Source organism: Scyliorhinus canicula, chromosome 24 (genome assembly GCF_902713615.1).
Source record: "Scyliorhinus canicula chromosome 24, sScyCan1.1, whole genome shotgun sequence".
Taxonomy (NCBI): Eukaryota; Metazoa; Chordata; class Chondrichthyes; order Carcharhiniformes; family Scyliorhinidae; genus Scyliorhinus; species Scyliorhinus canicula.
This window is the reverse complement of record NC_052169.1, coordinates 7996770-8063336: the sequence shown is the minus strand read 5'-3', so window position 1 is coordinate 8063336 and position 66567 is coordinate 7996770. Positions and strand designations below refer to the sequence as shown.

Here is a 66567-nt window from a genome sequence, read left to right as displayed (position 1 = left end):
GATCCAGCGGTGTTCGGAGAATCCCGCTGCAGATGTCTCGCTGCTGTTATGGGCCAGTGTTTAGAGAACCCCAAAGTGTATCATGGAGTTCACCTGACCCAAAACTTTTAATAGATTGTGGTATGGGGAGCACACGGCTCACTCTACAGGTCTACAGCAGAAATGGAAAAGTATTTTTTAAAGCAAAACAATGTTTATTCTATGAACTCAAGTTAACCTTTTTAAAACAAACAGTGAATATCTCAGCAACCATTAATTCAAATACAACCCCCAAAGAATACAACGCTAAGTAATCATTTAAGCTTTCCTTTTTAGCATCCATAAGACTTAAAACAAAAACCCTTAAACAGAAGCACATCAGGTTAAAGTCACTACTGAGAGCAGTTATTAGTTTTAAATCACCAAAGGATCGATTTATAGCTTTTAGATTGCAGAGAGAGAGACTAATACCCCTCCTGGCTGTGACTGCAGCTATCCAGCTCTGAAAACGAAACTAAAACACACCCTGCAGCAAATAGCCTGAAACGAAAGTAAAAAGTTGAGACAGCCCAGCTCCACCAACACTCTGACATCACTGATAAACACCCATTTCTTGTAGGTACATTTCTTAAATACCCATTTCTGAAAGGTACTCTCACATGACACTGCGAGGGAATTCGTTGAAACAATCTCACTCAACCATTTTCCCCAATGTCATCGAAACTCTGCGCCATGTGACCGTGATCGCCCTTTTACTTGCTTAGCACACTGAATAGATCTTGATATTTAATACTAATATCAGTGAAAATCAGTCTTCGATTGTTGGGCCAGTTTTAATGTGTGCAATTTTTTTTAAACAATGGAATGTTAAATGATATAAGATCGTTGAACTGTTTATTGCTATTATGCTATTTTTTTCCATCCTTGAACAGCATAAAGAACAGGCTAATGCTGAAGTTAGATTATTGGAGTTTACATTGTTGTTGCTTAGTCTTGATGAGGGGAGTGAGGTATTGAGGTGGATAGTGGTGAGTGAAAGGTGTTGTGAAAGGTGGTACCGTGATTTTATGAGAGTAATGTGAATTTGGGAGAAGAGACTTGGGCTTTGAGGCTGGAAGCGGTGAAGTTGTGAGCAGCCAATGCGAGGCCCAACAACCTTGTCAAAAACTCTGGGTAAATCACTGACCAGTTTCTGTGACCATGTAGCACGGGTAGCATGGGTAGCACGGTAGCATTGTGGATAGCACAATCGCTTCACAGCTCCAGGGTCCCAGGTTCGATTCCGGCTTGGGTCACTGTCTGTGCGGAGTCTGAACATCCTCCCCGTGTGTGCGTGGGTTTCCTCCGGGTGCTCCGGTTACCTCCCACAGTCCAAAGATGTGCAGGTCAGGTGGATTGGCCATGATAAATTGCCCTTAGTGTCCAAAATTGCCCTTAGTGTTGGGTGGGGTTACTGGGTTATGGGGATAGGGTGGGGTTACTGGGTTATGGGGATAGCGTGGGGTTACTGGGCTATGGGGATAGGGTGGAGTTGTTGACCTTGGGTAGGGTGCTCTTTCCAAGAGCCGGTGCAGACTCAATGGGCTGAATGGCCTCCTTCTGCACTGTAAATTCTATGATGTCCTTTGAGCTAAAGCCATTGGTTAAGGGAAGCCAGTGTGCATCAGGTTATTCATGAAGGCCCCCACCTTCTCAACCTTGCCCCTCGCCTGAGGTGTGGTGACCCTCGGGTTAAACCACCGCCACTCGGCTCTCCCACCCCCTCAAAGGGGAAAGCAGCCTATGGTCATCTGGGACTGAGGCGACTTTATCTCTCGGCGTCAGTTCCAAGCCTAGACCAATGGGGAGGGCTGGCAGAAGGAAGGACCATATCTAAACAAGATGGATGCCAGTGTGCACCCTTCAAGGGACAGGTAGGGACCCCACAAAACTTGTGAGGAGCGGGCCTGGATAGCTGGAGCAGGGTAATCAACCAGCGCGATGGTGATCACAAGTGAAACGGGAAAAGCTGAAAGTCGACCTTGGAGTAAGACCCTTGAATTCACTTCTTCTGCCGCCTCGCCCCACGGGCAGGGGAGGTATTGCCTGGGGGGAGGGGGTCAACCGTTCCCGAGGAGGAAGAGAAAGGGGGCCCTCCACATCCACAACAGCAACATAGAAACTTGCTCCCCTCCCCCATGCCACGGCCATTTCCCTTTTTCAGTGTGCATCCTCCTTTAACTTTAGCACAGTGGACTAAACAGCTGGCTTGTAATGCAGAACAAGGCAGCAGCGCAGGTTCAATTCCCGTACTGGTCTCCCCAAACAGGTGCCGGAATGTGGCGACTAGGGGCTTTTCACAGTAACTTCATTGAAGCCTACTCGTGACAATAAGCGATTATTATTATTATTATTAGTAAAGGAATGGGTCCCGTGTCCAGTACACTCCTCTCTCCAAATATACATGCGGCCGATGAATAAAGGGGGCAATGCTGGGCCCATGCTTGAGTCATGACAATGAGATACCTTTAGGATTAAGTTAACGGTGGTAATGCAGTGACCAGCCCCTCCAATACACATCTTGCCCCCTCCTGTGCACCCTGCCCTCCTGTGTGCCCGTTTCAACAACCAAATTTTCCTCTTTAAAAAAAGCATTTGCCACACCGGGAGAGATATACGTGCCATTTTTGATCGCGCCAGTGGCACAATCATGGTGAAGCTTGCCGAACGTGATGTACGATAGCGCTGCGGGGGAATTTTTTGAAATGAACTCGTTCCCTCATTTTATCCCATTGTCACCGAGCCTCGACCCGCTGTGACCGTGATGGCCCCCCTTTCACTTGTCAATAGCACTCAATGGACGCTGATATTTAAGAATCGTGTCAATGAAAATCTGGCGTGGATGGTCGGGAGATTCTGTTGTGTGTAACTGTGCACCTTTCAACAAATGAAATGTAAATGAAAGAAAATAATTAATCTGTTTATTGCTATTATGTAATTATTCTCCCCCCCCCCCCATCACCCCCCCCCCCCCCCCCCCCCCCCCCCCCCCCACCCACCCATTCCCCCACCCTTGAATGGTGTAAAAATTAGGCTAAAAGCTGAAGTTAGATTATTGGAATTTACACTGCTGTTGCTCAGAGATTATAGTCCAGAAATCACTCTGTTGAATCCTTAACACACAAAGATTTTTTTTGTGTGTTTGACATTTCCATGGGAGCTTTAAACAATTCAACGTCAAATGGCTCATGCGCGTTAAGGAAATGCGCAACACATGTCGTCAAGCATTTAGTTTGATAACATATAGTTAGAACCTTAGTTAGGAGTATAGTGTTCAATTCTGGTCACCACACTACCAGAAGGATGTGGAGGCTTTAGAGAGGGTGCAGAAGAGATTCACCAGGATGCTGCCTGGTATGGAGGGCATTAGCTATGAGAGGTTGAATAAACTCGGTTTGTTCTCACTGGAACGAAGGGGGTTGAGGGGCGACCTGATAGAGGTCTACAAAATTATGAGGGGCATAGACAGAGTGGAGAGTCAGAGACTTTTTCCCCAGGGTAGAGGGGTCAATTACTAGGGGGCATAGGTTTAAGGTGCGAGGGGCAAGGTTTAGAGGAGATGTACGAGGTAAGTTTTTTACACAGAGGGTAGTGGGTGCCTGGAACTCGCTGCCGGAGGAGGTGGTGGAAGCTAGGACGATAGTGACGTTTAAGGGACATCTTTACAAATACATGATTAGCATGGGAATAGAGGGATACGGACCCCAGAAGTGCAGATGATTTTAGTTTAGACGGGCAGCATGGTCGGCACAGGCTTGGAGGGCCGAAGGGCCTGTTCCTGTGCTGTACTTTTCTTTGTTCTTTGTTCATTTGTTAAGTAATATTGCTTTTTAGATTGCCTACAGGATTACTTGGCTCTGCATATGAACATACATCCAGTCTAGGAGCAGGGGTCGGCCATTCGGCCCCAATCGCCTATCATGTTTGATCCTTTTGAGGAAGAGGGGTCCAACGGCACACGTTCCCCCAGGGATATAAAATTCTCCTTTGGCTGTTCAGCCTCCAAATGCTCGTGTTGCAGCTTACCTCCACAGACTGAAGTTCAGTTGCGCCATATATTTAATGCATTTGTCAGTGCGGTTTAATTTTTTTTTTAAATGCTTCATATTCATCCCAGGTTCAGTATCACTTCCCACTGCCCCCACAGCTAGATATCCAGACATAGAAACATTGAACAGGCGCCGGAATGTGGCGACTAGGGGCTTTTCACAGTAACTTCATTTGAAGCCTACTTGTGACAATAAGCGATTTTCATTCATTCGTTCAGGAGGAGGCCATTCGGCCCTTCGAGCCTGCTCCGCCATTCATTCTGATCATCCAACTCAATAATCTGTTCCCGATTTCCACCCCAATATCCTTTGATCCCTTTAGCCCCAAGAGCTACATCTAACTACTTCTTGAAAACATACACGGCGGGATTCCCCGTTCCCGAGACTAAGTGTTGACGCCGGGGCAGGATTCGTGGACTCCTACGACTGGCGCCGCACCTGGACCGATTCAGCGACCGTTGGGGGGGGGGGGTTGGCACCGGAGAAATGTGGAACACGGTCGATTCCAATGGAAAACGGTGTCGTATTCGCTGGGGTCGGGATTGACACTTGAGAGGCTCACAAGCTGCAGCCGCACTTAGCACTCCACTGCCCACACACACACACACACACATCCTAGCCACCAAGATGGCACTGGTTGCACTGGAGCACACCCATTCTAATGATAGGTCAGCTGGGGCCAGAGGGCACCTGGGGTTTGGCCTGGAGGGAACACCCACACAACCCGTGGTCCTAAGTTCACAGTGGGCATTTAGCGGTGTGCGCAGCTGCATGGCTGCCTTGCCGGCTGCGGCAATGGTGCTCCGTACCCGTCCACCCCGACCCCACCTCCTGGTCACCACCCGCTACTCCCCTCTGGCCCTGGCAGAAGCCCCCCCCAGCCAGCGGCACAACTGTCAGCAAACTCCGGCAATGTTTTATCATGGCGAATCAACCTAACCTGCATATCGTTGGACTATGGGGGGAAACCGGAGCACCCGGAGGAAATCCACGCAGACATAGGGAGAAGGTGCAAACTCCACACATATAGTCATCCGAGGTCAGAATTGAACCCTGGTTCCTGGCACTGTGAGGCAGCAGTGCCAACCACTATGCCACCATGCCGCCCTAGCTAATCCTTGACACCACCTCGTATGCACTCCATGTATTGTTACTAATTTTATTTTCCCAATCTCTGTGCAGATTAAAGTTACCCATAATTACAGAGAGTTTGTGGTCAAGATAAAACTCCCACTCATGTTTTTTGACCCTTGATGTTTCTCTACTCTAACCATACAGATTCCTTACACCACCATTGCATTAATTTCCTCTTTAACCAGCAATTCCACTCCACTGCCTTTTCCTTTTTGCCTGTCCTTCCTACATACTGAATCCCAATTGCTGAACTGTCTAACCCCATTGAGCAAAGGAACTCTTTTGTTACTGGGTTCCTTAATAATTTATCAGTAATAATCGCCTGGCTTTAATTTCCACCACAATATTTCGTAACAATTATGGATAACTAAATATTTACAGTAGCGGAAATTCAGGGTTTAATCATTTCGTGAAGTAATTTCTTGGGTGTGATGTTTGGTTTCACACAGCTGTTACTTTTTTCATATGTCGAACTAACCTTTGATTAACATTTAATCGCAGTAATTGGTACATAGCATAGATTCAGGTTAGAACAAGCTGTGACCTAGGTTTTAATGGGCAGTTAGAAGTCTTACAACACCAGGTTAAAGTCCTACAGGTTTGTTTGGAATCACTAGCTTTCGGAGCACAGCTCCTTCCTCAGGTGAGTGAAGCATCAATGACCTGAGGAAGGAGCAGTGCTCCGAAAGCTCGGGATTCCAAACAAACCTGTTGGACTTTAACCTGGTGTTGTAAGACTTCTTACTGTGCCCACCCCAGTCCAACGCCGGCATCTCCACATCATAGGTTTTGGTGGACACTCCTCTGTGAATGAACCAGGTTCAAATAGGACTGGTTTAGAAACATCACGGCTTGGTCTAGTTCACCTAACAGCACGTCTTTCGGGACTTGTGGGAGGAAACCGGAGCACCCGGAGGAAACCCACGCAGACACGGGGAGAATGTGCAGACTCCGCACAGACAGTGACCCAAGCCGGGAATAGAACCTGGGTCTCAATGGTGGTAAAGCACTAGAGTGTGGATGAAGGTAAAGCAGTGGATGTAGTGTACATAGATTTTAGTAAGGCATTTGATAAGGTTCCCCATGGTAGGCTTATGCAAAAAGTAAGGAGGCATGGGATAGTGGGAAATTTGGCCAGTTGGATAACAAACTGGCTAACCGATAGAAGTCAGAGGGTGGTGGTGGATGGCAAATATTCAGCCTGGAGCCCAGTTACCAGTGGCGTACCGCAGGGATCAGTTCTGGGTCCTCTGCTGTTTGTGAGTTTCGTTAATGACTTGGATGAGGGAGTTGAAGGGTGGGTCAGTAAATTTGCAGATGATACGAAAATTGGTGGAGTTGTGGACAGTGAGGAGGGCTGTTGTCGTCTGTAAAGAGACATAGATAGGATGCAGAGCTGGGCTGAGAAGTGGCAGATGGAGTTTAACCCTGAAAAGTGTGAGGTTGTGCATTTTGGAAGGACAAATATGAATGCGGAATACAGGGTTAACAGTAGGGTTCTTGGCAATGTGGAGGAGCAGAGAGATCTTAGGGTCTATGTTCATAGATCTTTGAAAGTTGCCACTCAAGTGGATAGAGCTGTGAAGAATGCCTATGGTGTGTTAGCGTTCATTAGCAGAAGGAATGAATTTAAGAGCTGTGAGGTGATGATGCAGCTGTACAAAACCTTGGTAAGGCCACATTTCGAGTACTGTGTGCAGTTCTGGTCGTGTCATTTTAGGAAGGATGTGGAAGCTTTGAAAAAGGTGCAAAGGAGATTTACCAGGATGTTGCCTGGAATGGAGAGTAGGTCTGATGAGGAAAGGTTGAGGGTGCTAGGCCTTTTCTCATTAGAACAGAGAAGGATGAGGGGCTGACTTGATAGAGGTTTATAAGATGATCTGGGGAATAGATAGACGGTCAGAGACTTTTTCCCCGGGTGGAACAAACCATTACAAGGGAACATAAATTTAAGGTGAATGGTGGAAGATATAGGGGGGATGTCAGAGGTAGGTTCTTTACCCAGAGAGTAGAGGGGGCATGGAATGCACTGCCTGTGGAAGTAGTTGAGTCGGAAACATTAGGGACCTTCAAGCGGCTATTGAATAGGTACATGGATTAAGGTAGAATGATGAGGTGTAGATTAATTTGTTCTTAATCTAGGGCAAAAGTTCGGCACAACACTGTGGGCCGAAGGGCCTGTTCTGTGCTGTATTTTTCTATGTTCTATGACAGACCCGGGGTGCTGTAAACATGCACGTCTGTTCTATTTAACGGCGCTTGGCCAACTTGTCGGGCAAGTACAATTCACAATGGCTTCAGCATTGTCTCTGAGGATTGCCAAGGCTCAGTGAAGCCAAGGAGAAAAGCCCAACTTTACATTTGGCGATTTAAATGGGTTCCAGTCTGAGATGAAAAACAAAACAGCTTTAATCAAAGAAACTCTTTTTAATAACGATAAACTTCCATCATCAACCAGGAAAGCCACTTTCAATTGTCAACGGGTTGCTCCAGTCTTTGAGGCTGCTCTTGGGGAGTAAGGCTCACATAGTGAGAAGCTTCTCAAGGAGTCTCTCGCTCAGTCACATTTTAGCATCACTTTAATTCCCAGTCTTTTCCTGGTGGTTTCAAATGCCTCGACTGCCTGGTCCAGTGGGAAGCGATGCGTGATCAGTGGTTTCACATCCACCTTCTTCGAAGCCAACATTGCAATTGCCATGGGATACCTGGTTTGGAGCATGCAGAGGGAGCACAAGAATTAGAAACAAGGGGTTGGTCGTTCGGCCCTCCATTCCTGTCTGCCCCCCCCCCCCCCCCCCCCCCCACCCCATAATCCTTGGCTCCCTTGTTGATCAAAACTCTTCCCAACTCAGCCTTGAATATGTTCAATGACACAACCTCCACTCCTCTCTGGTTCATACAGTCATAAGATATGGGAGCAGAATTAGGCCTTTCGGCCTGTTGAGCCTGCTCTGCCGTTCAATCATGGCTGATATATTCCTCGTCTGCTCCCTACAATGTTGCAGACCAAGAGCTGGATTGCAAAATCAGCCAGAGCATCTCCTCCCTAGAACAGATGACCCAGCATCGGGAGTCGGCAACTTAGCCTCCCGAGCCCGGCCCCCCGGTGAGAGAATCCCGCCCTTTAACTTGTAAGCTGTGTCCCCTAGTCTTAGATTTTCCCATGCGGGAAACAAAGCATCTACCCTGTCAAGCCCCCTCAGAATTATTACAGTCCCAGCCCAGGCCCCAACAATGGCTAGGATGCCAGACAGTAATCCCAATATTTTATTTTAATTTTGTAAGACTGTGAGGGAAGGATGTGTTGAAGGTGGGTGGATGGGGTGCCAATCAAGCAGGGCTGCTCCTTAAATTTTGTTGAAGCTACACCTATCCAATCAGGTGGAGAATATTCCACCATGACTTGCGAATTGGAGGTCATGGAAGTGGATAGGTTTGGGGAGTCACGGAATTCCAGCCTCTGGCCTGCTCTTGTAGCCACATTATTTATATGGTCGGTCAGTCCAGTAGATGCCAGAGTTGTTGCTGTACTGATACAGTTTGGCTGAGTCAGCAGCTAGTTCTGGGGTACAATTTAGAACAGTACAGCACAGAACAGGCCCTTCGGCCCTCGATGTTGTGCCGAGCAATGATCACCCTACTCAAACTCACATATCCACCCTATACCCGCAACCCAACAACTTCTTTAGTACTGTTACCGTAATTTGTCAGGATTGATAGTCTTTGCAGTATCCAGTGCCTTCAGCTATTTTTTGATATTACGTGAAACAAATTGGCTGAAGGGTGGCAGTTGTGACAATGACAACCTGAGGAGGACACAGAGATGGGGGTGGCACGGTGGCACAATGCTTAGCACTGCTGCCTCAAAGCGCCAGGGACCCGGGTTCGATTCCGACTGTGTGGAGTCTGCACGTTCTCCCCGTGTCTGCGTGGGTTTCCTCCGGGTGCTCCGGTTTCCTCCCACAGTCCAAAGATGTGCAGGTTAGGTGGATTGGCCGTGCTAAATTGCCCCTTCGGGTGGGGTTGCAGGAATAGGATGGGGGTTTGGGCTGAGGTAGTGTGGTCATTCAAAGGGTTGGTGCAGACTCTATGGGCCGAATGGCCTCCTTCTGCACTGTAGGGATTCTATCATATCCACTCGGCTTTCCTGTTGCAAATGCTCCAACCTTGTCTTCTGCACTGATGCACTGGGTTCCCCCATCATTAAGGATGGGAATGTTTGTGGAAGTTCCTTCTCTAGTTTGTTGTTCAACTGTCCACCACCATTCATGGCTGGATATGGTAGGGCTGCAGACCTTAGATCTAATCCATTGGTTGCGGGGTCACTGAGCTTTTTCTATGGCATGTTGCATTCGCTGTTTGGCATGCAAGTGTGTTGTAGCTTCATTAGGTGAAGTATGCCTGATGCTGCTTCTGGCATTGCTTCCTGCACGCTTTATTGAACCAGGATTGTTTTCTCGGGTTTGATGAAAATGGTAGAGTGGGGGCACCATTACAGACTGTGGTTGAGTACCTTTCTGCTGGCACAGATGGCCCCCAGCGCCTCAAGGATGCCCAGTTTTGAGTTGCTGGATCTTTTCAAAATTGATCCAATTTAGCACAATCGCAGAGCCACACAGCACAATGAAGCGTATCCTCAATATGAAGGTGCACCTTTGCCTGCATACGGACTGTGCAGTGGTCATTCCTACCAATACTGACATGGGCAGATGGACCAACAGCAGGTAGATTGGTGAGCATCAGGTCTAGTAGGTTTTTCCCTCTTGTTGGTTCCCTTACCACCTGCCACAGAGCCAGTCTAGCTCAACCAGTCGGCGTGCTACCAAATTACTATTGGTGACGGACATTTGAACTCACAAAGAGAACAATCCTTGCCCTGGCCACCTTCAGTGCTTCCTAAAGTGGTTTTCAACATGGAGGAGTACTGATTCATTAGCAGAGGGGTGGGGGGGGGGGGGGGGGGGGGGGGGGGGGGGGGGGGGGGGGGAGGGGAGAGTGGGCGCAGTCGGCGGTAATCAGCAGTTGGTTTCTTTTCCACAAGATGCCGTGGGAATTCATGGGGTCTTGAGTTGATCCTGAGAGCTCCCAGGGCAACTCTCTCCCGATTGTATACCACTGTGCTGCCATCTCTGGTAGACCTGTACTGTCGGTGGGGGGGAGGGGGACAGAACTACCCCAGGAATGGTGATCGTGGTGTCAAGGACATAGTCCATAAGGTATCATTTTGTGTGTATGACTACATCAGGTTGCTGCTTGACCAGTCTGTGGGACAGCTCTCCCAATGTTGGCAGTAGCCTTCAGACGTTAGTAAAGAGGTCTTTGCAGAGGTCAACAGGGCTGAATTTGCTGTTGTCGTTTCCGGTACCTGGGGTCAAAGCCAGATGATCCATCAGGCTTCATTCCTTTGTTTTAAGACTTTGTAGACGTTTGATACAATTGAGTGAGTTGCCAGACCATTTCAGAGAGGCTACGATTCAACCACAATGCTGTGGATCTGGAGTCACTTGCAGACCAGACCAGTGAAGGGTGTCAGATTTCCTTCCCTGAAGGGCTTTAGTGAACCAGGTGGGGGCTTTACGACTATTACCAAGATGAGCATTTTAATTCCAGATTTGTGAACGGAATTTAAATTCCACCGTGGTGGCATTAGCCTCTGGATTACTAGTCCAATAACATTAGCACGAGACACCGTCCGCCGATTACTATCTGAAGATCTGAGTGAGCCTACCATGGTAGGCCAGGGGCATTCTATGGCAATGGGATTTGCACTATTCCAGGAACAGACTGTAGAGAAACGGCTGGCAATCCTGCCGCGTGGCCAGCTGAAGCTATTGGGTGGCAGTGTAAGATGTGCTGCAGACTGGCACTTGCCTGTGTTTACACGATGCTGGACACAGGCCAGGTTTTTCCTTCTCTCAGGTTGAAAAGCCCTCTGGTCAGCACAAAAAGGCCAATGCATCATGTGGGCCGTGATACCTTGACTACGCCTCCTGTGTGAAGCACTGGGCCATGACATTAATAACAAGATATCCGACCTTGAATTCCTCACGTAACTTGTCCATTGGTGATGGTGATTGGGGGGGGGGGGGGGGGGGGGGGGGAAAGAAGGGGTGAGACAAACAGACACGGAAACAGTCCAGCAATAATAACTTATTGTCACAATGTGCAAAGCCCCCAGTCACCACATCCCGCCGCCTGTTCAGGGAGGCCGGTACGGGAACTAAACCCGCGCTGCTGACTGTGTTCTGCATTACAAGCCAGCGATTCAGCCCACTGTGCTAAACCAGCCCCTGGGTACCAGGAATGTCCTTCAGCATTGCTTCGGTTTTGTTCTTTCCGAACTACTGAACAGGTCAAAGGTTGACGAGCGATATTTGCAAAGAAAGCGTTCCTTTTTTTAGTACGAAACTTTCTTGAAGCACTTGGCGCACTTTTCAATGTCCTATTCATGTTGCTGACCTTGACAAAACCGCACAGTGCGATGTCATCAAGTTTAATTACTTTGATTCAATACTTTAACTGTTATCTGATTTAGAGAATTGTAATCAAAGTCACGCTATCTAAGTATATTAAGTGTTCATGTCCAACACATGAAACAAGTCATCTGCATCAAATCAACTATATACTCTATCCCCACATAGAACATAGAACATAGAACAGTACAGCACAGAACAGGCCCTTCGGCCCTCGATGTTGTGCCGAGCAATGATCACCCTACTTAAACCCACGTAACCGGTATACCCGTAACCCAACAATCCCCCCAATTAACCTTACACTACTGGCAAGTTAGCATGGCCAATCCACCTAACCCGCACATCTTTGGACTGTGGGAGGAAACCGGAGCACCCGGAGGAAACCGACGCACACACGGGGAGGACGTGCAGACTCCACACAGACAGTGACCCAGCCGGGAATCGAACCTGGGACCCTGGAGCTGTGAAGCATTGATGCTAACCACCATGCTACCGTGAGTTTTAATGACTGAGCAAATTAACCATGGGAAGGAAAATATTTAAAGAAAGTAATGTTGAACAGTAGACTGGGTGAGTTGCATCATCCCCACTAATGGCTATTTACAAGTATTGCCCAACACAGACTAGTGCAAAAACATGTTTCATATTCCCTGGAACACAACACTTTTTCTCCACATTCCATGTGCTGGTTTCTGAGTTGTTTTCTCAAATTCTAATGGTTTGACTTGAAAAATCCTGTGGGGGATGAGATCCAGCGCAGGCCCAAGTTGAAAATAGCGTTCCCGGATAATGGGCGGGATTCTCCGTCCGGCCGCACCCGTTTTCCGTTGCAGCACCCCCCCCGCCGGCAGTGTGATCCTCCGTCCCGGCAGAGTGGACGCCGGGGTTTCCCATTGTGGGCCCACCCCCACGCCGTCGGGAAATCCGCGGGGGTGAGTGGGCTGCCGGTGAAGAGGAGGGGGACAAGGTGTGGCCGGGCCAGGTGAGGCTGGCGGACGTGCCTGGGGAGGACCTGCGAGAGCAGCTCGTGGATGGAGGGCATGCGGTGGCAGCCAGGATCCGGCATGCCTGGAGGGCCAGAGAGGCCGTCTACCATGCCCACCTCTTTATAGGACGAGCCTTCGTCCGTCATCTCACCCCCTCTCCACTTACACCCATTTCCCCTCCTCATCCTCCCTCCCACTCCTCCATCCCCCCCCTCCCGCTCCTCCATCCCCCCTCCTGCTCCTCCCTCCCCCTCCCGCTCCTCCCTCTCCCTCCCGCTCCTCCATCCCCCCTCCCGCTCCTCCCTCCCCCCTCCGCTCCTCCGTCCCCTTCCCACTCCTCCGTCCCCCCTCCCACTCCTCCATCCCCCCTCCCGCTCCTCCCTCCCCCCCTCCCGCTCCTCCATCCCCCCTCCCGCTCCTCCCTCCCCCCCTCCCGCTCCTCCCTCCCCGCTCACGACCTGCCTCCGCCCCCCCCCCAACCATTCCCCCCCCCCACCCCCACCCCCCCCACCCCCCCCCCCCCCCACCAACCACCCTGTTCCAGTCTCCCAAGGTCTGTGTAACATCACTCCAGGGTGATGGGCCTGCGTCCACAATGCCTCTAGGTCACTATCCAAGGAAGAAGGCTGATGATAACTCGTTTTGAGGAAAGCTCTGCTGCTCCTCAATCTATGCCACAGTCTGACAGCGCGTCCTCACCCATCACCTGCACGTGGTATGCAGAGGGCCCCCCCCCCCCCCCCCCCCCAGATCTAGGACCACTGTGACCGGGGGCCCGGGGAGAGCATAGGGCACCATGGGGTGGGGATTGCACCCTCGTTCCTTGCCTCAAGCCATGAGCAAGTAAGAAGAAAAGATTTGTACTTGACCGGGTCTTATTGCTAAGGCTAGAATAGTCTGCAAGACTATACATTAATGTATTTTTCATGCAATTAGCTGTCAGGGACTGCTATACTCATTCTCTCATTTTTCAAGCGTGCAATCCATTTAATTGAAATGTGTACGGTCATATAATAAGGGTCACTTTTCTTCGTATTGCTTCACTAATCAGTTCAGTGATCCTTGACAGGGTTTGACCATTTCAGTCAGCATTTGCCTTCCTGCCCTGCCTGCTGACTGTATGAACCAGTCTGCCTTTTGGTGGAGTTTTCTTGGAATGATATATCAAGGTTCTTACAGCACCACTCTCAAAGGTGAAGTAACGCCCGAAGTATGTATCAGCTCAATAACAAAATGATGCTACCTGTACAGACTATTTCCAAAGTGTGTAACTGAACAGCCTTGGGTCTGTTTGAAGTTTGAATGATATCACTGAAAGGTGATCCCATGGGAGATCATTAGTATTGCATCAGAGGCCTCTTTAATTTGTTCATGTGCATCGGGATTCAGATGAATGCTGTGCTCAGAACGGAAATTGTTGCTGGTTGCTCCTCACAGCAGTCTTTTGTAACCATTAGTTTAGCTGGCACACAGCATTTCCTCATAATAAACTCTGCAAGTGTTTCTTCATATTTAATCTCCTCAATCTAATGTAATATAAGTGATGTAAAATAAAACAGTGCAATTAGACATAGAATTTACAGTGCCGAAGGAGGCCATTCGGCCCATTGAGTCTGCACCGGCTCCTGGAAAGAGCACCCCACCCAAGGTCCACACCTCCACCCTATCCCCATAACCCAGTAACCCCACCCAACACTAAGGGCAATTTTGGACACTAAGGGCAATTTATCATGGCCAACCCACCTGACCTGCACATCTTTGGACTGTGGGAGTAAACCGGAGCACCCGGAGGAAACCCACGCACACACGGGGAGGATGTGCAGACTCCGCACAGACAGTGACCCAAGCCGGGAATCGAACCTGGGACCCTGGAGCTGTGAAGCGATTGTGCTCTCCACAATGCTACCGTGCTGCCCAAATTGTATGAATTGTTTAGGAAAGTCTAAGAACCCTTGGTATTTTCAACATCATAGAGCTGTTCCATCAACTAAGTAACCACATTCAAAGGAATCCTAATCTTGCTTGACATTCACACTTGGGCTTTCCCTCGGGGGGGGGGGGGGGGGGGGGGGGGGCAGGTTTGTCATTTTTGATCAGATTATCTAGGTGGAGGGAGGGACTGGGGAAAGTGGCTCAGGAAGGGAGTCATCCAGCATTGCTTTGTGCTTCCTGCATCAGCCAGGAAACTTGCTGTGCCTTCCTGTGTACAACTAAGATTAAATCCAACCATAACAAATCTGTTATATAGTATTCATATTTAAGAAATTGTGATTTATCTTGGCGTGCTTTTCCCTTTTAGATCCTCGCACCAACCACCATGCCTTTCAAAATATTTTACAGGAATGTTCTATAACTTAATTCCCCTGCCTGTCACGGGATTTGTGTGGGCGCATGGGACTCCGAGGGTGAGAAGAGTGTTCCTGGAACGAGGCAGGGCTAGGGGGGGGGGGGGGCTGGCATTGCCCAACCTCTGTGGGTACTATTGGGCTGCCAACGCAGCAATGGTGCGTAAGTGGGTAATGGACGAGGAAGGGGCAGCATGGAAGAGGATGGAGGCGGCGTCATGTGTGGGCACGAGCCTGGAGGCGCTGGTAACGGCGCCGTTGCTGCTCCCTCCAACGAGGTATACCACGAGCCCGGTGGTGGCGGCTACCCTCAAAATTTGGGGGCAATGGAGACGGCATGGGGAGAAGTGGGGGGGGGGGGTCGATGGAAGCCCCGATACGGGGGAACCATCAGTTTGTCCCAGGGAGCATTGATGGCGGATTCCTGGGCTGGCACAGGGCAGGGGTTAGGAGGTTGAGGAACCTGTTTGTGGAAGGGAGGTTCGCGAACTTGGGGGAGTTAGAGGGGAAGTTTGGGCTCCCCCCGGGGAACATGTTTAGGTACTTGCAGGTGAGGGCGTTTGCCAGGCAGCAGGTGGAGGGGTTCCCCTGGCTGCCCCCACGAGGGGTGCGGGATCGGTTGCTCTCGGGGGTGTGGGTTGGAGGAGGGAGGATTTCGGACATATACCGGGTGATGCAGGAAGTAGACGAGGCCTCGGTGGAGGAACTGAAGGGTAAATGTGAAGAGGAGCCGGGTGAGGAGAGGACGTGAGCGGATGCCCTGGAGAGAGTGAATTCCTCCTCTTCCTGTGTGAGGCTTAGCCTCATACAGTTCAAGGTGCTGCATAGGGCCCACATGACTGGGACGAGGATGAGTAGGTTTTTCGGGGGCGAGGACAGGTGTGCTAGGTGCTCGGGGAGCCCAGCGAACCACGCCCATATGTTTTGGGCATGCCCAGCGCTGGGGGAGTTTTGGAAGGGGGTAGCAAGGACGGTGTCGAGGGTGGTGGGATCCAGGGTCAAGCCAGGCTGGGGACTCGCAATTTTTGGGTTGCAGTGGAGCCGGGAGTGCAGGAGGCGAAAGAGGCCGTTGTTCTGGCCTTTGCGTCCCTAGTAGCCCGGCGGAGGATTCTTCTTCAGTGGAAGGATGCGAGGCCCCCAAGCGTGGAGGCCTGGGTCAATGATATGGGGGGGGTTCATTAAATTGGAGAAGGTGAAATTTACCCTGAGGGGATCAGTACAAGGGTTCTTTAGGGGGTGGCAGCCTTTTCTGGACTTCCTGGCGGAACGGTAGGGAAATAGGCCGACAGCAGCAGCAACTCGGGGGGGGGGGGGGGGGGGTTGGATCGGGGGGGGGGAGAACTGTGTACATGGGTTTGTGGGATGTGGCGGGTGTTATCTCTTTCCCTTTTGATGTTGGGTGTTCTTTTGTTTTTTTCTTTTGTTTGTAGTTGCTTTTAAAGTTGGGTGGGAATTGTTCTTGGGGTGTTACCGCGGTTGTTTTGTTAATAGAGTTGAGTTGTTTATATTTTGTAAAAATTTCAATAAAAAATTTTTTTTTTTAAAAACTTAATTCCCTTGCCTGTCTAGTGCATTTCTCTGCCTGCCTGCCCAGCACAAGTGCAACAAAGCCTATAAGCAGTATCTGCTGCTTATCTTCCTGTATTCAGAATGGTCGCTGAACTTGGAAGTGCACCCTGCAAGAAAGGGGAGAGTGGAAGAAAGATGTGAAGGGTATGTGGTGGTATGATTAACATAGCTGCCTGCCATTGGTGCAGAACACCGGCTTACCATTGGCCCTGGTCGATCATGTGCCTCTCGACCGATTGGTTGAGACCAGTCATGTGACGGCTCCCCGATTGGTCGAGAGGCTGAGTTAACCCCGCCTCCAGGGCGGGGTATAAATACCCAGAACGCCCGGCGGTCGTCCATTTACTGTAGTCAACCGCAGGGCTAACATCTAGCCTTACTTTCGTACAGCAACTCGTCTCGCGTTCAATTGATGGTATATCAGGGTACAATGAAAGAGAGAGAAGAAAAAGGAAGGAATGCTTAATGCATGGAGAGTATATCAGATATGCCTGACATACATCAGAGGTATTAAGACTGCTGATGACTCCAATACAGAGCATGGCAATTGGTTGAAATTTAACATTCAGTGCAAAGCAACAAACTGAAAATAAAATTAAAAAAACATTTATTCCACCAAATGCCCTGTTGCAAATAACTGGGCAAATCGCATTCTTGATTCTCTGTTCCGGAGTCTAATAATAATAATCGCTTATTGTCACGAGTAGGCTTCAATGAAGTTACTGTGAAAAGCCCCTAGTCGCCACATTCCGGCGCCTGGTTCGGGGAGGCCGGTACGAGAATTGAACCCGCGCTGCTGGCCTTGTTCTGCATTACAAGCCAGCTGTTTAGCCCACTGTGCTAAACCAGCCCCTAGGTGCTCCCGCTAGTGGATTCCGCTAGCGCTAGGAGTAGTGCCCAGGTGCTAATTTATGCATGGTGGAGAGCTCGCCAGATTCTATCAGAATTCTGGTATCGGGCCATCATTTTGGGCGGGCGGCCTGATTATTATTATTATTGTAAGGTTGCGTGCCGACTATATACGTGGAGATTGACCCCTGAGGGTGGGTTCCTGGTGTCCTGCAGAGTTGCAATTGGCAACTCCATTGGATGTTGCAACACCCACCCTGAGACCACATTGGCTAAGGGCAAGAGAACTTTCTGGAGAGGCACAAAGAGGGGTATAAAGATCGACCACCCAGAACCCTCCCTCCCGAAGACTCGGTGCAGAGGTAACAGAGAAGATGTGACGACAGACCAGAGGACGGGAGGAAGCAGTGTGCGAGACCCACCTTCGCGGACGTAAACCCTGAGACAACAGAGACTCAGAGAATTGCGGGGGGTCGGAGAATTCTGCCCCATATTTTTATTCGGTGCACTTACAATGGTTTTGTCTTCCATTCAAATGATTAGAATAATTTAAAAAAAGACCAAAAATAGTTTTGAAAATAAATTTGTGAAAATCAGTGGTCCAAATTTAATTATCCATTTGAATATGTTTTGCATCTTTTTGTGCAGAATGGCAGCGGCACCTTTAAGTACAGTGATTGTGTATATCAGAGAACTATTTGATAGCTCTATGCATGTTTCTTTAAATTGTGCTCTCCTTGGTTTGCATAAATTATTGTCTAGATGAAATCTACTTTTCGAAAATTCTGGACAATGCTTTTTTTAGCCAGCTCTGCAGTGCAATATTACTTTTTATATTGTAAAAAAGTTTGGTAATGCTGTAAAAAGTTTAATTCAAAACAGTATCCAAAAGGAATTACAGTAGTCACACATTTTCTAAATTAATATTTCAGATCAAATTCAAGTATTTTGGTTATAAATACGACAGTAACGTTTGAGGGGTATCTTGACAAATACATGAATAGGATGGGACTAAAGGGATACGGACCACGGAAGTGCAGAAGGTTTGAGTTTAGTCGGGCAGCGTGGTCGGCACAGGCTTGGAGGGCCGAAGGGCCTGTTCCTGTGCTGTACTTTTCTTTGTTCTTTTGTTCTTTGAGGTGTGGGCTTAGGTAGGGTGCTCTTTCCAAGGGCCGGTGCAGACTCGATGGGCCGAACGGCCTCCTACTTGTGACACTAATAAAGATTATTATTATTATTGGGGCAGCTGAGTGGTTATCAATGGAGATACAACACCCTTATTGGTACTAACTGGACCTGTAATTGCCATTCAATTTGTGCTCACCTCTGTGGGTATGTGTGGGATAATAGTGCAACGTTGCAATATCATCTCAGCGCCCGATTAAACATGTTCACATATTCTCCCATTGGAGGTCAATGGGAATAAAGGCCAGAACTACCCTAACGCTCCCTCTGCAGCTTTAGAACCATCCGTAAAATTTACATCCACCTGGTAGGGCAAATAAAAGTCTCAGTTTAATACTGTTACAGGTTTAAATGAAAGACAGTGGGTGGGATTCTACGTTGCCTGACGGCAAAATCGTAATCAGCGATCGGGCGGAGAATCCATTCTGATGCCGGAATCGGGGCCGGTGCCTGTTTGATGCCAGTTTGCGAGCCTCCGCCCCCTCCAAACCGGCTTCATCGTGACGGGCGCCGCACGCAATCGCGATGCCACCGGCCCCTCGCCGGCCGGCCCACTCGCGATGCTCCGCCCCCGATGGGCCGAGTTTCCGATGGCGCGGGACACGTGTGCTCACACAAATTGTGAACCTGGTGTGGCGGCTGCAAACTGCGTCGAGCACCGCCCTACTCGGCCGGGATCCGTGCCACTGGCCGTGGTGGTGGTGGTGGGGGGGGGGGGAGGGATGCTGCGAGGGCTGGCGGGATGGGTGGGGGGGGTGGCCGGGGTAGACCGTGGGGTTGCGGATGGTGGATTGGGTTGTACGCCGTGACCGCTGCAGGTCGTCAGCCGTGCGCATGCGCTGCCCGGGACCCGGCCATTCTCCGCCCGTTTCCGGCATGGGAGGCGGGGGTTTTGGTCAGCCCCTCACCGGTACCGGAATTGGTAAGGGGTTCACCTTGAATATTATCACGTAAACCTCCGGCAGATTCTCCGTTCGAACAGGCACTTAGCCACAGAAACGAAGAATCCAGCCCAGCGCCTCCGACCGAGCAGCACTCCCTCGGCACTGCACTGAAATATCCGCCTAGATTTCGGACTCAAGGCCCTATAGTGGAACCTGAAGCCGCAACCTCCAGGCTGAGATTGGATTGGATTGGATTGGAGGTAAGGGTGGCACCTCCACAGCCAACACCCGACTAGAAATCCTGACTAGAACAACTAGAAGCAAGAAACGCTACCAGACGATACTGAGCACAGGCAAAAGAAGCTTCCACACAAAGGAGTGGCACAACTATTCAAGGGAAACCTTCTAGAATATTCCATCCTCCACACACGCTCATACTCATGCACAGTGCGTTAAATATTTGGGATTTTCTGCAGTCTGATTTCTCACAGTGTCTCAATGCATTTGACTTGCATGGAGCTTAAACAGGAAGGACAGGAACAGCGAATAGGAAGGTGGCCAAAACCTGGGCTCCAAATACCAAATTACTCAACAATAATGTTTCAAGAAATTTCCCCATGCAGTCAGCTCTTTACAAACAGATGGAACTTTCCCAAGAAAGCTCTTGGCTGACTGTAATGAAATAATGGATAGAGAAACATGTCAGAGATTTATTGATAAAATAGCAACAGCATTACTCATGGAAATAATTTCAAGATATAAATGAATTGTGTGAGGCACATAGTGTCCTTTCCATTAAAACATTAACTCGTGTGCATTTTATTATTGTCACATGTCTGGGTGTCATAATGCATGATGTAAGTAGGTGGGTTGCGCATCTTTTAGGAATCTGCTTCTCATTATTTTAGGAATCTGCTTCCAATGCAGAGACAAGGGCCAATAAATCCCATCTTATCCCAACAACGTCCACTGCTCTTACCCAAGTAAGAGGTTTCCTGTCAGAGATCATGTACATATCCCTTGGGGCCTCGGTAGGTGAGCACTCCCCCTCGAAGGACACATGAATTGGGCCTGCGACTATAAGGCTACAGAGACCATACGACATAGGAGCAGAAATAGGCCATTCGGCCCATCGAGTCTGCTCTGCTATTCAATCATGGCTGATATTTTTCTCGGCCCCATTCTCCTGCCTTCTCCCCCATAACCCAACTTCAAGATAAAGATAGGTAGTTTTTTTTGAAGAATAAAGGAATAATGGGTTATGGTGTTTGGGCAGGAAAATGGAGCTGAGTCCACCAAACTTCAACCATGATCTCATTGAATGGTGGAGCAGGCTCGAAGGGCCAGATGGCCTACTCCTGCTCCTAGTTCTCATCTTCTTATGTAACCCCTGACCCCCTTATTGATCAAGAACCTATCTATCTCTGTCTTACAGACACTCAGTGATTTGGCCTCCACAGCCTTGTGCGGCAAAGAGTTCCACAGATTCACCACCCTCTGGCTGAAGAAATTCCTCCTCATCTCTGTTTTAAACGATTGTCTCTTTAGTCTGAGATTGCGTCCTCTGCTTCTAGTTTTTCCTACAATTGTAAACATCTTCTCCATGTCCACTCTATCCAGGCCTCGCAGTATCCTGTAAGTTTCAATAAGATTCCCCCTTCATCCTTCTAAACTCCAACAAGTACAGACCCAGAATCCTCAACCGTTCCTCATACGACAAGTTCTTCATTCCAGAGATCATTCTTGTGAACCTCCTCTGGACCCTTTCCAAGGCCAGCACATCTTTCCTTAGATACGGGGCCCAAAACTGCTCACAATACTCCAAATGGAGCCTTCCAAAGCCTTATACAGCCTCAGAAGTACTTCCCTGCTCTTGTATTCTAGCCCTCTTGACATGAATGGTAACATTGCATTTGCATTCCTAACTGCCGACTGAACCTGCACGGCAACCTTAAGAGAATCGTGAACAAGGACTCCCAAGTCCCTTTGTGCTTCTGATTTTGTCAGCATCTCCCCTGCGCTCAAGCCCAGCTCCGCACTCCCTTCACTCAGGTAATCTTAGGGGAATGAAAAAGGGGTTGTGTCCGGTCATTTGTCCGATTTTCCGAAACTTTACATCAGCTAAAATGGCCACTTACAGTGTCAACTATTGCTCTGTGGGCAGCTGTCTCTCCCCAACCTCACCCCCTTCCCACCCTCCTTCCCTCCAGTACTATTTTCAAAAGAGTAGAGGAGTTAACCACAGCGCTTTGATCACTATTTCCATTTCAATAACCGTCATTTAAAAAAAAGGACAGATTATCTGAATAACATCACAGTGCAGCTTGTAAGACCTTCTAGGCACAATTGGGTTGCTGAGTTTGTCATGTGAGAGTACGTTTAAGAAATGGGTGTTTAAGGAATGTACCTTTAAGAAATGGGTGTTTATCAGTGATGTCAGAGTGTGGGTGGAGCTAGGCCGTCTGTCAGCTTTTTACTTTCGTTTTAGGCTGTTTGCTGCGGGGTGTGTTTTAGTTTAGTTTTCAGTGTTGGAGCTGAAGCCAGACAGAGCAGGTGTACTGTTGATCTCTCTGCCATGAAAAGACTATCTCTTGATCATTTGGTGAATTCAGAATTATAAATGTTCGCAGTAGTGAATGTAAACCTGATGTGCTTCTGTTAAAAGGTGTTTCTTCTGTCTTCTGGATGTTGTTTGGGACATTATTAAGGATTACTTAGTGTTGTATTCTTTGGGGGTTGTATTTGAATTGATGGTTGCTAAGATGTTCACTGCATGTTTTAAAAAGGTTAACTTGAGTTCATAGAATAAACATTGTTTTGCTTTAAAAAATACTTTTCCATTTCTGCTGTCCCACACCTGTAGAGTGGGCCATGTGCTCCCCATACCACAATCTAGTAAAACTTGTGGGTCAGGTGAAATCCATGATACACTTTGGGGTTCTCTAAACCCTGACCCATAAGAGGTTGCATACATAGATACATAGAATTACATAGAATTTACAGTGCAGAAGGAGGCCATTCGGCCCATCGAGTCTGCACCGGCTCTTGGAAAGAGCATCCTACCCAAGGTCAACACCTCCACCCTATCCCCATAACCCAGTAACCCCACCCAACACTAAGGGTAATTTTGGACACTAAGGGCAATTTAGCATGGCCAATCCACCTAACCTGCACATCTTTGGACTGTGGGAGGAAACCGGAGTACCTGGAGGAAACCCACGCACACACGGGGAGGATGATACATAGAAGCTAGGATCAGAAGGAGGCCTTTTGGCCCTTCGAGTCTGCTCCGCCATTTATCACGATCATCCAACTCATGCCACCTGAGGCCATGGGGTCGGAACCCGGGATTCGTCTGGGTGCCTGGTTCCCGACCCCACTTTGAAAATCAGTCCCCTTTTGATTGTTTAAAGGGCAATCCATTCCTTGACGAAGGTGATCCTCTCTCTGTGTTTACATGATCAAACAGAGGGCTGTGAAGTCTAATCCTGCTTTCTCCCCACAGCCTTTGATCCCGTTCTCTCCCAGTGTTATATCTAGTTCTCGGGATTACAACAGTGACTATGCTTCTCAAGCATCACATCACATGGGGCTGGTTTAGCTCACTGGGCTAAATCACTGGCTTTTAAAGCAGACCAAGCAGGCCTGCAGCGTGGTTCGTATTCCCGTACCGGCCTCCCCGGACAGGCGCCGGAATGTGGCGACTAGGGGCTTTTCACAGTAACTTCATTTGAAGCCTACTCGTGACAATAAGCGATTTTCATTTCATCATTGGCTGTAAAGCGTTTTGTGAAGTCCTGAGGCTGTGATAGGCTCTTATCTTACCAAAAGGAGGCACAAGAGCTTCTGTGTAACTCAACTAGTAATATCCACTTTCCGCAAAATTTACAGTAATGACTGCAGTGGGGCAAATGAGCACAACGAGGAAAAAGTTGGTTGCAACTTTCTCTACAGGCTACTGGCAGACCTAAATTCCTATCGAAGAGGCCATTTATTCTGAAGAACTTCAAGACAATAAAGTTTGCGCAGAATTTACAACACGGGAGTAGGCTGTTTACCTTCCTCGGGTCCCCACCCTAGTCTCATTGTCCCTTTTGATCCCTTCTCAGGCAACCACCTATTCAGAAATGACCACATACTTTTAATCGCTAACTTCCTTCAGGACATTCCACAACCTCACGTGCCACTGCTGATCACGTAAACCCGGAGAGAGGATTACCTATGTCAAGGAATGGATTGAAGGGGCTGGTTTAGCTCACTGGGCTAAATCGCTGGCTTTGAAAGCAGACCAAGCAGGCCAGCAGCACGGTTCGATTCCCGTACCAGCCGCGCCAGAATGTGGCGACTAGGGGCTTTTCACAGTAACTTCATTGAAGCCTACTCCTGACAATAAGCGATTTTCATTTTCATTTCATGAGAAGGTCCAGCGCTCACCCCAGCACAAAGAGGCTCCGGGGGGAGCAGGTTGAAAGCAGAGCCGGATCATCTTTAACAGGCCTCATGATGTGCACTAACTAGCTTACCCCAGACGGGTTCGCCAAAATAAAGCTTTAAAATTTAATTTTGAACCGGACAGACCCCTTAACAAATTGCTTCAGGAGCTTAATGGGCTGTTAATGGGCAGTGAGCGGACTCTGCATTCTCTCACCCCACCCCCACTTCGAAAATCGCTAAATGTCGGGTGTCCCAGATGACCTCTAGTTCCGTGATTTTCAAGCGTGCAACACCTTTGAAAATTCCACCCACGTATCTAAAAAAAAGCTGAGGGAGTGGGAGAGGATGGTGGGCATTCAAGAAAACAAAGAGAGAGATGGGAAATCTGGGCCTCGAGTAGAATTTGTAGACATTGCTTTGGAAAAGAAACCTAAAGACTGCGGCACTCAGAGATTTCCTGTTGCCTTGCAGTTTGTACTTTAGAATCACATGCAAGCACAATGGGAGAGACAGGTCAGAGTGTAAATGGGTAGGAGAGTTAATATGCTGAGACAAAGGTAGCTCTTGCAGAAAAGGTGGAACTCAGCAAAGTGTTGAATGAAGAGCAAAATCTGCATTTGCTCTTCCCGATGCAGAAAAGACTGGATTTTGAACAGTTTACCCAATCGAGGAAATATCTGAAAGCCGCTTATCTCACGCTGAAAAAGTGGGTGTTGGAGGCCCAGTATAAATCTACGGGAGTAAGTAAAGGGCAGGTATCTCATATCCTACGTTTGTACGTGAAGGTGTCAGAAGAAGGCCAATTGGATGTAGGAGGTGGGGGAGGAGATGAAGCAGAGAGGGAACAATGCCTTTGGAATGTACAGACAGAAAGAGAGAGAAGACGGTGCACTTGGTGATAGGATCATGTTCATTTTGGGGTCAATTCTGTGCACAGTTCTTGGAGTGCGTTGCTTGAAATGCACCATATATCTGACAGCAGAAGCACTAGCATAGCTGAGTTCTGCTGACCCCAAGGCCATTAGAGCAACAGAGGCTGAGGCGAAACTGGATGTTCGCTGATATAGATAAAAGTGCCCTTCATAGAATCCACGGGATGGAATCCCTACCTGGCAGGAAGCCATTCGGCCCATTGAGTCTGCACCGGCCCTCCGGAAGAGCACTCTATCTGGGCCCACTCCCCCGCCTCATCCCCGTAACTCTGCGCATCGATCATGGCCAGTCCACCGAACTGCCACATCTTTGGACTGTGGGAGGAAACCGGAGCACCCAGGGGAAACCCACGCAGACACGGGGAGAGCGTGCAAACACCACACAGACAGGAATCGAACCCCGGACCCCGGCGCTGTGAGGCAGCAGATCTAACCACTGTGCCACCGCGCCGGTCCCAATTTGAGGAGCAAAAGAAGACAATCTTTGCAGCCAGCTATTTTCCAAGTTTGTTTTCCACAAATCATCGTGTCTTGTGGAGCATGGCACAGAGATGTGCCAAGATGCCGTACTAAATATCTTGAAAATATTTATTCTAATATCGAGCCAACAGGATTTAAGAGCTCGACAGATGATGAATGTCTACCTGTTATAAACCTTCATATTAACTCCGATTTCTCTGATTGCGGAGTGTTGCCAATCCTCTAGGGTTGCCCTGGAACATCCAGGAATTAAAGATTCATTGTCAGGACAACGCTGAGAGTAAGCTGGGAGAAGAATCATAGGGGCCTTAAAAGATTGCACGTTTAAAAAAAACTATTTAAACAGTTTTCTTTGCCAGTTCTAAAAGTTTCTGAGGACGAGTCGTACGGATTTGCGGGTTTCTCTCTTCGCAGATGCTGACAAAGCACAAAGATCAAAGAAAAGTACAGCACTGGAACAGGCCCTTCGGCCCTCCAAGCCCGCGCCGACGATGCTGCCCGCCTGAACTAAAATCTTCTACTCTTCCTGGGTCCGTATCCCTCTCTTCCCATCCTATTCATGTATTTGTCAAGATGCCCCTTAAATGTCACTAACGTCCCTGCTTCCACCACCTCCTCCGGCAGCGAGTTGACGGACCTGCTGAGCCTATTCAGCGTTTTCTGCTCAAGTTTCAGATCTTCAGCATGCGTAGTATTTTGCTTTCGTTAAAGATCAGGGGCGCGATTCTCCGCCCCCCACGCCGGGTGGGAGAATAGCGGGAGGACCTCCCGACATTTTTCATGCCCTCCCGCTATTCTGTCCCCCCCCCCCACGCCCGACCCACGGAAACGGCGAGCGGCGATTCTCCGAGGCCGATGGGCCGAGCGGCCGGGCCTTCACGCCCGTTTCAACACGGCAGCAAACACACCTGCTCGCTGCCATCGTGAAACGGGCGCCAAATGCCCATTTGGGGCATCTGGGGGCCCGATTGGCACGGCAGTACCACGGCCGTGCCAAGGGGGGCATAGGCCCGCAATCGGTGCCCACCGATCGCGGGCCGTTCGTCCGTAACAGACGCACTCTTTTCCCTCCGCCGCCCCGCAAGATCAAGCCGCCATGTCTTGCGGGGCAGCTGAGGGAAAAGACGGCAACTGCGGTGTCCAATCTGCGCATGCGCGGCCGACGTCATCGGCCGCGTCAGCCGGCGTGACGCTTGACGTGCGGCCTTGACGACCGTCGTCAAGGCCGCACCGCCGTGACGCACGGGGCCGCGCTCCTAGCCCCGCCCGGGGGGGAGAATCGGCCCCGGAGGTGGGCGTGAAGGCTGCCGTGGGTCACGGCCTGTCCCACGGCAGCCTTTACAATGCGGAGAATCTCGCCCTGTGAATTTGGGGAAATGAAAGACTTTGACCAACAGCCGATAACAATCCAATCGGGCAATGAAGAGAGTCTCTGCGAGGGCAACTCTCCTCGTCCCACACCCCCTCTCTTTTTCCCCATACCTCTGCATTTTAAAAAAATCTCCAGCTGATTGTCCAATCCCCTCTTTGAAAATCGCACTTGAATCTACCTCCGACACACTCTCAGGCAGCGATTCCAGATGCTAACCACTCGCTGCAAAGTGTTTTTTCCTCATGCTGCCATTGCTTCATTTGCCGATCACCTCTCGCTCTCTATCCTTCTGCCGTGAAACCATAAGACCATAAGATACAGGAGCAGAATTAGGCCACTCGGCCCATCAAGTCTGCTCCGCCATTTCATCATGGCTGATATGTTTCTTCTCCCCATTCTCCTGCCTTCTCCCCATAACCCCTGACCCCCTTATTAATCAAGAACCTATCTAAATCTGTCAGAAATACACTCAGTGATTTGGCCTCCACAGTCTTCTGCGGCAAAGAGTTCCATAGATTCACCACCCTCTGGCTGAAGAAATTCCACCTCATCTCCATTTTAAAGGGTCTTCCCTTCAGTCTGAGATGGTGTCCTCTGGTTCTAATTTCTCCTCCGAGTGGAAACATCCTCTCCATGTCCACTCTATCCAGGCCTCTCAGTATTCTGTAAGTTTCAATAAGATCCCCCTTCATCCTTCTAAACTCCAGTGAATACTGACCCAGAGTCCTCAACTGCTCTTCATACGACAAGCTCTTCATTCCAGGGATAATTCTTGTGAACCTCCTCTGGATCCATTCCAAGGCCAGCACATCCCTCCTGAGATGCGTGACCCCAAACTGCTCACAATACTCCAAACAGGGTCTGAACAGAGCCTTATACAGCCTCAGAAGTACACCCCTGCTCTTGTATTCTAGCCCTCTCGACATGAATGCTGACATTGCATTTTCCTTCCTAACTGCCGACTGAACCTGCACGTTAAGAGAATCTTGAACTAGGACTCCTGAGTCAATGGGAACAGCTTCTCCCTGTCTCCTCTGTCCAACCCAGTCATGATTTGATGGTGTTTTATGGAGGGCAGTTAACAGGCAACCATATTGTTATGGATTTGTAGGTCAGACCAGTTAAGGACGGCAGATTTCCTATAGAACATTAGCGAACCAGGTGCGCTTTTACAACAACTCATGACAGTTTCAACGGTTCTATTGCACAGACTAGCTTTATATTCCACATTTATTTATTAATTCAATTGAAATTCCACCAGTGCCGTGGTGGCATTTGAACCCATGTGCCCAGTGCAATAGCCTGGTGCTCTGGATGGTTAGCCCAGTGACACTACCCGCTATGTCATCACATTCCCATAAATTAGCATTAAAGGCTAGGATTGGAGAAATCAATCTGTTGCTGGAATGAGGAATGTGTCAGTACTTACGTGTTACAATATCTGAACATTCCCCGGATATCAACCTCTCGGATCGCTGCGTTTAGCAGGGGCACGCTGACCAAAGCTGGGCCGTGACCAACCAGCAGTACAGTCCCTCCTGAGAGAGTAGACTAAGAGAAATAGCACATGCATCAGCTAAGATGGAGGGAAAAGCAATTCTGAACAATAAAGGCACAGAACTACTGATCGATAAAGCACCTCGAAAGTGACATGTCTTATCTGTACCCAATTTAGTCCCTTGTGAATTTTCACGCCAGTTAAATTTACCCCATTTCATGTATATTTATTATATATTATGGCAGCACGGTAGCACAGTGGTTAGCACTGCCACTTCACAGCGCCAGGGACCCGGCGTGTGTGGTGGTATGATTTGCATAGCTGTCTGCCATTGGTGCAGAACACCGGCTTACCATTGGCCCTGGTCGGTCATGTGCCTCTCGACCGATTGGTTGAGACCAGTCATGTGACAGCTCTCCAATTGGTCGAGAGGCTGAGTTAACCACGCCTCCAGATCGAGGTATAAATAGCCAGAACGCCCAGCGGTCGTCCATTTACTGTAGTCGACCGCAGGGCTAACTTCTAGCTTATTAAAGCCTAACGTTTGTACAGCAACTCGTCTCGCGTTCGATTGATGGTTCATCACCGTGTCTGCGTGGGTTTCCTCTGGGTGCTCCGGTTTCCTCCCACAAGTCCCGAAAGACGCGCTTGTCAGGTGAATTGGACATTCTGAATTCTCCCTCGGTGTACCCGAACAGGCGCCGGAGTGTGGCGACTGGGGAATTTTCACAGTAACTTCGTTGCAGTGCTAATGTAAGCCTAGTTTACTCTGAGCTTAGCTTCTGACACAAAGATTGCTGACTTTCAGTTTGTGCAACATCACTGAACCAGGGACCAGAAATACAAGGTCGTCCTTACTAGGTCCAACAGGGGAATAAGTGGGGGGGGGGGGGGGGGATTCTTTACTCAAGTGAGTAGTTAGAATGTGAAACTCGCCATCACAGGGAGCGGGTGTTGCTTCCAAAAGGAAACTAGACGGGTACATGAGAGAAAAGGGGAACAGAAAGATGGGCTGACAGGCTGAGATAGATGAGGGTAAATGGAATGGAAAGATGCCTGTGAATATAAAAATCAGCACAGACTAGTTGGGCTGGATGGCCTGTTTCTGGGCTGTACTGCATATTCAGTGCCAAAACTGATTTATTTTTTAAAAAATCTGCTTTGGCCCACTTGTTTGTCACAGGATTGACCTGGCCCAGAGGAAACTTACTTCTTATGCTGCACAGCTGGGCTACGGCCTTGGCTATATCAAAAGGATAGTAATTCCATCTAATTCAGTACTTACATAGATACCAGCGTGGACACAGAACTCTGCACCAGTGCATTCGATGGTGGAGTCTGGCATGCAGCCAAGAGCCTCCTCCACTTTCTGGGCAAGTTCCTGCGGTGTCTCCTTCGTCACCAATATTGTAAAATCAGCCCCCACCTCCTTTGCCTTCTCCAGTCGGGTGCTTGATAAATCTAGGAAAACAAACCCATCTCCAATTCACCGGAAAATCCCAAAGTTTCCTCCAGGTGTTGCTCAGAGCGTCGAGGGGTTGGAGTGGGATGGGGTTGAACACGGGGTCTCGTTGTATGCGGGCAATCTTCTGTCATACATTTCGGACCCGGTCGGCAGTTTTGATAGGATGGTGGAGATCCTGGGGGAATTTGGCTGTTTTTCAGGGTATAAATTGAACATGGGGAGAGGTGAGGTGTCCCCGATTAATGCTGGAGGGCAGGAGTGGAGGCTTGGGCAGCTGTCGTTCTGGGTGGTGGACTCTCGGGGTACAGGTGACGCGGAGCTGCTTAAATTGAATTTGGTGCGATTGGTGGAGGGAATGAAGGAGGACTGTAAGCGGTGGGATGTGTTGCCACTGTGTGGTGAATGTAATATATATATATATATATATGATAATTCACACTGTCTTTGTAAGCGCAGTAGCGCTATCCTACCACTAGGGGGAGTAGCTCTGGGAGTACTCAGGAACTTGTACTGGGCTCCACCTTTGGCTCCGCCCACGATGCCTCCCCCTAGTGCAGCTGTATAAATACCCTTGTCCAGAGTCAGCCTGAGTTCACTAAGAGTTCATCAACGGGTAACAGGCTGGCTCTGAAGTAAGTCGATTAAAGCCTAGATTCATATCAGAAACACGTGTCTGGTGAATTGATGGTTCCATCACACTGTTACTGGCTGGGTATGTGCAGACGGTTATATTGGCGGTGCTGCCCAGGCTATTGTTCGTGTCCAAAAACCTCCCCATCTTTGTTCCCAAGTCTTTATGTAGGAAGATAAATGGGATAATTTTGGGTTCATGTGGGTGGGAAAGACCCCGCAAGGTGAGGAGATGCGATCTCAAAGGAAACGTAACTGACTGAACTGAAAATTATTCAATTAACACGAGGAAGGCCGATTTCAGGAAGCTCAGATACGAAGCTCTCTGTAACTTCAAGACAGGGTGTGGAGGTATGACTAGGGAGATTACAGTACCCTAGAACGAAGCTGCCATTGGTGCAGAAGACTCGCTGCCCATTGGCCCAGGCAAGTCATGTGACTCTCTGCCAATTGGCTGAGGCTAGACATGTGCCTCCCCGCCGATTGGCTGAGAGGTAGGTAGCTCCGCCTACGAGGCGGGGTATAAGAACCCGTACCGGCTGGCAGTCGGCCTTTCTCTGTATGTCTACTGCCGGGCACATATCTAGTGTATTAAAGCCTGTCGTTTGGAACTACCTCTCGCCTCGTGTCCGATTGATGGTGCATCACAGGGCGACGATTTTGAGTGGAGATATTTTCAGACGGAGCACTCAATAACACTTGTAAAAGACAAAGGGGACATTGGAGCATTGTAATTGCATACGTGGCTCACTCACACTTCCTGGCTCAGTATTTACTGGCCCATGTGTTCGATTTGTATCTCGGTTACATGCATCGCTGAGCAATGCAGGAAGTTCAAAATCACAATATTAAAGAGAAGTTGGCAATTGTTGCAATGAAGAGCTATTTTTGTGCCATGCTATCATATCTTGATTAGTAATTTTGTGTCTTAATCTGGAAAGGACTACGGGTTGAATTATGGACTGACTCATAAGGCATTTTTCTTTATATAACGGAGGTGCTTGTTTGGCATAAAGCAAACCCCCTTCAGTTCTCTGCCCCAAGACAGGTCGGATCCACAGCGCCATGACATCTACCCCTGGGGGGGCAAGGAGGGAGGTGTAGAAACCAGCCCAGCCGGAAAGGGGATCAAACCCTGTGCTGTTACCACCAACCTGATCCACACTTGCTCCAACACATGGCTGACCAGGAACCTCTCCAGTTCTTACTGCCTGCCATCGGCACGTGCGGAAGGATTTACAAATCGAAAATCAACCAGTTTGGCCACCTTCCTCGGCCGTCAGGTCCTGGGCGGGACTTGAACCTGGAGCCTTTAAAGCAGAGGTAGGTGATGTGTTGGGCGCTCTGGATCCGTGGAACACAAACAGGCCACCAACACTTAAAATAGTACAACACTATTTTATTAAACTACAAACTGTTGAACATACTCTTACTGTGGGTTAACACGATGTTAGATTAAACTAAAGACCTGTGCCTATCCTAACCAGTCTATTCACTCAGCACATGGTGAGGATCTGTGCTGTAAGCTGTAAGCTCTGTACTTCTGAAAGGCTGCATCCCGAATGAGCGTGAAAACTGATGCCCTCTGTCTTTATAGTGAGTGTGCTCTAACTGGTGATTGGCTGCGGTGTTATGCATGTTGATTGGTCCTACTGTATGTCCATCAGTGTGTGTGTCTGCACCTTGATATACTGGTGTGTATTATGACAGTAGGTACACTACCCATTACATCAGCAGACCTCCTTTATAAAGGGCTCATCACACTCCTTAAGATGCTAGAAGAAGGAAAATCATTAAAACATTTTCAACATGGTGAAAACTAAATCTTCCACAACCAGCATGATACAATGAGTACTGGTTCAATGGGGTACAGTGGTGGCCAGTTTAGCTCAGTTGTCTGGACCGTTGGATTGTGATACAGAGCAAGGCCAGCAGCACAAGTTTAATTCCCGTACTGGCTGAGGCTAATCATGAGGCCCTGCCCTCTCAAACTTGCCCCTTGCCTGAGGTGTGGTGATCCTCAGGTTAAATCACCACCAGTCAGCTCCCCCCCCCCTCCAAGGGGAAAGCAGCCTATGATCATCTGGGACTGTGGTGAGTTTACTAACTTTACTTTTACGATGAGTAGAAATCAGGTTCAGGTAAAGATCTGAAAAGTCAACAGGTGAATGGAGTTGGGTATTTGACTCCCAACTCCCTATATTTGTCAATAAGTGAACTTTTTCTTCTAAACTAGGACCTCCTCGCCATTTTCATCCAGGGGAGGAGGTCAATGCCCAGCTCGGGGGCAGTGAGGCTGCTTTACTGGGGTCTGAACAAAAAGAAGACACACAGGAATCTTCCACTCAAAGAGAATCGAGCAAGACCAAAAAAAACCCCCAACTTACCACAGATCACAACTTGAGCCGCCCCCATTGCCTTGGCAACCAGCAGATTCAGAAGTCCAATGGGCCCTGAAGAATTAAATAAGGATGGAAGGTGACTTTGTTTTTGTGCTGGCTGTGAGTAACTTAAATAGATATGGTGCACAGAATATGTTATCGTCAAACCTATTCGATGGCTGATGACATCTGGAATAAGTAACCCAGATGCTTACCTGCTCCACAGATCAAGATTTTGCTGCCCAGTTTCACACGTCCTCTACGACACGCATGAATGGCAACTGAAAGAGGTTCAATAAAAGCACCTTCTTCAGAGCTCACACACTCAGGCAGCCTGAAAGAAAGGAACAACTTTGGTCACATGCATCAGTAAACAAATGTTAGTATCATCCCCTCGACTTAGCGCTTGCAATTACCATGAGCCGAGGCTCTTATTGAGCCAGTTTCCCGGGCCGCAATGTCATAGTCACGGGGTAAGTGTGCGATCGGGAGAAATGTCTTCACTCAGAGGATTGTATCTCTTTGAAATTCCTTACCCTGGAGAGCTAGTCTTTCGGTATACTGAAGACTTTTGAGCCTTCAGGTAATCAAGGAAGTTAAGGATAAGGATAGGGGGGGGTGGAGTGGAGTTCAGGTGACGATCAGCCGTGATCTGACTGAATCCTGGAGCAGGTTTGAAAGGCCAGGGTCCCAGGTTCGATTCCTGGCTTGGGTCACTGTCTGTGCGTAGTCTCTACGTTCTCCCCGTGCCTGCGTGGGTTTCCTCCGGGTGCTCCGGTTTCCTCCCACAAGTCCCGAAAGACGTGCTGTTAGGTGAATTGGACATTCTGAATTCTCGCTCTGTACCCGAACAGATACTGGAATGTGGTAACTGGGGGCTTTTCACAGTAACTTCATTCCAGTGTGATACTAGTATAACGGTGACGTTACTGGACTTGTAATCCAGTGGCCCAGATTAATGCTCTGGATCCATAAACCTGAGTCCCACTACAGCAGCAGGGGGCAAAATTAAATTCAATTATTTACTAAATCAGGAATAAAACGCTAGCCTCATTAATAATGATCCTGAAAGTACCAGATTGTCATTAAAAAACATCTGGTTTAACAAATGTCCTTCAGGGGCACAAAGCTGACCGACATTTAACTCCAACCTCACAGCAATGTGGTTGATTCTTAATTGCCCTCTGCAAGCCATTCATTTGTATGAAACAGAAGGGAAAAAAGCATTGTGTATCTGCACTGCATTGTCTGCAGCTGTTCACCACCTTCCCATGGATAAGTGGATTGCCAAGAATGAGTAAAAACCATCAAAGTTGATTACAGAAGGGCTATTTAGAGCATATTAAAGCAGCAACTATTTTGGCAAGTTTAGTCAGTCCTTAGTCTGTGCTCACCTGTTATGTTTCGTTGAGGTGGTGTAATGCATTGCTGGAGTTAAAGGATTGAAGCACAGACCTTGCTGGAGTTGAAGGATTGAAGCAGGGACGGCACGGTGGCACAGTGGTTAGCACTGCTGCCCCACAGCACCGGGGACCTGGGTTCAATTCCGGCCTCAGGTGACCGTGTGGAGTTTCCATTTTCTCCCCGTGTCTGCGTGGGTTTCCTCCGGGTGCTCTGGTTTCCTCCCGCACTTCAAAGATGGTCGGGTTAGGTGGGTTGGCCGTTCTAAATTGCCCCTTAGCGTCCAAAGGTTAGGTGGGGTTATGGGGATAGGGCGGGGGATGGTTCTCATTACAGTGCTGTTTCGGAGGGTTGGCACAGACTCAATGGGCCAAATGGCCTACTTCTGCATTGTAGAGATTCTATGATCATGCTAATAATTTAAGTATAGGCAATACAGCGAGTTCCACATTCACTGACTTGTGACTGGGACAGCTTGTAATACAGGAAGATGCTCTGGGTGGGAGAATGGAGGTTACCATATAGCAGAATCTTTGGCATACCAATAGATACAGTCTGAACTCAATGAGCATCTGGGATGGAGCAACCACAGCCGGTAATCCCCGGCCGTTGCGATCCACCTTTCCCGTCGGCAGCGCACCTCCGTCCGCGAGTTTCCCGGCGATGTGGGCGGGCTTCAATGAGAAATCCCGTTGACAAGCGGCGAAATTAGAGAATCCCGCCACCAGCGAATAGCACAAAGCCGTGAAACATGCGGCTGGGGGACTGGGGAATCCCACCCTTCTTCTCAAAGGATGATGAACACTGCAGTTGGAGCACTGCTGACCCAAACAACACAACTGTAATTCCACGGAATATACCGGGCGCAATTCTCCCAACGGGAGTGCCGACGCCGGAGTGAAAACCGGAGTGTTTCACTCCGGCGTCGGAGGCCGCTCCTCGCCCCCTATTCTCCCACCCCCAAGGGGGCGAGGAGCGGCACCGCGTCAATTTCGCGCGCCGGGCCTTGACGCCGCGTCAAAACGGCACCGCATAAATGATGCGGCCGGCGGCGCTTAAATGACGTCACCCGCGCATGCGCGGTTACCGTCCTCCCCGCGGGCGCCCCACAAAACATGGAGGAGTACTGATTCATTAGGGTAGGGCAGGGTGGTCAAATTCTGCTCCTATGTCTCACAGGCCTATTGTCTTAGTTCCACAAGCCTGGATTGCAAGGTTTACAGGAATGAAACTATTTTGTTGGTGCAATAAGAAAATAACGGGGAGCTTCTCAAAGTTGTTGTGTTCCTGATGCCTAAGGGAGAAGCTTGGCGACCAGATTCTTTGGCCTTAATGCTCCTTTTCTCAAAATGCTTTCAGGTAGGCACACTTATTTACAAGAGTTGGGACCCTCTCAACAACAGACATGTTTAAGTTGTGAATCTTGAGCACAACGTACTCAGACCACAATGGAAGCGGTGGAAACAATGGTGAAGGGCAATGCCCAACTGAAGGTTGGCGTGTTAAAATGCCCCGTCACACACGGAGACGTTTTCAAGTCTGAGGTGGACCAGGGGCATTAGAGTGCAGTAGGAGTTAGTTGCCCCACTATTGGTGAACTGAAGCGAGGTTTGTCTGAGCCTCTCGAGAGGAGAACTTGCCTACGGTGGTCAGGTATCATCGAAACAGGTGACTCACAAACTCACTTGAAACAGTAGTTGGCATTGTGGGCATAGTACCGGCACAGGTGCCCATCATACGGTGGGGTAGCACAGCAGAACATTCTTGGAGACAGGTTGTAACGTCCTGATTTACAGAAGTCATCATTTTGTAGAGGGTAGGCAGGTTCAATGGCAACCCTGTCACCTGCAAGAAAGGAGATATTTAGCACAGGGGCTGTTTAGCACAACGCTAAATTGCTGGCTTTGAAAGCAGACCAAGCAGGCCAGCAGCATGGTTCGATTCCCGTAACAGCCTCCCCGAATAGGCGCCGGAATGTGGCGACTAGGGGCTTTTCACAGTAACTTCATTTGAAGCCTACTCGTGACAATAAGCGATTTTCATTTTCATTTTTTCAGATAGTTGACAGTTCTTGAACGGGTAAGATAAGGTACGGTAAAGGTGCCACAGTACCAGGTGACCCTAGGCTGCTTTTCCCTTTGAGGGGGGTAGAGCTGACCGGTGGTGATTTAACCTGAGGATCACCACATAGATTATCATAGAATCATAGAATTTACAGTGCAGAAGGAGGCCATTCGGCCCATCGAGTCTGCGCCGGGTCCTGGAAAGAGCACCCTACCCAAGGTCAACACCTCCACCCTATCCCCATAACCCAGTAACCCCACCCAACACTAAGGGCAATTTTTGACACTAAGAGCAATTTATCATGGCCAATCCACCCAACCTGCACATCTTTGGACTGTGGGAGGAAACCGGAGCACCCGGAGGAAACCCACGCACACACGGGGAGGATGTGCAGACTCCACACAGACAGTGACCCAAGCCGGAATCGAACCTGGGACCCTGGAGCTGTGAAGCAATTGTGCTAACCACAATGCTACCGTGCTGCCCTAAATCTCAGGCGAGGGACAAGATTGAGAAGACCAGGGTCTGCGTGAATAACCTCAGCCAGTTCGGGAATTGAACCCGCGCACTGCATCATGAACCAGCCTAGCCAAGTGAGCTAAACCATCCCCGGTTCATTAATAAAGGCATTGTTGTGAGGATAAACAGTGGGAGGGAAGTGGGTGGGGGGAGGGGGGTGGGGGGGGGGGGGGGGGGGGGGCGGCGCGTGGAGGGTATCCCTTGAAATTCATACCTAAAACAAATCTGTCCATCTTTTTCTTGAAAGCTCCAATACTGTCACCCAGATTCCACAGTAGAATTCCAGGTTTCCACCACCCTCTGTGTGGAAAAAGTGCTTCTTGAATTCACTCCTTAATGAACATTGCAATTAGGAGCAGGATTAAGCCATTCAGCCCCTCGAACCCGCTCTGCCATGGCTGATCCCATCATGCCCCAACTCCACTTTCCTTCTCGTTCTCCATAACCCTTCAACCCATTACTAATTAAAAATCTGTCCAGCTCCTTACATTTACTCGATGTCCATTGCATTCTGGGATAGCCAATTGCACAGATTGATGACCCTTTGACAGAAGTAATTTCTCCTCATCCCTGTTTTAAATCTGCCAACCTTAATCCTAAAACTACGACTTCTCATTCTACATGGTGGGGTGGCACGTTGGCACAGTGGTTAGCACTGCTGCTTCAAATTGCCAGGGACCTGGGTTCAATTCTGACTTGTGCGGAGTTTGCACATTCTCCCCCTGACTGCATGGGTTTACTCCAGGTGCTCCATTTCCCCCCCACAGTCCAAAAGATGTGCAGGTTATAGGTAGGGTTATGGGGATAGGGCGGGGGAGTGGGCCTGAGTCGGGTGCTCTTTCAGAGGGTCAGTGGAGCCTTGATGGGCCAAATGACCTCCTTCCGCACTGCAAGGATTCTATGATTGCCCCACAAGAAGAAGCAGCTGCTCTACATCTGCTTTGTCAATACCTTTTTATCATCGTATGTCCCTCAATTAGATCCCCTCTCATTCTTCTAAACTCGAGACAGTATCGTCCTAAACTGCTCAGTCTCTCTTCACACGACAAAACCCTCATCTCTGGAATCAATCTAGTGAACCTCCTCTGAACTGCCTCCAATGCAACTACATCCCTCCTCAAATAAGGGGACCAAAACTATACACAGTACTCCAGGTGCAGCATCGCCAATGCCTTGTAGAGTTCCTCCAACACTTCCTACTTTTATACTCTATTCCTTTCGCTATAAAGGCCAAAATTACATTTGCCTTCTTCATTACCTGCTGTAGCTGCTTGCTAGTTTTCTGCAATTCATGCACAAGGGCACCCAGATCCCTCTGTACCAAAGCACTCTGAGGTCTCTCCCCATTTAGATAATAAGTTGCCTTTTCATTTTTCCGACCAAAATGGATAACCTCACACTTATGAACGCTGAACGGCATCTGCCAATTTTGGCCCGCTCACCTAACCTATATTAATTTGTATATCTCCTAGGACTGAACCCAATGGGACCCCACTACTTACATCTTGCCAACAAGAAAAAGACCCATTTACCTGACCCTCTGCTTTCTGTCAGCTAGCCAGTCTTCTATCCAAGATAAGGAATTACCCGTAATCCTATGTGATTTTACCTTGTGTATTAATCTTTTGTGTGTCACCTGATCAAATGCCTTCTGAAAGTCCAGATATACTACATCTACAGGATCCCCATTATCTACTTGGCTTGTTACATCTTCGAAAAACTCTGGCAAATTAACCAAACACGATTTACCCTTCATGAAGCCATGCTGACTCTGATGGATTGCGTTGTGACTTTCTAAACGTCCTGCTATTACTTCCTCAATAATGGATTCTAACAATTTCCCAAAGACAGATGTTATACTTACTTATCTATCGTTTTCTATTTTCTGTCTCCTTCCCTTTTTGAATAAGCATTAGGATTGAATTAGCATTTTTCTAATCCACTGGAACCTTTCATGCATCGAGGGAATTTTGGAATATTATAACCAATGGATCCACTATCTTCACTGCCACTTCCTTCAAGACCCTAGAATGTAGGCCATCAGGCCTTGGGGACGTATATGCCTTCAATCCCGATTATTTGTTTTGTACTTTTTCCCAATAAATGATGATTGTTCTATGTTCCTCCCTTTCTATTACCTCCATGTTACCTGTTACTATTGGGGTGGTACTAGCGTTGTGAAAACCCAGAAAAAATACTGATTTAATGTCTGCTATTTCTGTTCTCCCCATGATTAACTCCCTGGTCCCATCCTTCAATGGACCAACATTGACTTTAGCTACTCTCTTCCCTTTTATATACTTACACAAAATTTTGATATCCTTTTCCATATTTTGCGCTAGCTTTCTTTCATAATTTACTTTTGCTCTTTTTGTTACTTTTTTAATAACCCTTTGTTGATTTTTAAAGGTTTTCTGATCTTCCAGCCTGCCACTGTCCTTTACAATATGGGTATGCCTTAGTTTCTGTCTTTATGTTATCTTTAGCTTCTTTGATTAGCTGTGGATGATTTCCCCTTCTTGCCATCTTTCTTCCCCTCCCCTCTGTAATATATTTTAGTTGGGAGAGATTGAATATCTACTTCAACAACTGCCACTGCTCATCGACTGTCTGGCTTTTTAGTCTTCCTGCCCAGTCCATCAGGGCCAAATCTGTCATCGTGTCTATGTAATTAGAACATAGAACATAGAACATAGAACAGTACAGCACAGAACAGGCCCTTCAGCCCTCGATGTTGTGCCGAGCAATGATCACCCTACTCAAACCCACGTATCCACCCTATACCCGTAACCCAACAACCCCCCCAACCTTACTTTTTTAGGACACTACGGGCAATTTAGCATGGCCAATCCACCTAACCCGCACATCTTTGGACTGTGGGAGGAAACCGGAGCACCCGGGGGAAACCCACGCACACACGGGGAGGACGTGCAGACTCCGCACAGACAGTGACCCAGCCGGGAACCGAACCTGGGACCCTGGAGCTGTGAAGCATTTATGCTAACCACCATGCTACCGTGCTGCCTCCAAATTACCTTTGTTGAACTCCAGAACGCCGGTGTGGGACTCATTTCTTGCCCTCAAACTGAATTTGTAATTCTATCATGCGATGATCACTCTTCCTGGAGGATCCTTAATTAATTCCTCCACATTGCACAAAACCAAATCCAGAATAGCCTGCCCCCTGGTTAGTTCCACAACATACTACTCCGAGAAACAATCTCTAATACATTCAATGAACTCCCCCTCAAGGCTATCCTTGCTAATTTGATTAATCCAGTCTATATGCATATTAAAAGCACCCATGCTTATTGCTGTACCTTTCTTCCAAGCCTCCAATATTTCCTGGTTTATACTGTGCCCCACTGCGGAACTACAGTTTGAGGACCTATAGATTGCTCCCACGAGGGACTTCTTTCCTTTGCTATTCCTTGATTCTAACCAGGCTGATCCATGTCTTGATCTTCAATGCCTGTATCATTTCTCAATACAGCACTGATACTTTCCCTTACCAGGAAAGCTACACCATCCCCTTTCCTTTCTGTTTATCCTTCCGAAATACTGGATATTCAACTCCCAGACCCGGTCTCCTTGTAACCATGTGTCAGTAATCACCAGCAAATCATAGCCCATTGTCTCTATTTGTGCTATTCACTCATCAGGGGCTGGTTTAGCACACTGGGCTAAATCGCTGGCTTTTAAAGCAGACCAAGCAGGCCAGCAGCACGGTTCAATTCCCATACCAGCCTCCCCAAACAGGTGCCAGAATGTGGCGACTAGGGGCTTTTCACAGTAACTTCATTGAAGTCTACTCATGACAATACGCAATTTTCACTTTCATTAATTTTGATCTGAATGCTTGGTCCTTAATCTTATTGACCCTGTGCCAATTAGCCCGTGGATCAGGTAGCAATCCGAAAATTATTACCTTTTTGGGTCTGCCTTTTAATTTAGCCCCTAGCTGCTCAAATTCCCTCAGCAGAACCTCTATCCTTGCTCGACCTTTGTCTTTAGTACCTATGTGGATCATGGCAACTTAAAAGGCATTTGCTCTCATTTTATGACTGTGTCATCTGTTTCGGGATTCCCGCAATTAAAGGAATTAGCTTTGCTGCATTAAGTTTAACAAAAATTCCAGTAACGTGGGTGACCTTCATTCATTACCCTCACCACCCCACATCCCCATACGTATTGGGAAAATTATAAGTTTGGATAAGGGCCGTGGCCATTTCTACCCGAAACAAAACTTGGCACTTTTCTCCAAGTTATAGATCCACCGACCTGCTTTGAGATGTTGCACGCCTGCTCCCACTTTAAACACAGTCCCTGAGCCTTCGTGTCCCAGCACCATTGGCTTTTTCATGAGGAAGTCGCCTAATTTTCCGTGTTGCCAGTAATGGACGTCTGAGCCGCAGATCCCAACAGCATTCATCTGCAGAAGCACCTCTGCAAGCACAACAGGGAAGAAAAAATTAGGCACGAGCAAATTTGATCTTTGGAAAGAACACTGAATGTGTCCAGGAATATTAGCTTCCTCCAGTGTTTGATTTATTTGGTACTCCTGCCATCACAGATTACTTTGATCGGAAAACCTCTGGAACACAACAAGAATAGTAACGAATAAAGCTATTGAGCCGAACAAGCCTCTTAGTTCTGGTGACTTTCCAACTTGTAGCATAATGGCCCAGTGGTTAGCACTGCTGCCTTACAACGCCAGAGACCCTGGTTCAATTCCAACCTTGGGTCACTGTCTGTGCGGAGTCTGTGTGGGTTTCCTCCGGGTGCCCCGGTTTCCTCCCACTGTCCAACGATGCGCAGGTTAGGCGGATTGGCCATGATCAATTGCCCCTTACTGTTTACATGGGGCTGCAGGGGTGTGGCGGGGGAGTGGGCCTAGGTTGAATGCTCTTTCAGAGGGTCAGTGGACAGTCGATGGGCCGAATAACCTTCTCATGCACTGTAGGGATTCTATAATATCCATTTAGATTACCCATTACAATGATTTTCCAAAGGGTGTTTATTCCAACGTTAAACATTTGGATATACACAGTGCCTTTAATATAGCAAAACATAGGGGGGTGAATCTGTAGAACCCTTTGCCGCAGAAGGTTGTTGAGTCCTAGTCATTGAGTGCCTTTAAGACAGAGATAGAAAGGTTCTTGATTAATAAGGGGATCAGGGGTTTGTGGAGAAGGCAGGAGAACGGGGATGAGAACCATATCCACCATGATTGCATCATGGAGCAGACTCGATGGCCAAATGGCCTAATTCTATTTCTATGTCTTACGTCTTATGGACAGTTAGAATGTCATGTGTGTTCTACCGAAGTTATGTGCGCCAAGTAACTGGGATTAAATGAAGATTAAAGGATTGGATAAAAGGAAATTAATTAGGATTCAGCTGCATTGTGGGCGTTTGAGACGCAGATTAACCTAGTAACAGGGTGAACAGATATTTACCTCAGTGAAGTGGAGAACAATAGGGCATAGAGTATCTGGAGCTAAAGATAAAGAGGGCGGGAGTTCAAAGAGAGAAATAAGAAGGGCTGTCGGACTTACATGCAAAGAGAGGGATCCCAAAGTCAAGTTGTTCAGATAAGATGACATCAAATGGAAAAGCTGTATATCAGTGGCAGTTAGTCCTGAAGTGGAGGAAAAGAGCTGACTGGAGACTAAGATCACATCCACGCTCGGCTGGAAGCTGAGCTCTCCCACAACAAGCTGCAGTCTGAAGACTGCTGATTTGAACCCGAGGTGGGCTACTCTAAATCAGAAGGAAGTGTCACAAAAGAAAGATACAGGTTGTGTACAAGAATTATTGTTGGATTTGGCACACAGTGTTGAAATCTATGGGCTGTTGTTTTGGGGAAGGTATATTCTAGAAGTTTAGGAAAGGAGATAGATTTGGAAAAGGGTTAATTTAATGATACTCTGTGTGTGAGCCATTATTGTAGTTAAGCACAATTTTTGTTCTATACTGTTGCTTTTCCCATTGTGTGGTTTAGAACAGGCATTGTCAAAGTCAGGGGCACGACCCGAGGGCGGGTCGTGGGTGGGTGTCGGGAGGGTCGCGGAGCCGTCCGTCGTGGCGCTCCCAATCGCGCAAATCCGCGCGCAACTGCCGCAGCCGACGGCTTTTAATAACGGCGGCTGCAAGCGGCCTTCAAAATGGCCAGGAACAGATTTTTAAAATTTGCCCACGCTGCGCATGCGTGCCCAATCATCGGCATGCACACGCAAAACTATGTGCATGTGCACCGATCATCGGGCCCGAGTGCGGCCGCATTTTTTGTACATGGTCGCAGCCTTTTTTTTTCCAAGTTTCGTGGGCCAAACGGACCAAAGGGGCAAAAGGACCATTGGGGCCAAAGGGACCCAAAACCATTTCCTCCATTTTTGTTAGCAACAAACAAGTTAAGAGAAAATGGTGGGTCGCGCAGGATAGCCGCGTGGGCCGCAAAGGTTGCTCGGCGTGGGCCGCAAAGGTCGGCCGGCATGGGTCGCGAAGGTCGGCCGTCGTGGGCCGCGAAGGTCAGCCGCGTGGGCCGCAAAGTTCGGCCGTCGTGGGCCGCGAAGGTTGCTCGGCGTGGGTCGCAAATGTCAGCCGACGTGGGTCGCAAAGGTTGGCCAGCATGCGTCGCGAAGGTCGGCCGGCATGTGCCCCGAAGGTAGGCTAGCGTGGGTCGCACAGGTCGGCCGTCGTGGGCCGTGAAGGTCGGCCAGGTTGGGTCCCACACGTTGGTCGGTTGGTAAAAATGGGTCCCCGGAAATGAAGTTTGTAAAATACTGGTTTACAGTTTAATAAACTTTTTTTATTTGAATGATCACAAGACTGAAAATTCCCTCACTTGTTTTCATCTCTTTCCTCACATTATACCAAATCGCAAAATAAACAGCTAAGAAGCGGCGTTCCAAGTTTCTCTTCCGGGATTTGGGATACCCCCGCATTTAACATCAGCGGGATTGTTAACATGAGTTGCTTTGATCATTCAACAATTTGCAAGAATGCTGGATTAAACAAGGAAGGAGTCACTACCTATCTGTACTTATTAAAGTTTCCACTTCTGAGAGTTTCCAGGAAAATTGCAGTACAATTCTCAAAGTCTCTGACCCTAGCTTCAGGAAATATTACCCAATTCGGAGTTACAATAACAGGACTGTTTCAACACTGCATTCCATTCTTGTCACAGAATTTACAGTGCAGAAGGAGGCCATTCGGCCCATCGAGTCTGCACCGGCTCTTGGAAAGATCACCCTACCCAAGGTCAACACCTCCACCCTGTCCCCATAACCCAGTAACCCCACCCAACAGTAAGGGCAATTTTGGATACTAAGGGCAATTTAGCGGTGCCAATCCACCTAACCTGCACATCTTTGGACTGTGGGAGGAAACCGGAGTACCCGGAGGAAACCCACGCACACACGGGGAGGATGTGCAGACTCCACACAGACAGTGACTCAATTCGGAATCGAACCTGGGACCCTGGAGCTGTGAAGCAATTGTGCTAACCACAATGCTACCGTGCTGCCCATTCTTCCAAGTATTAGCAAAGAAAATGACCAACTTTACTATGTATCATCCGTTTCCATTCTTAACACTCCAGAACCACAACCCTATCTTACATTTAAATGTGAAGAGTTTTGTAAGAATTATAAATTATTAATTATTAATTATAATTAATTATAATTATAACTCGAGGGTCGTTAGCCAAAGGGTTTCAGGAAATTGGCCAAAGGAATACAGGTGAGAGGAGGGCCCAGGTTTCCGACCTCAGATTGAGTTTTCCAAGTCGGGAGATTGCCTGCCTTGGTAATCCAATCTTTAAAAACATTCACCCTCAACTGAGATTTTCAGTCGGGGTGGGAGGGGCGAAGGCTGAAACATGAGTTGGGATGGGTGACCAGACAATGAATCTGCCGGCTGAAGTGTTGGCTAGTGTAGATTTGAGAGACGAACAGACACTTCCAACACTGAAGAACGTTCAACTCAATTTTATTAACAACTTCTAACTAACTAACACACGATGACTAACATAGAATTTAATGTTTAAAGGGCAGCACGGTAGCATGGTGGTGAGCATAAATGCTTCACAGCTCCAGGGTCCCAGGATCGATTCCCGGCTGGGTCACTGTCTGTGCGGAGTCTGCATGTCCTCCCCGTGTGTGCGTGGGTTTCCTCCGGGTGCTCCGGTTTCCTCCCACAGTCCAAAGATGTGCGGGTTAGGTGGATTGGCTATGCTAAATTGCCCTTAGTGTCCTAAAGAATAAGGTTAATGGGGGAGGGGGGGTTGTTGGGTTTCTGGTATAGGGTGGATACGTTGACTTGAGTAGGGTGATCATTGCTCGGCACAACATCGAGGGCCCAAGGGCCTGTACTGTTCTATAGAACATAGAACATAGAACAGTACAGCACAGAACAGGCCCTTCGGCCCTCGATGTTGTGCCGAGCAATGCTCACCCCACTTAACCCACGTAACCCGTATACCTGTAACCCAACAATCCCCCCATTAACCTTACACTACGGGCAATTTAGCATGGCCAATCCACCTAACCCGCACATCTTTGGACTGTGGGAGGAAACCGGAGCACCCGGAGGAAACCCACGCACACACGGGGAGGACGTGCTGACTCCGCACAGACAGTGACCCAGCCGGGAATCGAACCTGGGACCCTGGAGCTGTGAAGCATTGATGCTAACCACCATGCTACCGTGAGGCCCCTATGTTCCATGACTGTGGGTCTAAATGATGCTAACTTAAACTAGAGACCTAAGCCTTGTCCAAACCAGTTGATTCTCTCAGCACGTGGTGTGAGTCTGTGCTGGGCTGGATGAGTTCTTGTTACACTCAGAGGCAGCACCCAGAATGAGCGGGAACTGTGGTGCCCTCTGCCTTTATAGTGTGTGTATTCTAACTGGTGATTGGCTGCGGTGTTTGTACATGTTGATTGGTCCCTGTCTGTGTCCATCAGTGTGTGTCTGCACCATGATATACTGGTGTATATTATGACACCGGCTGCCATCTGCAGAAGGCCTGCTTCTTTGCCCCTTCTTCTCTCAATGTCTACATTATTTATTTACATAAAGTTTAACGGAGTTGTACCTGTAACATAGAATTTAATGTTTAAAGTGACAGAACCCTGGGTGGAAAAGACTAAAAACACTCACCATTTTGACCTGGTTCCGGGATTGGGCGTTTTTCCTAAGAGCAGACGAGAAATGCACTTGAGAACGGTACAATCCTTCATCACTGCAACTGAATCCACAATGTAAAAATTCTTAAGATCCCCCCAAAGACCGAAGTATAAGCAGGTTTAGCAAACACACAGGATTCTTGTATTAAGCTAAAACGTTGGCTCACACCTTCATTGAAAGTAACTATCTTAGGAAGCATCTGGAAAAGCATGGATGAGAGTTTCAATTGAATTAAGTGACGAATGTTTAAAACAGGCAGGTCTTTCAAGTCATAACCAAGTGAAATTTTAGCATACAGCTAAAAGCAAATGTTTCACACCTTCATTGAAACTAACTCTCTTAGCAAACAGCTGGAAAGGAAATGAATGTTCAGTTGAATTTGGTGTCAATTCTAAGTGTGAAATTCTACTAGTACCAAGTAAATTAAAAGAAAGTTGGAGACAACCTGTCTACGAGAAACATAATTTAAAGTCAAAATCAAAGGCAAAGTTATGAGCTGGGGACAATTGGAAAATTAAACGATTGAAATGACAGAAATTAAAAGTAACACCTATTGAAACCAAAGAATTCTTTGAACATCACAAAGGACAATTTAATCAGATCTGAGAGGCGAGGCCATGCCCAAAATGAATACTTGGTTGTATTAGAATGTTTTAGATCAAAGATACTTTTTACAATCAATGTGAAATAAGCTCATTTACAATAAAGTCGTTAAAGCTTAATAACTGTTCGAAAGAGAATATAAACCCGAAGAAAGGGGACAGCCAGGAGAGCCAGCTCTCACAGCTCGGTGCATGGGAAGGACAGGACACAGCAACCGAGTTCACCAGCGAAAACACCTAAAGAAGACCAGATTTTAAAAAGAAGATTGATTGTCAAGTTGGGCCTGAAGGTCCCTTCAACCAACCAGCAGGATCCAGAAGCAAGATCCTTTTACCTTTCTGTAAAGAAAGTGATTTTAGTTTTTAAAAGAAAAAATATAATAATAAAATAACTTAATTTAACCTGAAAAAGTGGTTATTCCTAAAGTCTACTTTACTTACAATGCAGGACCCAGGACATCAATGCTACTAAGTGGTAAGTAGATAAAATCTTCGGTGAAGATATGGGTTATACCGGGGGATAACTTGAAAATATAGTTTGACCTGAATAGCACCCACCGAAGCCTGCATCGGAGTCGGGGAGTGAGAATCCCTGTTCACCATTTAGAATGTCGGCCCTTTTTGGTATAGGGGGAATTCTAAGAATAGCGGTGAGTTTTCAAAATCAGGTATTTGCACACTAATGTATATTGTTACTGTTTACAATGCCATAAATACCTCAATAAAATAGTCTGTAAAAAAAATAATCCGTAAGATCCTGTGGTGCCTGCTTCCACCAACGGGGGGGGAGGCAACATCACGTGATCTGGCCATTATCACATTGTCATCTTTTCGACATTACCACTCTAACGACGCTTGTTGGCCGTGAAACCCTTTGCGACATTCTGAGACTGTAATTGATGTGGGTCTTGCTGGCTGCCCTGTAATGAAAGAAAACCTGGAAATGCCACGAGCAGAGTTGGAAACTTGGAGAGGCAGTCAAAAGCCCATTGAACTTCGGCAGGAATTTCAGCCTGAACCAGCCAGTCTGGAAAATCCCTGCCTACCTCCCAAAATGGCATGGACTTTTCAATATTAGCTACTGGCTCTCTGGCCTTCAGCCTCCAAAAGCATCGGCTTTCCATCAAACAACGCTTTGATTTTTAAATTCTCAGCCTTGCTTTCAGACCGCTCCATAGATCCACTCCTTCCCTATCTCTCTAATCATTACCATATCTTGTCTCTAGTGATCTACCCCCCCAGGGAACTGTCTTAATATATCCCATTCACTGGGATCCTCCAAACATCACAGGCTGGTTCAGCATCTGGCATGCAATGGTATGATGCACTGATCATCAAAAGCCAATACGCACTGGTAAACAGGATGAGATTCCTTGGGAGGGATTCTCCAATAATGGGGCTATGTCCCCACTAACCCTAACCCTAATTCCTGAAGAAAGACCAGAGTGATTCTCCTACACGTGGCCCTGCACTTCCGGTCAGGGATCCGTGCACGCGCACGGCGGCGTCCTGCGTCATCCGCCCCATGCGAGTTGGCGGACCCACACCGCGGACCGGCACCAAAAAGATAGCCCCCCGAGATCGCACGTGCCCGCGGATCGGTGGCCCCTAATCAATAGCCTGGCCGCCTATGAGGCCCCCCCCCGGTGAAGGATCCGCCCGCCCCCCACCAGGGTGGCCATGGTCTGAGTCTGCAGCCGCCACGCCGAGTTCCCGACGGATGGGACTTTGAGAGAACCACGCCGTCGGGAACTCGGCCGGCTGCACTCGGTGAATCGCGGGTGGGCCTCTGTCAATGGCCCCCTACCCACGCCGCGCAGACTGCGCGCACGGGATTGGCGGCTATTCTCCGTGGGAGCGACATCGCGCCGGATTTCGGCGTCAACGCCCATTCTCCGCCCCCGCACCGATCACGATTTCAATGCGGAAGCTGGGAGAATCCCGCCCATTGTATCAAAGGCGCAGCAATGTGGATTTGCTGCGGGTGACAGTCAGAGTAATCAATGGGCAGCTGGAACTTGCTGTGCAAGTGTGGCAAGTGGCGTGGAATATTGTGGCACAGATTCAGTGGGCAAATGGCTACAGGGTGGTCTATCCCCAGATCTCTGCCAATTCCTGTGAGCAAGAGACTTGGAACTACATGTGAGTGGCTGACAGTGACTCAACCTCCCACTAGTCCCCCTGATTAGGTGGGGTGTTTGAGACGGGAATCAGCCAATCGCTGTAACTTCAGTTGAAATTCCCAAAAAAGTGCCAATCACCATTAATGAAAATCACTTATTGTCACAAGTAGGCTTCAATTAAGTTACTGTCAACCTCCTCCGCCAACCTTCTGAGATCTCTGCACTCCTCCAATCTTGGACAATTCCACACCCCCATTTTAATTGCTTCAACACTGATGATCCTGTCTTCAGCCGCCTCGGTCCTAAGACTCTGGAATTTTCTCCTGGAACCTCTCCACCTTTACGACCCCAACTCAAAACCATGACCTTAGTCAGCTGCCTATTTCTTTTCTGTACTCTTTCATGGAATATGGGAGTCAATGGCAAAGCCAGCATCTGTTGCTCATCCCCGTTTCAGGGGGCAATTAAGAGTCGGACACATTGCTGTGGGTCTGGAGTCACATGTAGGCCAGACCGGGTAAGGACGGCAGATTTCCTTCCCTAATGATAATCTTTATTATTGCGACAAGTAGGCTTACATTAACACCGCAATAAGTTACTGTGAAAAGCCCCTAGTTGCCACACTCTGGCGCCTGTTCGGGTACACAGAGGGAGAATTCAGAATGTCCGATTCACCTAATAAGTACGTCTTTCGGGACTTGTGGGAGGAAACCCACGCAGACACGAGGAGAATGTGCAGACTCCGCACAGACAGTGACCCAAGCTGGGAATCGAACCTGGGACCCTGGAGCTGTGAAGCAACAGTGCTAACCACTGTGTTACCGTGCTGCCCAGGAACATAGGTGAACCAGGTGGGTTTTTACAACAGTTGATGCTCATTTCACGGTCACAATTACTGAAACCAACTTTATATTCCAGATTTATTTTAATCTTTTTTCAATTTTCTCCCAATTAAGGGGAAATTTAGCATGGCTAATCCACATACCCTGCACGTCTGTGAACTTGAGGGGGTGAGACCCACACAGACACGGGGAGAATGTGCAAACTCCACACGGAGAGTGACCGGGGCCCAGGATCGAACCCGGGTCCTTGGCGCCATGAGGCAGCAGCGCTAACCAATGGTCCACTGTGCTGCCCTATATTCCAGATTTACTAATTGAGTTTAAACTCCACCAGCTGATGTGGTCACTCAGTGACAAATCTTGTTTGACAACCTTTCTGCACAGGACCTTGGAGTTGCTTTACTACGTTAAAGACACTAAATAAACGCACAGGTAATGTCTTCCACAAAGTTATGGCAGGAAATTGGGGACCCACTGCAGGAATTCTGGCCAGATAGCAAATGCCATGAGGGTAAACTTTTGAACTGGCCGTCATTCAATGTCATAGCTGTTGAAAATACGACCTTTCTGAAACTCCACTTTGCAACGTAACTTTACTTCAACTCTTAACAATACACAGCTGAAACAACCCGTCCTTTACCGGGTAACATGGGGGGGGATTCTCCCACCTCCCCGCCGGGTCGGAGGATCGCCGGGGGCCGGAGTGAATCCCGCTCCCCGCCGTCTCCCGAAGTCTCCGTCCGGTAAAACGTCGGCGAGGCGTCAATCGTGCCGCCCGCCTCGGAGAATGGTGGGGGCCGACGCGATGCTATGGACGGGGGGGGGGGGGGGCGCGGGGAGGGGGGGGACAGTGCGAGCGCCGGGGAGGGGGGGAGGATGGGAGGCCATCCACCTGGCCAGGTGCCATCATCCTCCCACAGTCGCGCCCATGCAGCCCATGGCACGTGGCTGCCCCGGGGGGGGGGGGGGGGGGTGGGCAATGATGACATGTTGTCGTTCCCCCCCCCCCCCCCGCAGGCCGTCATGTTATCTGATCAGCCAGTGATGTTGGCCACCGTGGCGGCAGCCGCTATTCTACATGTTGCCGCTGGAGGAGGAGGGGGGGGCGTGGCAGAGAGGCGGCGCAGGCAGCCGCAGAGGGGCAGGTGGTAGGCGCCCAGGCAGGAGGGCCACCCGCCCAACAGGACGAGGAGGAGGAGGAGGAGGGGGAGCACGAAGAGGAGGAGGAGCACGAGGAGAGGGTGGAGGACGCTGTGGCGCCACGGCGACGGAGACGCCCGAGGAGGCCCCGTGTGTACCGGCCCCGTTCTTCGTACCAGGACTTCACAGACCGGGAATGCAGGAGGAGACTCGGGATGAGCCGGGAAAGCGTGGCTCACATCTGCCACCTGCTGGCACACCTGGTACTGCGTGGCACTGGGGAAGGACACCCTCTCCCCATGTCCGTCAAGGTTACGGTGTCCCTGAACCTTTATGCCACGGGGTCATTCCAGGCACCGAGTGGGGACCTGTCCAGCACCTCGCAGACATCGGAGCACCGGTACATCCGGGCAGTGACAGGCGCCCTTTATACCACTACATCCGGTTCCCTGTGGACCTGGCGAGCCAGGATAGCCCGGGCCGTGGGCTTCTCTGCCGTGGCCAGGTTTCCCATGGTCCAGGGTGCGATCGATGGGATGCACGTCGCCGTGCGGCCACCTGCAGACAATAGGGCCGTCTTCACCAATAGGAGGGGACCTATTCCATGAACATCCAGGTGGTCTGCGACCACCGCATGATTATCCTGCACATCTGCGCCCAGTACCCGGGAAGTGTTCATGACTCATACGTGTTGTCGCAGTCTTACATCCCCGGCATGTTCGAGGGACGCTCCCCCCCGGCTGAGGGGCTGGTTGCTGGGCGACAGGGGTTACCCGTTGTGGTTGTGGTTGATGACGCCTATACGGGGGCCACAGAGTGACGTGGAGAACAGCTACAATGATGCCCTTGCAGCGACAGGGGGTGTGATTGGCGTGCTCAAAATGCGTTTCAGGTGCCTGGACCTCTCTGGGGGGGGGGGCCTCCAGTACCCGCCAGATAGGGTCGGCCACATCATTGTGGTCTGCTATGTCCAGCAGAGGGGCGATGTGCTGCAGGCAGAGGAGGGGGGAGTGGAGGAGCAGGAGGAAGAGACGCAGTCCTCTGCAGATGAGGGGAGTGGGGGCAAAGGTCAGGGCAGACGGGCTGGACATGGGCGGGTGGCTGCCCACCGTTACCGGCTGGGCCAGCGGGCACGGGACAGGCTGATAGCCGCCCGGTTCACTGACTAGGGGGCTTGGGAATCGGTGAGTATGGCCACATACCGCACACCATGGCAACATCCGACCACCCTCACCCCCCTCACCCACCCAGCACCAACACCCACACCCCCCTCACCCACCCAGCACCAACACCCTCACCCCCCCTCACCCACCCAGCACCAAAACCCTCACCCCCCTCACCCACCCAGCACCAACACCCTCACCCCCCCTCACCCACCCAGCACCAACACCCACACCCTCCCTCACCCACCCAGCACCAACACCCTCACCCCCCCTCACCCACCCAGCACCAACACCCACACCCCCCTCACCCACCCAGCACCAACACCCTCACCCCCCCTCACCCACCCAGCACCAACACCCTAACCCTCCCTCACCCACCCAGCACCAAAACCCTCACCCCCCTCACCCCTTCCAGCACCAACACCCTCACCCCCCCTCACCCACCCAGCACCAACACCCTAACCCTCCCTCACCCACCCAGCACCAAAACCCTCACCCCCCTCACCCCTTCCAGCACCAACACCCTCACCCCCCCCCCCCCCCCCACCCACCACCAGCCACCCCCTACTCCACCGGCATGCACACCACCCCTCCATTGCACATCCACCTGCAGCACAACGGGCCGGGCTCACACGGTCGCCGGTGGAAGCGTGTCTATGGCAGACCATGGAGGATGATGACGACCCGCTCTGCGATGAGCTCTGGGCTCTACATCGTTGGACAATGTCTGACCCATGGCCACAGTACCACCCTCCACCCTGCATGTGGCCGTGACACTGCAGCGCACGGTCCCGTCCTCTGCCCGGGGGGATGGAGAGGGCGGCTCCTGGACTGCGTCCAGGAGCGTCTCGATGTCGTGCTCCTGGAACCTCGGGGCTACGCGGCGGTCGGCCACCTTAGCGGGTTTTCCGCAGGGGGGGGGGAACCGTCTTTTGTGCTGTGATCAACGCCGCGCGCCGTCAAGTGACGCGACGCTTCCATGGCAGGTGACGCCGTCGCGAATGGCGTCACGCCGCTGCTAGCCCATTCGGGCCCGGAGACTTTGCGACGTTTGAGGGGGCCCGACGCCGGAGTGATCCGCGCAGGTTCCCGGCCATCACGTCGGTTTTGGGAGAATCCCGGCCCAGATCTCTGATTGTTTGATGTACTGGAAGCAGCCCTGTTGGGAGTAAGACTGCAAACAATTCCGTTGAACACCTGCAAGCAACAAAGCGGACTAAACAAACCTAAAACCCTTTAGCTAGTGTTATTTCCTTGTAGCAGCTTTGGTCAGATCTCAAATTGACATAGTTTGTTTACAAAGGCAGTGATTGATAATGGATGGAGAGTAATCTGTCATCACACCTCAAATCACACATATTGAATAGTAGCACAGTGGTTAGCACTGTCGCTTCACAGCTCCAAGGGTCCCGGGTTCGATTCCCGGCTCGGGTCACTGTCTGTGCGGAGTCTGCACGTTCTCCCCGTGTCTGCGTGGGTTTCCTCCGGGCGCTCCGGTTTCCTCCCACAAGTCCCGAAAGACGTGCTGTTCGGTGAATTGGACATTCTGAATCCTCCCTCTGTGCACCCCAACAGGCGCCGGAGTGTGGCGACTCGGGGATTTTCACAGTAACTTCATGGCAATTTTAATAATAATAATAATCTTTATTGTCACCAGTTGGCTTACACTAACACTGCATTGAAAAGCCGCGTGTAAGCCTACCTGGCACAATAAAGATTATTATTATTATTATTAGAAACATGTTTGCTGCTGAAACTACTCCGGTTAAGTGGGTCCCTGAGGGTAGTTTTGAAGCCACCTTCTTAAAGTAAATGGGTGGGGGGGGGGGGTGGGGAATGGTATCATGCCCCATTCACATTAATGGTGTCCATATCTTCTCTGAGGTGCCTCGTGTGCGCAAATCAGTGGACCATGATGTACATGTGGTCGCTAATATCATTTTAACACATACGCAAACACGCATTTTGCACTTCCCACATCTTACTATTATCGCAACCCTCACTTCCCCACAGCTCTCACACAATATTAGCATTATACTCATCGAACCATATCGGAAAGTTGGAGAAACACTGCCCTTTGCTGCCATCTGAGGCGTCCTCAATACTACCCCACACCCCCGTCAAACAGTCGCAGGGCTAATAAATAGCACAGGCAGCACTGGCTTTCTAGCTGTACAACACTAACATTGGGGGTGGGGAAGTCAGTGAGCTTAGCTGGGACTGTGGCGACATTTACCCTTATATACAGAGAGTGGCCAGCGTTCGACTGCATTCCAATTCCTGGCCCCCTCTGTGAAACGGAAGAACTTTTCACTCAATTGGCAAGGCGACGATTTGAAAGGGTTTCCATTATTGCAAAACACAAGTGTTAGGTCAGCTTGCAAATGATCAATAAGAGTTTGAAACAAATAAGATTTCAGGCATGATTTTTTTTCCCCTAATAATACATGGAACAAAATCAGAGAAACCACTGATATTACCAGGCGCAGATCTCCAGGAGAGTGGACCACAACTGATAGATTCGCTTGCATTGCCATCTCAGCCGAAAGCATATGCTAACCACAGAAATTAACTTTTTATTCAATCTCAATTGAGTTCAAAGGCCCTTTTTAGCTCTCCGTTGTCCTTCAAATAAAGCTGAGTAGCAAACTCTGCTCCCCAAATCCCTCCCCCTTTGTCTATCATTGGACAAACAGAGGTTGTTCTGTTGAATCAGTTCTTCAAATTTGTTTTATTTCCACATTTGAACCCAAATATGTGCTGGTTTGGGATCAACACCTGGGTCTTTTTTTTTCTTTTTTTTTGACATGAATTCAGAGTACCCGATTAATTTTTTTCTCAATTAAGGGGCAATTTAGCGTGGCCAATCGACCTGCTCTGCACATCGTTGGGTTGTGGGGACGAAACTCACACTGGCGCGGGGAGAATGGGCAAACTCCACACAGACAGTGACCCAGAGCCGGGATCGAACCTGGGACCTCGGCGCGCTGTGAGGCAGCAGTGCTAACCACTGCGCCACCGTGCCGCCCCCCCCCCCCCCCCCCCCCCCCCCCCGGGTCTGTTTTGTCACAGGCCGTTCAGACACGCTTCAATTTGATGCAATGTGGATTGAGGGGAAGGTGAGTCTGCGTCTGTAGGTCTCTGTATTATAATCTCCGGATTTCAATCAGTGGTCACAAGAGGTAATGCTTGCATTGTCTGGCTCTTTTCACGAGTTTGGTATGTCCCAATGCGATTTAGAGTCAATTAAGCACTCTGGATGTGCAGACACTGCTGTAAAGTTAAAAATGTGGTGCCCAATTTGTGCACAGCAAGATCCCATAACACGGAAGAAGCTAATGACTGGTTCTTCAGTTTTTAAAGATGTCGGTTTAGGGATTGGTCAGGAACTCGTGCTCTTTTTCATAATCATGCTGTATGTTCACCTGATAGGGTAGCTGGTGCCTTGGATCGACAACATCTCATCTGAACAATGGTATCTCTGACAGTGGGTCACTATCGTGCAGGCAATGGCAATCTAGCTCGTCTCCTCAATTCCACACCTTGGGATCAGAGAACATAACATAGAGCATACAGTGCAGAAGGAGGCCATTTGGTCCATCAAGTCTGCACCGACCCACTTAAGCCCTCACTTCCACCCTATCCCCCTAACTCAATAACTCATCCTAACCTTTTTGGACACTAAGGGCAATTTTAGTGTGACCAATCCACCCAGCCTGCACGTCTTTGGACTGTGGGAAGCAGAGCATCCGGAGGAAACCCACGCAGGCACGGGGAGAACGTGTAGACTCCTCACAGACAGTGACTCAGCGGGGAATCGAACCTGGGACCCTGGCGCTGTGAATCCACAGTGCTAACCGTGCCGCCCTTCAGGCACCTACTCACACGGTGTCCTCACTTGCTACTGAAATTGCCCCCCCAGTTGTATTCTGTTGTTGAACAGCAAAAACAAAGGGCAGGATTTTCCCAAAAATCGGAAAAAGGCCAGTTGCGGGCAGGGACAACGGTGTTGAAGCCGCCGACAGGAATGGCAGCCTTCGCCGTACAGGCCAGCGTGTCAAAATATTAAATCAAGGGGCAGGACCCTTAGCCTATCTTTGGCGAAGCAGCCCCTCTGATTCGCGTGACGACTTAATCTCTCGAGGGTCGGACCTCCATTTTTAAAGGCTGCCACGGTGGCCTGGCCCGTGATCGGGGCCCACCGATCTGTGGGCGGGTCTGGACCATGGGGGCACTCCTTCCTTTCGCGTCGGCCTCTGTAGGGCTCCGCACGGAACTCTTCGGCACCAGTTGGCACGGCACCAAGCCCTCCTGCGCTGGCCTAGCCCCCAGAAGTACGGAGGATTTCGCAACTCTGGTTGGCCTGACGGCGGAGTGGTTCGCGCCATTCTTGGCACCGGCGTTGGGCCATCCCGACAATTGTGTTCACAGTTGTGCATCCCCGTGGCATTGGGAGCCTAATTCCTCAATGCGAGTTCCCAGAATGGATAATGGAATTTAATAATAATCTTTATTGTCACAAGTCGTCTTACATTAACACTGCAATTAAGTTACTGGTGAAAAGTCCCTAGTCGCCACATTCCGGCGCCTGTTCGGGTACACAGAGGGAGAATTTAGCATGGCCAATTCACCGGACAAACCCGTCTTTCTGGACTTGTGGGAGGAAACCGGAGCACCCGGAGGAAACCCACGCGGACACCGGAAGAACATGCAGACTCCACACAGACAGTAACCCAAGCCGGGAATTGAACCTGGGACCCTGGCGCTCTAAAGCAACAGTTCTAACCACTGTGCTACCGTGCCAGAACTTGGACATCAAGAGAAAGGAAAGATTAAAAGGTATCTCAAGGCAACACGGATGCTTTTCAAAAGATGTTTCTTCCAAAGTCGCCCATGAACAATGTATTTGCATGGAAGTACTTAAGGGCGGCACAGTCGCACAGTGGTTAGCACTGTTACTTCAGTGCCAAGGACCCACGTTCGATTCCGGGCTTGGGTCTGTGCGTAGTCTGCACGTTCTCCCCGTGTCTGCATGGGTTTCCTCAGGTTGCTCCGGTTTCCTCCCACAAGTCCTAAAGATGTGCTTGCTAGGTGAATTGGACATTCCGAATTCTCCCTCCGTGTACCCGAACAGGCGCCGGAATGGGGCGACTAGGGGATTTTCACAGTAACTTCATTGCAGTATTTTTTTCTCAATTTAGAGTACCCGATTCTTTGTTTTGTCCAGTTAAGGGACAATTTAGTGTGTCCAAACCATCTACCTGCACGTCTTTGGGCTGTGGGGGTGAGACCCACGCAAACACGGGAAGAATGTGCAAACTCCACACGGGCAGTGACCCAGGGCCAGGATTAAACCTGGGTCCTCGGCGCCGTAGGCAGTAGTGCTAGCCACTGCGCCACCGTGCTGCCCAACTTAATTGGAGTGTAATGTAAGCCACCTTGCGACACTAATAGAGATTATTATTGTTTCGCTCTTCGAGGGAGAGATTCAATTTAAAATAACCCAGCAGCAAAGCCCTGTTACTTGACGAGTTTAGTTTATGAGCTCAATTGCCCTGGAAGTTACTTAAGAAAAGGTGATGTTACTAAACATCAGCACGCACATATACACACACACACAACGATTAGTCATAGATGAAGATAAAACAGTTCTTAGAAACATCAGTGGTGTCTATTCAGTTATTTTATGCAGGCCTGTTATTGTGAACACGAAACGTTGTTTGCTTCTCGCTATCTCCCTTTGTCTGTCTCTCTCTCTCTGTTTCATGCATTATTCTTTAATGCCTCTTCAAGATGTTCACAACATGGATCTGTTTTTATGAGGCAGCCTTTTTGTATTATTCTTAGCAGACGAGCTAAAATGGCCCGTGTTCTCCTGTGACCTGTGCAAAATGCCAAGTCATCTCCCAAATAAAGTATCGACATATCAAACACCCACTTCTCCCACCTGCGATTTCTTACCTGATGCCCTGGCCGAGGTACAATTAACATTCGTACAATCAGGCATCAACCAAAAAATGTTTTTAATCTCCTGGACGAGACCAGAGTGAATCACAATTGAATAAATGATTGTCTTTTGCTTCTCAGATGTGTGGGGACCCAGTCTGAAATCCACAATCCTGCTTGGGAAGCTGGGAGCTGTCTTAATCAGTCCAAAGTTTCAAAATGTCACCTTCAAGACAGTTTTTCTAAAAACAAAATGATCATAAATGCGCTCTCTGACACCCTCCTCTTCCTTACACCCCTAGAGCCTTTGAAGGGATGTGGACTCTGCACATCTAATCATTCCATCTTTTATCAATCTGCTAGCTTAACTCAATGGATAGCCTTTAACCCAGAAAGTTTTACATCTAAGGTTCACTCCGGGTCCACTTCATCATCCAGGTGTAAAGGGTGCTGCATTGTTGGAGGTGCGGTCCTTTGATTGCAATATTAATTCAAGCTGTTGTCCGTCTGTGGTTGACTCAATTTCTTTGCCGCAGCACTTGTGGATGTGCCTTCAACTGGCTGTGTTCAAAACTGAAATTCCCTCCCGAGACCCGGGGCAAGATTCTCCGGCCTCGTTGCCCTCTCGCTCGAGCGCATCGTGGCCGCTGAATAGCAGGAGAGGCCGAAAACAAGAACGGCGCCAGGCGCCAAAGAGTTTATGATGCAACCAGCCCGCTCCCGTTTGCGAAAGCGGGATCCCATCGTAGTGTGGTGAGAGACCAGTTCCCACCACTTAAGCCCAATTGCCATACAATTAATGGGGGTCACCCATATCCAACGGCCTCCCATTTTTCAGCGGCCTCCCCAGGAAGTGCTCACGCTGGTGCCGATTAGTACCCCTTCGGAAAAATGTGAACCTGGCGGAAGGGTTTCTGTGGGGGGCCGAGGGAGTGAGTAGCCATCTTTAGGCACAGGCAAAGAGCCTGGGGGCGCTGGCTTTGTCGCCCCAGTGCTCAGCGGGGTTGGGGGGCTCTCAGCTGGGGTGGGCACCCTCCCCAGGGGTGAGCCATCATGAGAAGGGGTTGAGGGGGAGGGGGAGGCGCCAAGGGGAGGGGGGCAACCACGCATGGTACCAGCATACCAACCCCTGGATCATGTGCACTCGTCCCGGAGGTTACCCTAGCTCCTGCCCGTCTGCCCCACCGATCACCCATACTCCAATGACCGCCGAGGCGTCTAGCCTATTCTGCCTCCATCTGCCTCTCCAACTATCTCATTCATTATATTTCTACTCTCTTCAGTTCTGTAGAAGGGTCATAAGGACTCAAAACACGAACTCTGTTCCTTTCTCCACAGAAGCTGCCAGACCTGCTGAGTTTACCAAACATTTTCTGTTTTTATTTCAGCATTCAATTGTTCACAATTTACATAGATGATTTGGAGTTGGGGACCAAGGGCAATGTGTCCAAGTTTGCAGACAACACTAAGATGAGTGGTAAAGCAAAAAGTGCAGAGGATACTGGAAGTCTGCAGAGGGATTTTGATAGGTTAAGTGAATGGGCTAGGGTCTGGCAGGTGGAATACAATGTTGACAAATGTGAAGTTATCCATTTTGGTAGGAATAACAGCAAAAGGGGTTATTATTTAAATGATAAACTATTAAAGCATGCTGCTGTGCAGAGAGACCTGGGTGTGCTCGTGCATGAGTCGCAAAAAGTTGGTTTACAGGTGCAACAGGCGATTAAGAAGGGAAATGGAATTTTGTCCTTCATTGCTAGAGGGATGGAGTTTAAGACTAGGGAGGTAATGCTGCAATTGTATAAGGTGTTAGTGAGGCCACACCTGGAGTATTGTGTTCAGTTTTGGTCTCCTTACCTGAGAAAGGACGGACTGGCGCTGGAGGGTGTGCAGAGGAGATTCACTAGGTTAATCCCAGAGTTGAAGGGGTTGGATTACGAAGAGAGGTTGAGTAGACTGGGACTGTACTTGTTGAAATTTAGAAGGATGAGGGGGGTTCTTACAGAAACATATAAAATTATGAAGGGAATAGATAGGATAGATGCAGGCGGGTTATTTCCACTGGCGGGCGAAAGCAGAACTAGGGGACATAGCCTCAAAATAAGGGGAAGTAGATTTAGGACTGAGTTTAGGAGGAACTTCTTCACCCAAAGGGTTGTGAATCTATGGAATTCCTTGCCCAGTAAGCAGTAGAGGCTCCTTCATTAAATGTTTTTAAGATAAAGATAGCTAGTATTTTGAAGAATAAAGGGATTAAGGGTTATGGTGTTCAGGCCGGAAAGTGGAGCTGAGTCCACAAAAGATCAGCCATGATCTCATTGAATGGCGGAGCAGGCTCGAGGGGCCAGATGGCCTACTCCTGGTTCTTATGTTTCCAGCATCTGCAGTATTTTGTTTTTATTTGAGATCTTGTACTGTGGCTCGTTGAGGCCCATTAGAAGCCATATACGTTCACACACAGGAGGCATGGTTTACTGGCCTCGTTGCGCCCAACTTGGTGTTGCAACGAGGCCTTTGAATCCTGCAAGAGGCCTATAATGAGATTTGCGACGCTCGAGACTTCTTGCGAGATTCAACCGAACCTCGAGATTCATTGCGATCTTGATCTCGCCCTCGTGAAACTCACCCAAAACGACTCGGAGAAATCTTTTGGTTGAATTCTGCCCAGGGACTCGAGTGTCTGCAAACAACAAAAATATGTTCAAGCCTTTCATCTTTTTTGAATCATCTGGGGGCTTAGGGAGCCTATAGTTGTCTGTTGCTTTCTCCATGGCAACATCTTGGCCAATCAGAGTTGATTTGCCAACCAATCAGCACAAGGCATTCCTATAGGATAAGTGGCGATCATTTGAAATTTGGCATTCTTTGTCTGATGAGTGCAAGACAAAAAGCTTTGGTAGCATGTCCCTCTTTTGTAAGCCAAAAGTACTAGGCTCCTTTTGTGACCTCAAGTTGTCTCAAAGTACTTCACTGCTAATGAAGTACTCTTGAAGTGTATTCTTTGTTATAATGTGGGAAAATGGTAGATAAATGGAAGACCTTCCTTCTAGTCTTTGGGGCAGCACGGTAGCATGGTGGTTAGCATAAATGCTTCACAGCTCCAGGGTCCCAGGTTCGATTCCCGGCTGGGTCACTGTCTGTGTGAGTCTGCACGTCCTCCCCATGTGTGCGTGGGTTTCCTCCGGGTGCTCCGGTTTCCTCCCACAGTCCAAAGGTGTGCGGGTTAGGTGGATTGGCCATGCTAAATTGCCCGTAGTGTCCTAAAAAGTAAGGTTAAGGGGGGGGTTGTTGGGTTACGGGTATAGGGTGGATACGTGAGTTTGAGTAGGGTGATCATTGCTCGGCACAACATCAAGGGCCTGTTCTGTGCTGTACTGTTCTATGTTCTATGTTCTAGTCTCTTCCACTGCATTATTTGCTAATAAGAGATTTTTTTAAAAAATGTTAGACTATCCAATTATTTTTTTGCCAATTGGGGGGCGGTTTGGCGTGGCCGGTCCACCTACCCTGCACATCTTTTGGGTTGTGGGGGTGGGACCCACGCGGACGAGGGGAGGAAGAATAATAAATAGAGGGGATGTCAGAGGTAGGTTCTTTACCCAGAGCGTAGTGGGGGCATGGAATGCACTGCCTGTGGAAGTAGTTGAGTCGGAAACGTTAGGGACCTTCAAGCGGCTATTGGATAGGTACATAGATTAGGGTAGAATAATGGAGTGTAGGTTAACTTCTTAAGGGCAGCACGGTAACATTGTGGATAGCACAATTGCTTCACAGCTCCAGGGTCCCAAGTTCGATTCCGGCTTGGGTCACTGTCTGTGTGGAGTCTGCACATCCTCCCTGTGTGTGCGTGGGTTTCCTCCGGGTACTCCGGTTTCCTCCCACAGTCCAAAGATGTGCAGGTTGGGTGGATTGGCCGTGAAAATGTGTCCAAAATTCTATGATTAACCTAGGACAAAAGTTCGGCGCAACATCGTGGGCTGAAGGGCCTGTTCTGTGCTGTATTTCTCTATCTATCTAGTCTAACTTTGTATTGAATGCACAGTAGAGGAACGGGCCATTTTGCCCAATAGTTTCACCCTGGCCTTGATGCTCCTCAAGAGCATCTCCGACCTCCCTTCCTCTCACCCTATCGCGATACACTTCTATTATATTCCCACTCATATGTTGTTCAAGCTTCTCTCTAAATACACAGGCAGCACGGTAGCATGGTGGTTAGCATAAATGCTTCACAGCTCCAGGGTCCCAGGTTCGGTTCCCGGCTGGGTCACTGTCTGTGCGGAGTCTGCACGTCCTCCCCGTGTGTGCGTGGGTTTCCTCCGGGTGCTCCGGTTTCCTCCCACAGTCCAAAGATGTGCGGGTTAGGTGGATTGGCCAGGCTAAATTGCCCGTAGTGTCCTAAAAAGTAAGGTTAAGGGGGGGGGGGGGTTGTTGGGTTACGGGTACAGGGTGGATACGTGGGTTTGAGGAGGGTGATCATTGCTCGGCACAACATTGAGGGCCGAAGGGCCTGTTCTGTGCTGTACTGTTCTATGTTCTATGTGCACCTTGACTGATTCACGTACTGGCGAGTTACATGTTGTAATCATTCACGGCATAAAGAGGTTTCTCCTGAATTCCCTGTTGGTTTGAAGTTGTTCTTCCAAATTTGGAGCAGGTGCGGGATTCAAAAATGCCAGAGCGGTCTGTTAGCCCGCAAGAGGGGCTTTCGAAAATACATGAGTGAATTCCTGTTCACTGACACCGAATGCAAAGGAAATTTACCTTGGGAAGAATAAGTGTGCATGAGATGTCACTATAGTCAGGCATTATTCAGGCCAAACGAGGATAAAGAGTTAATTGTGTGGGTTCTTCACAACACACGTTTAATTGTTCTGACCAGCTAAAGGCAGGCTTCTAATGTCACAGGTTGACAGATGTGGGAGGCTGGGAGCTGTTAGAAGGCTGATTGCGTTGGTCAATGTTTGCCAAGGTTTTGAAAATACTAGGTTTCAATCATACTGCTACGATTACATTATGTACTGGGTAACATGGAGAGTGACACGAAGGTGGGGTGGTGTAGTAATCCACGCCTGCCTTTGCGAAACACCTGAGCACTTCCTCCAGGTTCCTTAAGTGGTCCCTGTTAAGACATCGTCCAAATAAATCGCCACCTGCGGTAGTCCCTGCAGAATATTTTCCATCGTACGCTGGAATATAGCACAGACTGATGACACTCCGAAAGGTAGCCTAGTATAACGAAAAAGGCCCTTCAGGGTGTTGATCGTAGCGAACTTCTGGCAGTCCTTGTCCAGTTTTAACTGCAGGTAGGCGTGGCTCATGTCCAGTTTCGTGAACAAAAGTCCACGTGCCAATTTTGCATCTAGTTTGTCTATTTTCGGGATTGGGTATTTGTCCAGCAGTGCGTATTTGTTTACTGTCTGTTTGAAATCTCCACAGAGACGTATCGAGCCATCTGGCTTCAAAATTGGTACCACCGGCGCTGCCCATTCTGAGAACTGTACTGGTCTGATAATGCCGTTGCGCCGTAACCTTTCTATTTCGTCATCTACTTTCTTCCTTAATGCAAAAGGTACCGGCCTGGCCTTACAAAATTTCGGAAGGGCTTCTGGGTCCACGTGTAAAGTTGCTTTGGCGCCTATGATTTCCCCCAAACCTTCCTGGAAGACCTCCGGGCATTTTTGGAGTACTCCACTCAACTGCCCGCTTCCACTCTGGAAAATTTTCATCTAATCTAATTTTAGGTCTTTCAGCCAGTTCCATCCAATTAAGCTCGGTCCGGAGCCCTCTACTATCGTCAACGGTAATCTGAGCAATTGTTTCTCATATTCCACGGGTACATGAGTCGTGCCTAGAACTTCCAGGGGTTCCCCCGTGTAGGTTTTAAGTTTCGTCGATGTTTTTGTTAGGGTTAGTGGCTGGAGTCCATCTTTGATTTTTCTAAATGCTGCCACTCCCATTACTGATACGGCCACACCCATGTCTATTTCCATTATTGTCGGCCGCCCGTTCACCTGTGGGGTAATCTTTTTTTTAAAATAAATTTAGAGTACCCAATTATTTTTTCCAATTAGGGGCAATTTAGAGTGTTCAATCTACCTATCTTGCGCATTTTTTGGGTTGTGGGGGTGAAACCCACGCAGACACGGGGAGAATGTGCAAACTCCACACGGACAGTGACCCAGGGCCGGGATTCAAACCCGGATCCTCAGCGCCGTAGGCAGCGATGCTATCCCGTGGGGTAATCTTAATGGGTTCTGCTTTCCTCGGTGCAATATTATATAATTGTTCCCCTTCGGAGGAGGATGGGGCGTCTAGGTTGTGTACTTCCCTGCGTCCCCACCTGCTATTCCTCTTTTGCCACCTCCTTCTAGGGTTTCTGTCGCTGTTACCCCACTCTGTCTGGTGCCAGAAACGGTCCTTCTCTGTTGGGGGAGCCTCAGCCGGTACTTCCCTCTGTCTCCAGTTAGTCCTGGCAGACTTGGGGGCAGTTCTGGGGTTTTCCTTTTTCCCTCTATTCCTCAGGCTTTTCCTGAGAGCGGCTATCTGGTAGCAGGACCCGTTGTGGTAGTCCCTCTCACAGGTATCTAACTCCATTGGCGTGCCCTGTAGTTCCTGCACCCCACTTGCTGCCTTTTCTAGGGACAGTGCGAGCTGTAACGCCTGCCTGCAGTGTAGCTCCGTTTCCGCCAACAGGCGTTTCTGTATTGTGAGGTTGTTTATACCACACACTAACCGGTCCCGAAGCATTTCATTTAGCATCGAGCCGAACTCACATTTTTCCGCCAGCCTTCTCAGGCGGGTCAAGAAATTTGTGACTGACTCCCTGTCTTCCCGCTTCGCTGTGTAGAATCTGTACCTACGCAAAATGAGGGGTGGTTTTGGGTCGTAGTGCTCTTTCACCAATTCCGTTACTTCTTGGAAAGTTTTCATGTCCGGCGCATCGGGATAAGTCAGACTACGTATAATGGCGAAAGCTGAGGGTCCACACGCCGACAGCAGGATAAGCCGTCTCCTTTCGTCCGTCAGTATATCATTTGCCCGGAAGAAGTAACACATTCTCTCCACATACTGGGACCAGTCCTCAATAGCCGGGTCGAATGCCTCTAACCTCCCAAAAAATGTCATTTTTAAAATGGCAAGGCTTACCCTCCGAGTGCGGCAACTGGTCTCCGCAAAATTCTTAGTTTACCTCATCGCCACTGTAGTAATCCACGGGAGGCAGGAGTTCCGTCACCACACCAATATTTATTTACAATAACGATATTACAGGAGCAGCTACAAACAGTGCTGCTAGCAGTCCAGTCAACTTAAGACTGGCTCACAAAGCCTACACAGGTGCTTATATGGGCCCCCTCAATGAGCTATCATTGAGGGAGCTCATACTCTAATTGGCCAACCAATAAAGCCAATTGGAGTTTATTACAGCTGGAAAGTGGAAAGTGAAATAGGCCTCTGACCCAGAAAATATTCTGTTCTGAGGTAGTTGGTCTCACGTCAGCTGGGGAACCACAATTGGGTTTTACACCCCGAGGTTATGAAAGGGAGAATATCAGGACGGAAACCAGTGATAATTCTACATAACTTGTGCCTTTAATTAAATTCAGGTGGTGGATATTAATTGGGGATCTTCAAATGTGCTTGTATATGTAACAACAGGCCGTAATTATGGTTGTTGGTTTGGAAGCGTTTCCCCTTGAATGCTTCTGCTTCTTGTCTCAATTACTCCTCCTCCTCCTCCTGCTGGTACCAAGCACTAAGAGGGCATTGGTAGACATGGACTTCCATTGGATTAGTCCATGATTACTTTTGGCAAAGTACTGTAGTAGTTTGCTGTTGCCTTCTGCAGTACGGCTGATCAGGAAACACAACCACTCTTGACCACCTGCTATGGTGTCATAGAATCCCGTCAGTGCAGAAGGAGGCCATTTGGCATATAGAGTCTGCACCAACCCTCCGAAAGAGCAACCTACATAGGCCCATACCACCACTCTATCCCCACAGTCGTCCCACCTAACCTTTGGACACTAAGGAGCGATTTAGCATGGCCAATCCACCTAACCTGCACATCTTTGGACTGTGGGAGGAAACCGGAGCACCCGGAGGAAACCCACGCACACACGGGGAGAATGTGCAAACTCCACACAGATATGATGTGGAGATGACGTCGTTGGACTGGGATGGGCACAGTAAGAAGTCTTACAGCACCAGGTTAAAGTCCAACAGGTTAATTTGGAATCACTGGCTTTCGAAGCGTAGCTGCCTTCGTGATGAAGGAGCTGTGCTCCGAAAGCCAGTGATTCCAAATTAACCTGTTCTTCACTCACCTGGTGAAGGAGCTATGCTCCAAAAGCTAGTGATGCCAAATAAGCCTGTTGAACTTTAAGCTGGTGTTGTAAAACATCTTACTGTGCCATATAGTCACCAAAGGCCAGAATTTAACCCGGGTCCCTGGCGCTGTGAGGCAGAAGCGAGGCATCACTGCGCCACCGTGCCATGTGTATTGGAAGGATTTACAGGCTAATAATCAACTGGTTTGACCACATAATGCACACACCTTCCATGGCCAGACTTGAACCTGGAGATTCTGGCCCAGAAGTAAGGACCCAGAGGTAAGGACCCGCCACAAGGTCCCCACCTCAATTATTCCAGCAGTTCCAAGTGTTCAGATCCTGAATTAGAACCCAGCTCGTTTCAATTTGTAAAACTATGAGGAAATGTTACCACACCACAGGACTGATAACACTGATCAATAGGAATCTTTTATGTTGAAACAAACTTTAATTTAATCACAGAATTATTTTTTTTAAAATTTAGAGTACCCAATTATTTTTTTCCAATTAAGGGGCAATTTAGCATGGCCGATCCATCTAACCTGCACATCTTTGGGTTGT

The 66567-nt window shown here is 49.0% G+C and overlaps 1 protein-coding gene across 2 annotated transcripts; it reads right to left on the bottom strand.

The window, feature by feature from the left end:
- Positions 1–7608: 7608 nt before the first annotated feature.
- On the bottom strand, positions 7609–57736 carry LOC119956918 (sorbitol dehydrogenase-like). Of its 2 annotated transcripts, none has more exons than XM_038784489.1 (9): positions 57692–57736; positions 45834–45867; positions 40950–41114; positions 35771–35930; positions 32900–33018; positions 32691–32756; positions 29494–29669; positions 28140–28261; positions 7609–7906 (listed from the first exon to the last, which is right to left on the bottom strand). In XM_038784489.1, exons 1-9 carry the CDS (start codon positions 57719–57721, stop codon positions 7759–7761), a joined length of 1020 nt encoding a protein of 339 aa, XP_038640417.1. In that variant the 5' UTR covers positions 57722–57736; the 3' UTR covers positions 7609–7758. The 2 variants fall into 2 exon arrangements, with proteins under 2 accessions (XP_038640417.1, XP_038640416.1); XM_038784488.1 differs by lacking the exon at positions 57692–57736 and adding an exon at positions 54211–54356.
- Between the last annotated feature and the right edge of the window lie 8831 nt (positions 57737–66567).

What these genes read in the sequence shown, in the direction of transcription:
- LOC119956918 (XM_038784488.1), bottom strand. Translation starts at nt 54,282, where the DNA reads ATGCTTTCGGCTGAGATGGCAATGCAAGCGAATCTATCAGTTGTGGTC. An exon ending in AATCTTGATCTGTGGAGCAG is followed by an intron (nt 32,757 to 32,899) that starts GTAAGCATCTGG and finishes TTAATTCTTCAG; the next exon opens with GGCCCATTGGACTTCTGAAT. An exon ending in ATGTTCAGATATTGTAACAC is followed by an intron (nt 7,907 to 28,139) that starts GTAAGTACTGAC and finishes GCTCCAAACCAG; the next exon opens with GTATCCCATGGCAATTGCAA.